Source organism: Centroberyx gerrardi, chromosome 24 (assembly GCF_048128805.1).
Source record: "Centroberyx gerrardi isolate f3 chromosome 24, fCenGer3.hap1.cur.20231027, whole genome shotgun sequence".
NCBI lineage: Eukaryota > Metazoa > Chordata > Actinopteri > Beryciformes > Berycidae > Centroberyx > Centroberyx gerrardi.
In genome coordinates this window covers 1554875-1626963 of record NC_136020.1, presented here as the reverse complement: position 1 = coordinate 1626963, position 72089 = coordinate 1554875, and the positions used below count along the sequence as shown (strand labels likewise).

Genomic DNA, 72089 nt, shown 5'->3' with positions numbered 1-72089 from the left:
CCCTGTTTTCTCTTCTCCTTGTACTCTGTTAGGATTACATTTAAGTAATTCCCTTGTTTTAGATCATAGATTATGATGTGAAATGTGTGTGTGTGTATGTGTGTGTATGTGCCTCCTGCTGATAGACTGCTATTTCCAGGCTGCCAATCCATCTAACCTTTCACTTTAAAGGCTACATTAACATCGACAGCACAGCAGTGAGGAAGATGCTTCCAGCTATTCTCTCTCAACCATTTTCTCCCCCTTTCACTGTCAATGCCTCTCATTACATGCTGCAGGTATTTCCTCATCCACAAGATGGCGCTATCCAATAACCAAATGCACCAAATCAGTTTACATTTTCAATTCCTTTATTGGTAATGTTTAGATCAGATGAAAACTGTATTGATCCCTGCGAAGAAATTGGGGTCATTGTGGCAGTAAATCGTGATAATAAGTAATAATAAAGCAAAACATGTTTTATAGAATATATACAATATGCTGTTGAAGGGAGTATTTTGAGTGGATTGGAGCCTACATCTAAACTGGTATATGGAAGTAATATATGTATATGTAATATATAATGTATGTCAGAACTGCTTGACTGAAGAAAACTGTTATTGACCCATTTCAACTTTCAACCTGACCTAGATGGATGCACTGGGGATATGGCAGTTAACATGTGATAGATAGCCTGGACCAATATAACCACTGCCCAATATAGTTTCTAGGTCTGCTGGGTGGGAGGGAGGAGAGGAAAGGAGAGGAGACGGGGGGAGAACAGAGGAGAGGAAAGGAGAGGAGAGGAGAGGAGAGAGGGAAGAAATGAGAGCTACATCTCGTCCTCATAACCCAGTTAACTTGTGTCAATAATATTTCTTCGAATTAGTTATAATTCAGTTTTTCCAGCATTGTTCACTTGACCTTGTAATCTAATAAATATTCTCCCTATAATAAATATTCTACTTCACGACCTCGTTAAGATTCAGGATTATGAAGGGAGTTGAACCAGACTGTCAGATGGACTGCAGCCTGAACAGAACTGGGCCAGACAACTAGGTTTTCCAGTCGCCTCCAATATTCCCTCTGAGGCGGGGGGACACACTAGAAGACTTTTAAAATCCTAACCGATATGGAAAACTCATTGCATCACGCGCACAGTGACAGATTTCACCGATTTTGAGTGAGTGGTAAATCTAGAGGGTGTCACACACACACACACACACACACACACACACACACGATATAGCTGAGATTGTCTTGCTGACTCCTGAAGCGTCACTGATGTCAGGACCTCTAATCTCACGGAAACTTGCGGCATCAAATGTGAATTAATATATATTAATATACACATTATGCGATGTGCATATTAAAAAACACAAAAGAAGAAGAAACACAACCTCAAAGTCAACCATGGGGGCAAAAAAAGATAGAGAAGCCCTCATCCAGTGGGCTGCAGCAAGTGAATTTACTAATTATTTAGTACGTTTGCCTTCAAAATAAAAGTGTTAGACTATTCTTGTCACCTGTCAGCTGCCCCCTCCTTCTTTGAGCCCAATAGTAATAGTAATGGTAAATACTGCTCATCATCACTGTCACTGTTACTTCTACAGTGTGGTTGTCACAACCTGTGTTACACCTGACCTGAGAGATTAGCTCATAGCGGAAAAAAAAAAAAAAATCACCATCATTTGTAAAGCGCTTGCTGTTTGATTTCATGCTGAATGCTGTCTGGGGGTCCAGTGGAGCTTTCAATGTCCTCCCACTGTGGAAGAACATATAAAAAGTATATGAAAAATATATATGCATCTAGTATGCGTCTAGGTATGCAGCTAGTTCATACTTTAGTTCATGTATGTATATGGTAAGTTCATAATAGTTAGTTCATATTTAGTTCATGTATGTACGTTATGTAATAAAACACATAGTGCTCTGACATTTAAACAAGGAAAACTGCCTAGACCGTAGAACAGCACACTCCAAATCTCTGACAATTTTTCGTTGACATCAAAATGTAGGAGTCTGAGTTTGACAGATGGTGAAAACCAAAAGTGAAAGCAGTAAAATGCCACAGTAACCTGTTTAATGTGGGAGTAGGCCAAGCGTCTTAACCAGGTTTCTCATAATCAGCGTACCCAGCTATGCTGTTTTACATGAATCGACAGAACACACAGAGAAAGTGTGACTAATATACACTGTATGTGATTAAATGTTACCGTTAATATCACCGGTGTTTCATGTCATGAAGTCACACCATGCTCTTGCCTCCTGCCTTCTCCTCCAGCTGCACACACTGAAACTCCCTTTACAGATCCATGCATGTTGAGATGAAAGCTGCCATGTGTTTATCATGCTTGACCTGGTAAGTCCTGCATGCAAATACAGTGTGTGTGTGTGTGTGTGTGTGTGTGTGTGTGTGTGTATGCAGGTACAGGTGTCCACTCTCTGAGCCAGGTGTGCTATTAACAAGCCTGGCTACAATGGTAATCACAAAATGTGTTTTATGATGCCCTTGCTGTTCAAATGCAGTGTATTACACTCGTTATGTAATCTGCAAGTTTGAACATTCATAGTGCCCCATCAGGTCCTCATTACACACACAACCTGTCCCAGCATGCCTCAGCATACATGAGCTGTACTTGTCCCACTACAACACACTCTGCTGTTTGGCTTTGGGAGTGTGAACCCTCTGGCTGCATTGCTACTGCAGGACATGGTTCAGTCCACATTCTGTACCCTGCATGTACCCTGTCTCACCCTGTACCCAGTCCACCCCCTGTACCCTGTCCACACCCTGTACCCTGTCCACACCCTGTACCCTGTCCGCACCCTGTACCCTGTCTGCACCCTGTACCCTGTCCACACCCTGTACCCTGTCTACACCCTGTACCCTGTCTACATCCTGTACCCTGCCCATACCCTGTCCACACCCTGTACCTTATCCACACCCTGTACCCTGTCAACCCCTTATACCCTGTCCACATCCTGCACCCTGTCCACACCCTGTACCCTGTCTACATCCTGTACCCTGTCAATCTCTTATACCCTGTCCACATCCTGCACCCTGTCCACACCCTGTACCCTGTCTACATCCTGTACCCTGTCAATCCCTTATACCCTGTCCACATCCTGCACCCTGTCCACACCCTGTACCCTGTCTACATCCTGTACCCAGTCAACCCCTTATACCCTGTCCATATCCTGTACCCTGGCCACACCCTGTACCCTGTCTACATCCTGTACCCTGCCCATACCCTGTCCATACCCTGGACCCTGTCCACATCCTGCACCCTGTCCTCAACCTGTACCATATACTCAGTTTACCAACCTTTTTATTTGCAAAATTCATCTAAGTTATATGAAGACAGGGTCTTACAGGAGGACATGCATAAATTAATGCCTTTCTGAAAATGAACATTTTTTTGTTTCTATTAGTGGTTGTTGTTGTGACTGGGGTTCATGTAGTTTAACCACCTTTTTAATGAACACTATATCAGTTATAGTATATAAGTTATTCACAATTTGTGTAATTCTTTAGAATCCAGCCACTACCTCTGCCAGTATAGCTGTTTGGAAAGAAGACTTAAGATCTATATTGTCATTAGCAGAAAGTAGAATCTAAGTGGTTTACAAATGGCTCAGGGTCATTTCCCTATGGCCTCGTCACCTTGCTGCCAGTGACGTCTCTGTGTGTGTGTGTGTGTGTGTGTGTGTGCGTATGTGTAACAGTAGTAAAGGGCTCTTCTCAGTGAGCCTCTATTTCTCTCAACTAGCAGTGAAGTTTAGCTGTTCTCTTCTGACGCACAGACTTCAGCAGGAGGGCAGATGTTCAATTCAAGGTCAAAGGCCGATACATTTTTCAAGTAACCAGCATACTCCAGAAACAAGATAATCGTAAACTACTATACAAGTGTCTGTCTGTAATTTGTTTCAGCTCAGTGTTTCAGCTCATTCTGCATATTGATGAATCTGGTTCAGACACTTTTCCCCTCTGCTCCACTTTCAAGATAAAAGTTCTCTGTGGAGCAGCTAGAACGACACATTGATGCCACACTGATGGCAACGCAATGCCTTTAGTCAAATTTGAGGGTTATATTTATATTTATATTTATATTTTTATATACATTGACTACAATGCTGGCCTCTCTGCTCATTAGAGGGCGCTCCGAAAACTGCAAGGCTGTCCATGACTATAATGGCTGTGGTTGTACTGGACCACTGGATATGTTTCTTTGGTCAAGCATGGCCTAGGGAGAGAGAGAGAGAGAGAGAGAGAGAGAGAGAGAGAGAGAGAGAGAGAGAGAGAGAGAGAGAGAGAGAGAGAGAGAGAGAGAGAGAGAGAGAGAGAGAGAGACAGAGATGATTTGACAGCAAACTTTCATCACTTTCTACATTAGCCAAGATTCTTTGGTATCACAGGCACTCATTCAAAGTGGGTCAGTGAGTTTGTCTGTGTGTGTGTGTGTGTTTGTGTGTCCATCAGCAAATGAGCTCTTAAATATATAGTAGGTGTGAATTTAGACTTGGCATCACTCACCGAAGCTGAAAGAAGAACTGGGTAGTTATCATGAGCAGTGATAGCCACCATGGCTGAACAGACAAAGAAAAGAGCGCCACCTACAGAAACTCAAACTGCATCAACAGAAAATCCAAGGAAAAATACGTCACAGTACTGGACACACTGTTTGATTGACACTTGATCTCTGGGAACTGCAGTGCAGAAACACCACAGCAATGAGCGCTCAGCACCAAGGATGGAGACAAAAATTTGAGGATTACCTCTTTAATTAATAATTGAAATATTAGTCATCAATCCAGACCATAAGCTGGCCCCGACTTGGAGGAGCTTCTCATGACCCAGTGAACTCAGCCCTGTCTGGAACTAAAGACTGGACTACCTGGGAGGTCCACACACGCGCGCGTGCGTGCGCACACACACACACACACTGCCAAGGTTCTCATGTGTGGGAGGTCTGGGTTGGATGTGATGCCTGGAGGAGGAGTGAAAATGAGACCAGAGGAAACGTGAGTTATATGTGAGTTAATGGAGACAGTGGTATGTGTGTGTGAGAGAGAGAGAGGTGTGTGTGTGTGTGTGTGTGTGTGCGTGTGTGTGTGTGTGTGTGTGTGTGTGCGTGTGTGTAAGAGTGTGTATGTGATTTTGGATACAGAGACTATTGTGTTAATTAAGATTATGTGTTTGTGTTTCAGGTCAAAGTGACACACCAGCCCATATTCTGTCCTCCAGCCATAACCACTTCCTCTTCCCATTATTCCCCCAGACAAAGAGTGAAAGAATGAGAGATCTGCTTGCATTACTGCTTGCTTGGATCCATGTTTAGTTGTGTGATCATTGTGTGAAGGATCCATGTTTAGTTGTGTGATCTCTTGGGAAATTAGAGAAAATCTAACTATGTTCACGCATTGTCTCATTTAGGATCTTCTCACTCTCTCCTGGGTACAAAAACAGTTCAAATCAATTTTTTTGATGTATAAAAATCACACAAGAGAACGCCTTTGCAATGCATGAGATATAGGATAAAATATGATTTCAAATGTAAACCAAAAAAGTGTCATGCAATTGGAATATGAAGAACAGTATAACATTAACACACTGGGGCAGTAACCAATCCTACTATAAAATGAGGAAAACTCTGTCCGTCTGTCCGTCCGCATCCATTTTGCTCCTCAACGGGTTGGCCAATCAATCTGAAACTGCACATGGGCATTGAGCATTGGCATAGGCAGGGACTGATGGAGCTGATTTTTCAATTTTCCCAAATTTACGCTGTTTATGCGCCTTTTTGGCAAGTCTGCCCAGAGTTGTGGCGTGCGCATCCCCGGAAGTCTGCACGTACTTGTGTCGTGCGCATCCCCGGGTATCTGCGCGGAGTTGTGGCACGCGCATCCCCAGAAGTCTGCATGTAGTTGTGGAGCGCGCATCCCCAGGTATGGACTAGTAATAATTAGAAAGCGAAGTGAGTCTGTCATCTGTCAGCTGCAACTCTTTAAGGAGATTTAACATGAAAGCCAAAGTTTGGGCTTTGGAGCTCTTTTATTAGTGACCTAGTTACACCAGCAATGTGTGTGTGTGTGTGTGTGTGTGTGTGTGTGTGTCCATGGGTGTGTGTGCGTGTGTGTGTGTGTGTCTTTCAGGTAGTTTGGTTGACTGGTATATTCTGTGATAAGCAAGTCAGGCAGAAGGCTTAGGGACATTTAACATGGCATCCAGCCCTTCCATTGGCACGTTATTAAACCAGGCTGTTAAATCAGCAGTGTTTCTTTTGAACGTGACCCTGCGCTAAACGCTATTGAAGTGAACTTTGACTCTACCGACACATTTCTGTCAGAAGTGTGCTGAAAGGAGGTAATAATCTGCAGTCTATTGGTGATGACTGCAGACGTGAGTGTTCATATTGATTGTGTCTGCTGCAGTAAAAACCTATTGCTCATTTGATAAGCTCACTGAGTAGACATGAATACTGGGTACATCATAAGTAGGTTACGAACACTCTGAAACATAGATTACATGTTGTGGACATAAGGTGAAGATTGTGTGACAATAGCACAAATTGGACATTCCAGTTTCATGTGTTTGTCATGTGAAAAGGCTAATAGTTAAGGTTAGGCAGGTAAAACATCTTAATTTAACCTGAATAAGATATATGGGATATAATTATATTATTTGGGATATTAACAAATGTATACACCTTATCCCCTTTATTTTCATGATATGCTTTTGCTCAGTTTGTAAGATTCTGTATATCTTCTTCTCTCTTTTAAGACTAAATATATCAGATTTTACCACCTGACAAATAGCATGGCAAAATATAATATCAGAATTGAGACAAATTGATTCTGAAAATATCTCATTCTGACTCAGCAATAGATTAGATCAGAAAAAAGTGTTTAGTTTGTAAATCTTGCTTGTTTAGTATGTAAATCCAGCTTTATAGGTCCCTCCCAACAATACCCTCGCTAAAGAGCAAATGCAGTTTAGGTCCTTTCATCTCCAACCTGACCTACATTAGATATATATGTAATCATCTAAAATAAGACTCTACTGTGGTCCAAACAAACGATTAGAACCTCAGATTACAGAGGAGCCTGCGGCAGAAGGGCAGATTCCTTTCAACTTATTGTGTAGTGTATATTAAATGTCATCTTTTTGTGCCCCTCTGGAATGTTCTTTCCTATTATCAGGACCAGTTGATTCCAGAAAGCGCTCTTTGTTCGATGTGTTTTCTCTTTCTGATGGACCTCTACACTTTGACATCTTGCGCAACGCTGTGAGGAGGCCAGAGTGTTTATCTGGCCTGGTGGAAGAGGAGGGAGGCTCATGTATGACGTTCATGTGTGACATCATATTGTCCACTTGATGGTGGTGACATTCAGCATAACCAAATGTGGTTGACGAACATTGGAGCCACTTGCAAACAGGTAGGCCTAAATGAATGATGATTTGGGTTTGGGGTTTAGTTACTCTTTAAAAAATAGATTTTTTTTAAATGAATCTACTGTACATGCGATGGATGAAGAGGGCAGATGTTTGGGAACTTTGTGCAAATTTTACTGGACCCGCTCTATGTCTGGCCAGCACTAAACTACTGTCCATTTTCAGCTCGACCTACACATGCTGTACTGTCGAAGATCCCCCTCTTTGTCATTGCTGTCTTTTGCCCGGTTTGTTTGTGGCATGTGTACGTTCCATTGGTTGTCCAGTTTGACAGCGTACCTCTTTCCAATATGTGTCAGTCTGGAGCAAAAACTGTCTCAAGGCCCAGACTCATCATATGTTGTTCTCCCCAGTACTCCCAGTCTGACCAGCCCTCCAGTCTGCATCCATTCTTGTCTTCAACACAGACGCTCTCATAACTGGCTCTTTCACACAGTGTAATTCATCCACAACTAATGGAGAAGTTGACCTAATGGACTGGTGTTTGGTGGTGTTTGAGCAGTAGACTGGGACACTGAGAACCTTGAGCTGTAGAGCGTGGTAGTACTGAGAGCTTAGACCAGGACCTGAGCTTCATTAGGTCTCTGAGCCCTATTTGCCTTATTCGCATAGCAGTCATATTTGATATACATCATGCTGGTGGTGGGAAACCCTAACTGGAAGATAGCAAAGTAGGCAAACTCAACTAGTCATTGGACAAAAAATTAAATCAACATTATCTTTGGATATGAGCAGAGCTGGAGAATGTCCAAATCAAAGACTACAGCAACTGGATTGATGTTGATATATAATGACACTAGGTCCATAACGTTTAGCTAATGTTAGCAGTCAGGTACTTCATGTTGTTAATGTTATACAGTATTTGTCTCCAAACCAACAAGGTCAAAATAATTCTGGTTTATATGTTATTTTTTTTTTTTGTCAAAAGACCAGTTGAGTTTCTGTTTCCATCTGCTTTTCTGTCTTCCGAGTATGATGTAAATCAAATATGGCCACAGTGTGAATAAGGCAAATTCAGGTTTACTGTGGAGACTGTTACTCTACTGAGGATGTGAAATCTACAAAAAAAGAAGGAAAAGAAAAATAAATTACACTGAATAGCAATGGATTTGTGCCATTTTGAGGCTAATGCCCAAAATATCAATGCCAATATAAATGTTGCTCTTCTCTGGAGGTTGGCTGTGTGTGTATATGTGTGTGTGTGTGTGTGTGTGTGTGTGTGTGTGTGCGTAATAATATGTAATCATTTCTAAGCAAAGAGTGGGTTTTATGAACTTGTACTTATGTAAATTTGAGCACAACTCTGACCATGCTTACACAGCACCAAGTGGTCAATAAGGAGAATTAATGGCATCTACCTAATGAAAGACCACCAAGGAAGACAGGATCAGACAATCAAATGAATAGGCTTTTTTCATAATTAATATAAAAATACTTAGGCATTACAATACAATAGTTGAGATTACAAGCACATTTTCTACCATTCATAAACGATTTGGGTAACGCTTTATTTTCCTGGTCCGCAATTTCCTAATTATTTCTTAGGAAGTTTCCTGGAAAGAACCACTACATTATGTACTAGTTATAGCCTAGAGAAAGAGTTCAGTGGTAGTTGGTAAGTACCTGGTAATTTCTTTTGGACTTTCCAAGACAGAACCATAAAATGATGTAGTAGTTGTATAGAAAATTACAAATTAGAGGAAGTAATTCAACAAATAACGAATAATGACCAAATTGACCTATTATGTTTTTTTAGTATATAGTTTTGCACTTCTTTCCAGGAAACTCTTTTAGAAATTGACAGTATCTTATCGACTCCACCAAACAGTGGACACTGCTTACATTTTCTATATAACTACCACATAATTGAATGGTTCTTTCCAGGAAACTTCCCAAGAAATTAACAGTTCCTTTCTAGGAAATTATTAGGAAATTGTGGACCCAGAAAGTAAAGCGTTACCACAATATGGATAGTGCATATCGTCCAACTATACTATGCACCATTTGTTTTCCAAAGCCTATTTTGTTGGACCTCTGCCACCAACTTTCTCTTTCTGAGACCTTTCAAAATGTTCGGTTCATGCACAGTTTATTTGGACAGAAATGTTTCTTCATAGGGGAGGATATGAGGGGCATAGAGGTGGAGGGAGGCAGAGAGACATGCATGCATATACAGTACATATACATAGCTGGAGATAGACAGAAAGTCGAAGTACAGCAGTAGGAAGAGAGGAATGAGCGCTGACACAGATACAACTGGGCTGATCTCGTGAGAGGCGACTATTAGCGGACTCCACATCTCTCTCCCTTGGTCCATCCCGACCCAATCACACAGACCATAATAAGCATGGAGAACTGAAAGATGGATGTTGCTCTGGCCTGCAAAGCACACAGCCCAGGGTTATGTAACTATGCTAAACTAGAACATCTTTAAAGGAATACCTCCAAGGTGAAATCATATTTGTGGGGAGGAGAGCCGTGGCTTAAAGATTAGCAGATGGGAAACAGGAACTGATCGGCCGTCTGGCATCGTCTCTCACCTAAAGATGCCTACTAAGATCTTCCAGGAGTTATGTGAGACAGGGAAGGTCTGATTTAGATTGGGGATGGTGCCCATTAAACAGTGCAAACACATTACCAAATATAATGCAATGAGATCATTTTGTTAGGGATACACAGGATGTCAGGACCTGCAGACATTAAACTCAGATTTATAACACTTTCATAATAAACAAACACAAGCTTCATAATAGCTATACGCCACATTCATAAATACTGGTTCAGTCCTTATTTGGAGGTTTAATCAGGTGTTCATGTAATACTTTTTGGCATAAGAGTAGAACTGTGTGTCAATTGAAAATGGATGAAACAATGTCATTGTGACTGACTGTAAAGATACACACAAACACAATACGTTTATTTTATACCACGTCTATTCACAGCTCAAAAAAGTTAGTCTGGACCCGACGCTCCTAGAAAACGTAACAGAACTCGGGCCAATTCACCCCCACTTTCACTCGGCGTCTTTTCAGACCGCCTGTGGTTCTGTGGCGTGGTGTCCAGTGTCATGCCCCGTCTCACTGCAAGACAGCCCATTAGCTATATAGACAGACGCTCATCAGTCTAACTCATTGCAGCTGCACCGGCTGATTTGACAGAGCCGTCCCTTGCCACAGTCATTTTACATGGCTAGCAGGAATTAACAGCAGCACTGACAGGGAGGAAAGATGTTTACATCAGAATCGCATTAAGACATGTGGGGTATTCTGTTTTAGTCGCATTATTGAAGGAAATTTTAGACTTGTATACACTTTAATCCAAGTATGACTCGCTGCTTTTTGTGACGCAAGCGGCCTGTCTGAGGTGTATTTTAGCTTACTATATTACTATATTACTATTAATACATGTACATGACTGGTTCTTTGAATGGCTCAACTGCCAACCAAAACCATTAGCAGTACCTCCTCCTCCTCCTCCTGCTGTTCTGTCAACAGGTTTACATAAGTGGTTCAGACTACTGACACAAGCATGAGTAGAGACCTGCATACAGACACACACTACACACACTATCATGCACGTCATGTCTGGTGGTGTAAGGGCCAAGTTGAAGAATGTTACCCTCCAGGCATTATTATCCAACCCCCCCCCCACCCCCACCCCACCCCCACACTGCTGGCTTGTACATTCCCGCTACATTATCTTAACATGTCTGCATACCTCTGTCAAAGTGCTGCCATATCCCATACAGCTCTTATCTGGGTTATGAGCTAGTGGGGTGCACTTTGGCCCTAATAAACCCCCACTGTCATTACCTCTGTTTGAAAGTAGTGGTGCTGTCTCAGCCATTATGTCACACTTATACACTCTTATCAGTAATCACTAATAAGAGAAGTTGTTCCTAGTTTATAGTGTATTCTTCTCCTCAGAACTTTGCACCTGTCTGTTCCTTCATACTTTCACCTACAAACTTCATTCAGTACTGGAATAGTACGCGCATATTGAACTCTTTCATACTCTTTGTACTTTCTAAATTATTTAACTTTTCATTTCTAATTATTTTCTAATACACACTCCTGATGGAATGTTCACAGCAGAGATGTCATCAACTGCCATAGAACTCATCAATTGCCACAGGCTCAGCTGTGGAGCCACATACACATACATCGTCTGTCCGTCTGCAACATGTTTGATTAATTTGTAGATACTGGGGAGAGTGGAGATACAGCTTTATTTAGATGTGCAATTTTTTACACAATGTATATAGTGGCAGAGCAAATTAACAACTTCCAATTTGCCTTCAGAGGCATCCGTGTAAGGACACATCTACAATAAAATGCCAAATAATAGGAATATTTCCCTGATATATATATATATATATATATATATATATATATATATATACATACATATAGGGCAAATATTAACATTCATGCAACTTCTGTGAAATGCATTAGTGATTTTTTCATCACAACCCTGTTAAAGATTGCATTGGCATATATTTTGATAAAATGTGTTTCAGGTTACATGCTTCTCTGATCTGGAATACATTTTAGAGACAGAAATATATATTATTATATAAATATATATTTCCTTTCCGTTTAGCAATATATATTATTGGTTGCCTGTCGCCAAATAGAGCAAGGTTTGGTTACCAACCAGCACTTTAGTGTTTTTCCTTTATAAGCCAATTTGACAAACTACACCTAGTAGGCCTACTATAATGTTTTTTTTATCCATTTATCAAATCAGCCTTCAGTAACGTGCTATAGCATGTAACTGAGGCTGTACACTTGAGTACATGACACCATGAGTCCAGATTGTGGGGGGTTAGGTAGAGAGTACAACATGGACAGTTCTGCTCTATATATCTCAACACACACACACACACACACACACACACACACCCCTACCCCTACACACATACTGTATGAACAATAGATGTGAAGGGTGGAGATAATTCATAGCATGTGAGCGTACACTTACACAACACTGTGACACTGGAGTTTTTTGGAACTGAGTCAGTCTCTCACCATGTAAACACCCCCTCCACACACACACACACACACACACACACACACACACACACACACACACACACATAACCTACAGTCTTGTCAGCCACAATCACATCTACTAGTTAAACGTATTCTCTTTGGACTTAGAGAATAAAAAATACAGTGAAAAAAGGAGGCAAATAAAACAAGCTGTCACTTTTTTCTGAACCACAATATAATGTTTTAACCAGCAGCAGATGATCTTAAAATCGGGTCAAGTCAGTTTATTTCATCTGAAGTGAAGCTAGGCAAACACCATGCACCAGCTTCACTACTGCTATTGTGTTTAAATGGACCACACTCACATCAAGACATAGAAAGTATAAAGTCTGTCATCTCTCAAATCTACACTGGGCCTACACTGCTGGGGAGTAGTTTCACTACTTCAAATTAAACTAGTAGTTTCTCTGTGTTGACTAGTGTATGCTAAAATATTGGCGTTATAATCACACAACATAGTGTACGCTAAAGTGTTAGCATGGAGCCTACTATCACTCGATATGGTAAAAGCCAACATCTATCAGGGACACATGGATATTTTTGGAGTTTCATCACTTAACAGATAAGCTGACCAACATGACAATCTCCCAAAAACTGTATAGGAAGGTAAAGCGTAAATCTTGCTACAATACACATCTGGCATAGAGCCGCTAGCTATGCTGCTAGCGTACCTACCCAAACCACCTATTGTCCATGTTACTGTCCATTCCACTGTCTGTCCCGGCACCTATTGCACGCTCAGCCGTCTTTGACTTGGCCCACACATTTTTCTTTTTTTTTTTCCTAATAAGGTTTTCTTGGAGGTTTTTAAATGGTTTGAGGGTCTAAGGCTGGTGGTGCCAGGTAGTTGAGGCTATGTAGAACAGGCTTGCTATGTCTTGCTAAAAAGTGAGTCTTGTGCTTTGTTCTGCTTCCTTGTGTTTGTGTTACATCATTCTGTTCTATGACTGATTGTAGATCTAGTTAGGCTCATTCTCTGTAAAGTTCTTTGAGACATGCTTGTGATAAAAGGCAATATAAATAAATGAACTAGAACATTCTACATTTAAAGGCATTAATGTATCCCAGAGTTTCTCTTACCAGTGAATAGGTATGGTGCTAACCCTAAAATCATTTATTAGTCTGGGTTTCATTGAAGAGTTTTAGTGTCCTGTGATGGTGTAAATGCTACTTTTCTACCGTGACAATAAAATTCTGGGGGAAACACTGAATACTTGTCATTTTTTGGCATGGAAATGGAAAAGTTTAAAGATATTGAATATCGGCCCAAATGGTGGATATCGTCAGCTTCATTACATTTGTCCAGTTAGAATTTGATAGGCCTTAGGTCTTTTCACTCTCGAAAAAAACTAGTAGAAAAACTGGTAGAAAAATGTCATTAGTTAGGAGAATAATGTTCTTATCTTGCCTATGAATAATGATTTAGCACACAGGCCAGCTGGCTTTTACAAGACAGAGTTAAGTTATATGAGAAAGTACTAGGACACAGTGTCTACTCAACACTGTGTACATGTGAGGATACATGGAGATCAATGAGCACAGGCTCAAGGTACGCTACTTATATACTTTAGCTTTACTGGAGGATACACACACACACACACACACACACACACGCACACACACACACACACACACACACACACACACACACACACACACACAAATACTGATTAAACAAGTTCAAATCCTGATTATTTTAAAAGAGTTTATTTGAGATGTTGCTGTCAAAGAAATTACATTGAGAAAATATGCTCTTCAGTCTAGAAGCAAGGTTTTCACTGATGGACTACTCTGAGCTGAACTATTACTGTACATCATATAGGAGATACTGTTTTTAGAAACGCTGACACCTTACTTACAAACAGATACAAAATGATCCTTAAAATGGTAATAACACAAAGCAGAAATACTTTGCAATCCATACCACGACGAACAGTAACAGAGCAAAACAAAATAAAGCTTCCAGAACATAATACTTCATTGCAACAATACATTTATCTTGTAAACTTTTCCTACGGTTTTATGAAGCTTTTAGTTAACAGCTGCCTGTTTCGTCCAGTTTGGCAGAGGACAGAGCACTCTGTTCTTGTATATTCTGCATTGAGACAAATAGATCTGGGGTTTGACCGTGAGTTCACACAGTGAGCAACACGATCAACAAGTCACCAGAAGTCCATTCATTTCCTATAGAGCTGAGCAACCACGGAAACATTGCCGATGTGTGGATGCTCAACAAGCCGAGAAAAGTTGTCCATGGCTGAACTTTTCACCGTCATTGTCCATCAACAGCCAATTCGATTTCTGTGCTTCCTTGTTTCCCTACTGATGAGAACGGTGGCATCCATAGTTGGGGTCGATGGCAAGCTCTGGAGTAGTTGCATTGTTTTTTTCTGTTTATTTTCAATTAGCCTAATACGAGATTCATCAAAACAATGTCATGTTATGGAACACAATACCAGAGCAGTGAAAAATACATGATTTGCCTGTTGAAAACTTTGCAGCTGCAGACCGCTACATAGATGCTTGCAGTGTGAATGCACAGTCAGGAGTAATGAAGGCAGCTCAAAGTAGTTTTGTTAACTCACTGCAGTAATACCAAGTGCCATTAGCTCGCTAACTGTCTTGCCTTGTCTAATTTTAACCAGTGTTGTCAGGTGTGAACCTCGATTAGCCACACAGAAGTACATGCATGCACACACACACACACATGCGCGCACACACACACACACACACACACACGCACACACACACACAGACACACACCTACACACACACACACACACACACACACACACACACACACACACACACACACAGAGTTTTCAATGTAAGGCCGCACTGAGCCACACATAAGCACATCCTCTGCCATTAAACTAAGCCATACAAAGATTCTCTATTTTGGAAAAATCAAAAACAGAAGTATAATAAAAAACAACAAAAAATACTAACATAGTATAATTTCCAGCACTGTAAATCCAGTTAACATAACAAAGAAATCATTCCAATATTCCATTGGCAGCTGTTTTTTATCGTAAGCCCTTGGCCTAATCACTGAATGCACCCTGACCTTTAATAAGCGTTCATAGTCTGAATCATGTTTGTTTTCATCTCTTGATATAGATAACAGGAATGGTGTTTCACTGACTTTCTCAACAAAAATAGCCTGTTTTGATTTCAGTGTTGTGGGGGTGGTGAGAGTGTCTGGCTTACTTCTAGGTTACACCCTTTCTCTCTGCCCAGTCATGCTTCAGCAGACACACAGGATTGTCCAGTTGGCCAGATAAACTCACAGCAGGCCTACAGACCATGCAGCCACCGTCACACTGTGGCCTTACACCATTTATAGGACCACAATGACTGTACAGAAGGACAGTGATAAACATAGATATACTGTACTTGGTATGTCTTAATAAATTAAAGCTAACATTCTTTGGTCACCTTAAAAACAGGAACATTACTTTTCTCTCCTAAACATTCTTTGCATTTAACATCCCTCTGCTTCTGTTTCTCTTTTCCAACACCCTCTTTTCTTTCTTTCTTTCTTTCTTTCAATTTCTCAAAGCAAAGTAAATGGTGCCACAGTCAAGCTGCTTCTCTAAAAGCGAGTAGATGAACTAAATGCCAGACCAACAAGTCCAATACAAAATCACCTGGAAATCCCTCTTTAGTTTAGTCTACAAGGATTTTGTGAATATTGCTTAAACAGAAATTCCCTAAATGTCCAGGAAATACAGTACATGATAACCTTCAACTTAAAAAAGGCACTTTACAAGGCCTGTACAATTCTATAGCAATACAAATGCTCTAACAAAAAGCATAATAACACATTCTACCTGTATGGCATCATTCATGACATTTCAGTGAAGTAATACAGTATATACATCTTGAAATTACAAAAACATATCAGCACTAATAGTTTATTATCCAGATAAATAAATAATGCAGAGTTTTGCAGCCTATACAGCAAGTTCATGGAGAAATGTGTTCCAGCCTTAACAGGAGGTTATGGGATTAGTTTTTGATACATGGATGAGGACCTCAATGCTGAATCCAGTCTTCCTGAACATTAAAGAGTTTTTTAAACCACCTTAATCCTTTATGGAGTGGGATACATAGTCAGAGTTCAGATGTGATTTATCCCAAGGCAGGGTCTGAGCTTGGTTTGCTGAGTCAGTGTGAACAGAATCCAGCTTTCCCACTGTAGAAGATGTAAACATGTAAAACAGCAGAGCCTGAAATGGTAGGCCAATCAATCCGTGAACACATCATATTCTTCCAGTCACAATCCCAGAAAAAAATGGCCCAAAAGTTGCAGTTGGCTTTGTGCTTATTTGGGACATATTTGCACTTTGGGAGAAAGGACAAGCCTCACTTCTTCAAGGGACTAGTTTAGGTTAAGGGTTACGGTTAGGGGCTAGGGAATGAATGCAGTCAACGTAAGGTCCTACTATACTAAGTATGTGTGTATTCCTAAGTTTCCCTCATTGTACAGCTGATGTCCAGTGCCCTCTGGTAGACCTGGGTCACATCGTCCATGTCCCCTAGCAGGGAGAAGCTGCCATTCTCCCCAGGTGAAGGAGGGGTTGGCTGGGTCACTTTCCCCCCATGCAGGGGTCCTGGAGCAGCCTGGAGACCTCTGAAGCCTGCTAGCTGGAGTAGATCCTCAGCCGACAAGCAGGCCCTGATGTTGGGCTGGGGCGAGCCTGGGGGCCAGTCTGAGCCCATGAATGAAGTGCTGGACAGGCTGATCTCCTCTGAGATGATGCTGGACGGTCGGCTCTGGCTACGGGAAAGACCCGAGTCACCGCTGCTACTTCCTGATTCACCGTGAAACGGCGTTGAAGGAGGATGTGCGTCTCGGCTGTGGACGGATGAGGAGAATTTCCCGTTGCGTTTCAAGATGCCCTTCCTCCCTACAGTCCTCTTTGCTGGCGAACTGGCTGGCGGAGGCACCAGAGCAGCACTGCCCCCTAGCAGTTCGGAGGATTCGCTGCATTCAGGAGAGGAGTAGTAACCAGACTCTCTCTGCTGCTGCTGCTGCTGGCGGCTGTTCTTCAGGATGCCCTTCTTCTGGAGGGTGGGAACCATCTTAGCTGGAGACCCACCCAGGCAGACGTGATCTTCATCCTCATCCTCTTCTTCCATCCCTCCTTCTCCTTTCCTGTCAGTGCTAAAGGTGACCCCTCCATCCTGGAAGTGCAGGGAGCGCCTTAGCTCAAGCTCACCCAGACTTTGAGACCTGTGATCTGACACCCGGGTCTTCAGGATCCCCTTGGGCCTCTTCAGCCCTTGCTTGTCTTCCCCCTTTGAATTCACATGACGCATTCCACCGTCATTCTCCTTCATAGACTTCTTCGGTCTTGGGCGGCTTGTGTTGGGGGGTACAGGCGGTGGCGTGGACTCTGTGTTGGCTGTGCGGTTCTGCCAGTCGATGAAGCGGGCCAGCATAGGCGAGCCCTGGTTCTGCTGATTCTGGCAGTCACAAACACTGGTCTTCCAGCCCCAGTTGACCCACCAGTGATTGGCAACATCTTCCACTGTTGCCCGGCGCTCTGGATTTACCATCAGCATCCAGCGGATCAGACCACGGGCATCTGGAGAAAGAGAGGGAAGGCCTTTGAACCATTGAAGGAACCATTCTAAATCATTGATAAACTGGTTCAAAAAAGGGTTTCACAAAGGTATCTTATAACAAAGGTCATCTTTGTGCTGTTGTGCCAAATGTCTCAAAATTCCATTGATCAAAGGCTTCCTATGTCTGGAATTGCTTTTGGGGAACCCAGCCTAGTTCAATTCAATTCCAACCAGGAAGAAAAAGGAAGAAAAGAAGAAAGAGACTAAAAAGGCCTCAAGCAAAACATTGTTATATTACCCGATGACTGGGTGGGTTCTCTGTACTCTCCGTTGCTGATCTGCCGTATGAGTTTCATATGGTCTCCTCCATCAAAAGGCATGGTTCCATAGACCAGGGTGTAGAGGAGAACCCCCAGAGCCCAGCTGTCCACCTGAACAACACAGCAGCACACACATTTACAAGTTATTCAGCAAAATGAAGCCAAAAGTGTGAGAAAAAAAATGTTGATTCATTTCTGTTATACTCTGTTATACGATTCATAGACAGGTAATTGTGCAGATTTTTGTTAACTGACCAACATATGTACTCGCTAACTGCTGTCTCAATTACAGCATTTAGTACTAAATGCCTGTAATTAACAATGTTGAAGATAAAAACAAGACCCACTGCTTGTTTGGAGGAATGCTTGGGATGCACTTTAATGAATGTATTGATTATCACCTCTAATGTTATTTCTCTGACCCACACAAGTCCTGCACACACTTTGCACTTCAAGATGTTGTCCATGCGCTTATTGACTGAGCCAGAATCAGTACAATCAGTGCAAGAACACAATGTGAAGGCAGTAAAAATTTTGCACATCACCTGACTCACCTGAATATCCTATCCTACTGAAATATACAACACATACAATCCTGTGGAGAGGGAGAGGCATTCATTTTTACTACTTAACAACACACATCCCAATAAAAACGTGTGAGCACATGAACTATAGAATGGTGAGACTCGAGACCTAAACATTTGAATTAAAACAATCATCAGACACAATTTAATGCAGACAGATACCTTTCCATGTATATTAATTCTATCTATCGGTCCTAACCCTAAATAACGTGTGGAGTTAAAAAACTCCACACAGAGTTGCCCCTTTTATCTGAATTTTAGGCGCATTTTGGTCCTTTTTGGGGGCAATTCTATTAAATTTTGAAAAATTACATTTTCATTGCATACTGGCAAGTAAACACCCAACTTGTACCACTAAGATTTGTTGTGACTTATTTCCCATTGCTGGAAACTGCAGAAAAAATGAATTCCAAAAGGATTCTTTGTAGGATGCTATGGATGCTTGTCTTGCTGCTTGTCGTGGCTAACAATGTATGCTTGTTGCTTTCCTGCTGAGACCTGCCATTATCTGTTAGTACCATGGACTCTAATGAGACTATCTAATGGCACAACAATGACAGGTTATGGCTTCAAAGCAATAGAGAGGCTAACAGCCTATCTTCACCTAATCAACTTTTGATTGCGTTGCAGGTAGTGTTTCTTACATGATTGTCTGATTGAAGCACCTACTGTCAGCCTTGCCACTGAGATACTCTCTTGGGAATGTATGTGTGTGTGTGTGTGTGTGTGTGTGTGTGTGTAAGTGTAAGTGTATTGCAGTAATGTGGTAATCAGCACAAATCAGTGTTTTAATCACAGCTCTGAAACAATAGATGATTAGATTGCTAGGGAAGTCCACTCCCCTGACTCTCTAACCTGAGAAATGGTGTGTGTGTGTGTGTGTGTGTGTGTTTATGTCTGTCTGTCTGTCTGTCCGGGTTATGTAACCATCACAGTTCAGGAGGGGGTGTGCTGTACTTAATGGTACATAAAATGACTGGAAATAGTAATATCTTACAAATACATATACTGTATATCCCTCTGTGAGTGTGTGTGTGTGTGTGTCTGTGTGTGTGTGCTCCACTGGGGATCTTGTTGTTGTTAAGGGAGGTCTGAGGTTCTGACTGTTGGCTTTGTCATGCTGTAAAAATCCTCCCCTTTGACCCGGAGTTTCAGGAAGCCAGTAAGACGTCTGGCATGTGTGTTTGTGTGTGTGTGTGTGTGTGTGTGTGTGTGTGTGTGTGTGTCTCTGAAACCAGGCAGTGTAAATGAGTAAACTTCCTTCTAGGACAATGTGTTCACTAAGAAGTTTGGCTACACGCGCACGCCCCCCCCCCCCCCACACACACACACACACACACTTGCACACGCACACGCACACACACACACACACACGCAATTGCACACGCACCCGCACACACACACGCACACACGCACACTTATGCTGTCAAGCCCAGCCTGAGTTTTGTCTTGGGAAGTTTTCCCCTCCAGTGGTTCCAGGGTATTCAGTCTGGGAATTTCCTCAGGTTTCTGGTAGCTGGGATCCTTATCTTCATCACTGCTTCTATTTTCAGATTTGCTTTCTGAGGAAATGATGGTGAATTCAGCCATGCATATAATGTGGGCTCTAAAATAAGGCTGTGTGGTTTAGTGGAAATTATAGTTATTTAGGGTTAGCGGAGAGTGCAGATCCCTGATGTAGTGCTCTAATTTCTATGACTCCACTCTTGTCCCATTTAGCCACTAATCTAGATCAGAAAGGACCACATAGTTATGTAATGCGTCATTCCACTATAGCAGAAACAGGGCTAGATGTGCCTAGTGGTGGCTGGGCCAGTCTAGTTCTGTGGTGAACAGACTACTGTGTTCTAAAGAATTCTTACCCATTTTAAAATTTACTCTGCCTTGTAATCCACTTTATGGATCCCGAGAGGCTTCCTTAAAGAGTTAGCAGAAAGCTTCTCTATCCAGTTGTTAATGATGAGTCTCTACTCTGGGGCTAAAAAAATGGTAAAATGTGTCATTCACTCACATCAATCTACTGTAGTATGAGGGGTGGAAGTAACAAAAATGTAACTGATTAACTAATTAATTAATTAAACACTGAATCGATTAAATAGCAAATTAAATGGTGGATTGAATAAAATGCTATCATATAAAATGTTGCATCAAATAAAATCAATAAAATTAAATGTTACATCAAATAAAATGCAATAGTTAAATATTGAAGTGTTAAAACTATCAAATTAAATGACTGCACAGTAAATGATTTACAAATCATTTTATCATTTTATTGATTTGATCACCTTGACATTTACTTCTTAACAAGCAATTTAAACAATTCAATTTATTACATTTCCAATCGCCACCACTTCTTTTAATTCATTGCTGCTGCACTACCACGTTTAATTCAATGCTGATTTCAACGCCGCTTTATTTGATTCAATAGCAATTGCACCATAGTCCCGTCCCGCCCACCGATGGCATTAGCATTATTGGCAACATTGATTTAGTAGTCAAAACTTTACAAACAAATGAACTTGTGACAGCAAACCAAGTTTTTAATAATGAAAAATCATTAACTCAATATAGCTGATTTATTTTTGGAACTATTTGAAGTGATCAACTACGTATTCATCTGCTGCGCAGTGATTTTTGGCTGTACAATCTCCCATTGCCCACCACCTTCACTTCCTATGTCGTTTTCTTTAGTAGATACTATTAAAATATAATATTCATATGAAATATATCCTAAATTATTGGGAAAGCACATAGCATTTTTATTTACTAAATCATAAATAATTAATGAGGGTGTCTGCATCACTAGTCTATGTGCTGAAACTGAGCTAATTTAGCTTCAACTTGTTATCCATCTTTGAGAGATGGTGACATTTGTAATATCCACTTCCTCCATTTTCCATCTGACATTAAAATGTGAAAAATTGTTTGAGAAGTGATGTTCTGGGTTCCACAATCGTGTTTTGGTGCTCAGCGAGCCATCTGTGATACAATATTAGAAATCTGAAATTTAATTTTACATGAGCAAATAATTTCTATCTACTCTCTTGAAATAAAGTTGAACTGATTGTTTTCTGGTGTATCCATTCAAAAGTCAACATGCTCTGTGGAGCAGGGAGAACGTCACGTTAGCGCAGCGCCGATGGCAACGCGACACGACGCTGGTATTGGAGCTCTAACGTAAGTAGCCATGCAAGCACTCCACATAGTGTATGCTAAAGTGTTAGCATGGAACACTGGAGCAACAGTGTACTGGGAATATGGAAAAGTTGACCAATGAGAAAATCTTCCAAAAGGCACTGTATTCCTTTAACTTGTTAAACAGACAAACCAACCAAGCCAGCCAAAAATCCCTATTTTCGCCCTACATTCTGTGGTAGGCTAAAGTTTGAATTGAAGTGAGTTGGTACCTCTGGGCCGTGGTAGGGCCGTCCATTGACAATCTCTGGAGAGGCGTAGAGAGGACTACCACAGAAGGTCTGCAGCAGTGTGTCTTTATGGTACAGATTAGACAGACCAAAATCAGCAATCTGGAGGAGGAACAGTGCAGATTATTTAAATCAAACATTCATACAACACATATATCATTCTGCACATTTTTCATAATGCACAAATGTCACATTCACACTCAGTAAGAGTGCTGTTGTTTCTCATACTACAGCTGCTATTTTACACATGCAGTTAATTCTGGACTTTTTTAATCCATTTTCATTCATACATTTCCATTTAATATCTCTTCTGAATGTTGGAACATCGGTTGAGTATATCTAATTAACCCCCATTTTCTCTATTCTTATCTATATTCTGTTCTTTTTTGCTATGTCGAATTACTACGAACAAACAAGTTCGCACTTGATTGCCATGCGCCGACACAAAAATAGATGTTGTTCAGGTAGAGGGGAGGTGGTGGTGTGAACTGAGACCTCACCTTAATGTTACAGTTTTCATCCAGCAGAACGTTTTCCAGTTTCAAATCCCTGTGCACCACCCCGTTCTACAGGACAGAAAAAGAGGACAGAGTCTTATTGTATGGAACTGTAACCTAGTTCAACACACAGCGGACTGGTGAGCTCATCTGCCATGACTCGATTCAAGTGACATGTGTTCCATATAAGGCAGCTAGCATCTTTAATTACAGTGATGAGACATGCTCATCTAAGCATCTGACAGTGTGAATGGGTGGTTAACATGTGGGCCACAGGGTGAGAATGTGCGCTCATGGGCTGTTTGGACACAGATAAACCACATTTAGCACTTTAGGCTGTTCCAAGTGTGTTACTAATTCACCAGCTAAGGAAGATGCACATGCTGAATGTAGGGTTTGACACACATACCCCACCTATTCAATGGTAGCGATACATTACTGCCTTTTAATGAAAAAATTATTTACAAAAGCATAATTGAACAAATGAATGAATAAAAAGTGCAAAGAAAATCAAATGTCATGACAGGTTTTCCTGTCCTTTTTCTGTAGCTGTGGTCAGGGAGGAACCTCCATCATATCAGAGGTGGACAACACTGACTGGATGATATCTGATATTTAATAAAACGCCAATATGTACAAACTGATATATCAGTCCCTAACCCTAGTTGAAAGACACACAAGGTATCTCATATACAACACACACACACACACACACACACACACACAGACCAGAGGAAGCTGAGGAAGTTACTAGTGTCCCATGCTTCCTCTGTGTCTGTCAACACAGTATGACCTCCTCAACACCCCCACAGGCACAGTGCCCTTCAGCAAATCCCTTAGTGACGATGTCACCAACAGCTGTAGCCCCTGTCGGCCTGTCCCAGCGTGATGACATCATCACACGGTGACATCAGCGTGGGAAGAAAGCCAGCCATTGTACCAGAGATCCAGGATGGCAAAAAGAGCAAGAGGAACATGGGGAAGGGAGGGAGGAAGAGGAAGAGAGGGGTGGGGAAGGGCGAGAAGGTGTAGGGGAGAGGCGTGAAGAGGAAGAGAAGTTGTATAAAAAGGCCAGTGGGGTTATAGTTGGAAGAAAAGGGGAAGTTTGGGAGTAAAAATGAATAGGAAATGGATGATGAGGTGAGAATGACGCAGGCCAGCCGTTCTAGACTGATGGGGATTCAATTCAGCTCTGCCTTCAGATGTTTCTCAGATTTCTACATTTCTGAACAATCAGTGGCTATATTCCATGTCATAGTAACCTGGCTACTAGTCACACTCTGGTTAAGGTCTTATTCAGGTTCATTTCTTTCCATGAACCTTTGATCCCCTGTGCTCGAGTCTCCCTGTTGCCACAAATAAATCAGTTAACAGAATATTCCTTCTCCCTCTTTGACTGAATAACAGTAGGTTACTGCTAATACAGGGGAAACAAATGATGATCACAATAGTAAGTACTGCTTTTTGTTGACATCAACATTTTGAAGTTTGAGTTTGACAGATGTGAAAACCAACAGTGAAAGCAGTACTATGTTGCCATGCCACAGTAAACACTTTAATATGGGAGTAAGCAGGCATCTTAACCAGGTTTCTCATAATCAAAGTATGATTTCACCGGGTTATTCTAACACAGTTATGATGTTTTTGTGTCGACCCAAAACCAGATTACTTGAGTAACTGGGTTAAAGCTGGGGTAGGCAACTTTCTTTTCGTATTATTTAGTGGAAGTTTCATAACAGCTTTTCAGCTATCAGTAATCCAAATGGTCTGAGAGAAGATTTGGCCTCTGTGATCACCCCTGCCTCTGTTTTCAGGCTCTCCAACATCTCCAAGCTCCCGGTAGGCCTCAACCTAGCTCAATCTAGTCCTGACTGTCCTGACCACCCTGCAAACTGCAGAGAGAAAACAAATATATCTCACAGAAGAGATGACATGAAACAGCCATAATCCAAACTGAATACTGGGACTGGAATAAATGTATGTAAGGAAGCAAGTTATTTTCCCCATGGCACAAGACATCAGGAAGGAGCCAAATTCTGGTCAGACATAATTTTTGCCGCCAATTATTCCAATAACAACTAGACTGAGCTAGCAGAGCTGTGTTTTGTTTCTCTCTCCAGTGTAGAGTGAACCTTGCTCACCAATTTGTGTCACAGCGTGTGTTTGTAACAGCAATGTATAATCTATGCTGCCAATTGTTTTTGCTGGCAAATGTTTTAGCTACAACTAGATTGAGCTAGCGGAGCTGTGTTTTGCATGAAAGGGGTGGAATTTATCAAGTTTGGCCAGTGCTAAGGATTCAAATTCTTGCTCATTTCTCCAAAGTTGCCTACAGCAGCTTTAAGAAGGGAAGTCTCTTTGCATGGGGCTAATGTTTAGATGTGCTGCTGCTCTACACTTATGTAGAGAGTTAGGGTAGTAAGAGAGGGACGATGCTAGACACATGCACACACACACACAGCCAGATGTAACATAAACTCAATATTTGTATGGCAAAACAGATATATGAGATGAGTGTGAGTGTGTCTGTCACCTTGTGAAGGTGGTGGACGGCAGAGACGATCTGTCTGAAGAAATGTCTGGTCTCTCTCTCGCTGAGACGCCGCCTCTCACTGATGTAGTCGTACAGCTCTCCTTTACTGGCATACTCCATCACTATCACGATCTTGTCCTTGTTCTCAAACACTGCAGCACAGAAGGATGAAACAGAAAAAGAAAAGACATTACGAGACAGCATCATAGATCAATGCTGAAATCATGGATTCATATTATGAATGAAAATTGTATCTAGTGGCAGTTTGCTCAGAGATGCTAGATTTGACACAATTATTCAAAATCTTTACATTTTATTCTTGTTAGGGTGGAAAAGCCTCTAAAACAGCCTTTAGACCATCATAAGATACTAAAACTCACTAAAACCCTTTTAGGTGGGTTAACAGCCTCTTAAGGCAGGGTGAGGCAGGTTTCATTGCAGGTTTTACAGACTGACAACCCTGAAGCTGTCGAGGAAACAGGCATGTAATTGGTGATAAGCCTGCAACCAGATGGGTGCAGGGATCTTAACCTGAAGGTGGTGAGTCAGTTTAAATATTTAGGTGTTGACATATTCTCCTCCCTGCTTTCGACAGCCCATGGAAATTACAACAAGGTCTACCAAGCCATTTCATCTGATATTGACAGATGGGTAAAACTTCCAATTTCACTTCAAGGCCGGGTCAGCCAGAAACACTACCTTATGTTTGACATTGGCTCTTCTCATGTGTTCTCCTTTCTCTTTAGTCGTGCCTCACTAATATTTTGTTTTATTTTTATTTACTTATTTATTTTGTTGTTGTTGTTGCTTTGTTTAATGTATGTATATCTTGAATATTGCGAGAGACAAGTAATATATGGTGTATTTTAGGGAAGGTGTAATGTCTATCATATACCAAATAGAAGTGTTCTGATGATCCTTGTTTTATTATATGATATAAATAATTAAAAACAATTGATCACAAAAAAAAATGATTTTCAGCCCAACTGGAGTGTAAACCAAACTGAAAAACAACATTAACAAACCAGGAAGGAAGAACATGGAAGGTTATGGGAGCACTCTGTGTGTGTCTGTGTGTGTGTATGTATACAACAACAGTATGTGAGACATGGAGGCTGATAGGGGAGATGATGGAGCATCATCAGTTTCCACACACACACACACACACACACACACACATGCACACACACACACACACACACACACACACACACACACACACACACACCTTCATAGATGGAGATGATGTGCGGGTGTCGTAGCGCTGACATGATCTCTATCTCCCTCCTGATGTGAACCATGTCCTGCTCGTCCCTTATCTTCTCCTTCCTGATGGACTTGATGGCCACCTGAGAGAGAGAGAGAGAGAGAGAGAGAGAGAGAGAGAGAGAGAGAAAGGTAAGACACAATACACACAAACACACCAGTGTTCCCAGTTGGAACTTTCCAGATGGACCAGCCTTGATGACATCAACGGCCAATCAATTAAGGATCAATATGGTAGAGCTGATCATTGATGAGGCTGACCTGTTCTGTCTGGTGCTGTGCTGTTGGGGTCAAAGGCTCAGGTCACTTTAACACCAGGCCTGCTGGGGGGTGGGTGGGGGGGTGTCTACTCATAATTAGTCAACCACCATGCTCTTATGTATTTCAAATGTAATGTGTACTCCATGATTAATTCAATAATAAGATTAAATAAAATCAAACGCCAAAGGGAACACCGCGGCTCAATGTCTCTCCATAGACTGTGAATCCAGACAACCAGTAAACCAGTCAGTCAGCCAGTCAGTAACCAGTTAGCCATTCAGTAAACCAGTCAGTAAAAAAGTGAACAGTCAGTAAACCAGTCAGTAAAGAAGTGAATCCAGTCAACCTGTAAGTCAGCCAGTCAGTAAACCAGTCAGCTAGTCAGTAAACCAGTGAGTCAGTAAACCAGTCAGTAAACCATTTAGACAGTAAATAAGTCAGTCATTTTAGCTGAAGACTTGCCTCTAATCTCTGCTGAACAGCTTTATTAAGTGTGTATACAGAAAGATAAGCAAGACAATGTGTGTGTGTGTATGTGTGTGTAGGTAGTGTGTAGTGTAAGGAAAGGGTGTAACAGAGGAAGTAGTAGAGGACGAGAACAGGAAGTGGATGAGATGAACTGGGTCTTTATCATGCATCGGCCATGGCACCATGATCATCCTCTTCCTTATGGGGAATCAGGACTTACAACAGTTTAGACTGATATATGCGTCAATTTATTTCAAATGGAATCTGGTCCAGTCACTGTCATTCACCTCTGATATGATGGATATGATGCAGTTTGACTGATTACAAATTTCTTGTAGAATTGATCAATACTACACTGATTGTCTATGGGAAGCCCTTAACTGATTCTATTGAGACCTTTTTATAGCAGTAGTAGCAGCAGAAGCAGAAGTAGTAGTAGTAAAAGTGATAATAGGAGTAGTACTAGTAATTGTAGTAGTAGTTTCATTAGAGAGTTCAGTGTATCTTGTTGGTCTAAATGCTGTTTCAGAGGCTTTTCCACCCTGACAAGAATAACATTCTGGGGGAAACACTGAATACTTGGAATTTTTGTCAAATTTATAGATATAGATATTGAATATCAGCACAAAATATGAGCTATCTATTGTTTTAATCCAAAAATATCAGTCTTCAAAAACCCATATCGGTCCAACCCTGGTTTCATATGCTTCCTCCTCAGCTGGGTAACACACTCGGAACAGCCTTGCAGTCCTTGCACTGACAGAGTGCAGGAAAGTCAGATATTCCTCTCAGTAATTGTAGTAGCACACAGTGGCGCCGGTTACCATATCAGCTAATTATGTCATGACTTTAGACATTACATAAGCTGGCATAATGATAGCAGTTGCCAGACTATTGTTAACAACTTCATGGTTTATTTAGACATATTTGATTTCTTTTTCTTTTGCCACAGGATATTTAGTCTGTGTCTGGTTCAAACACGAATGCAATTGATTACACATTGTCTATCACTGTGGAATGGGACATAAAACCACAATCCAATCTAATATCGAAATTTAAATTGTCCTGTATTTATACGCACATGTAGAATACAGAATATGGGAATATGGGACATTTAACAGAGATGCCAATGGGGAAATAAGTTGCTTAGTTTCCGAGTCATGTCTCAATTTAAATTAAAGCAGATGCTCTTGATAATGACAAGGAACACGGTATCTACCACATCAACTCATCGAACAAATATATCATTCAGGACATAAAACCAGACCACCATTTAAAGCTCATTAATCCATTTAAAACCTATCATGGTGAAGGCAGACAGTGCAACAGACATTGATATAGTTTAACGTTCCCACTGAGCTAATGCCTAGGCTGGAGCCTTACTTACTGCACTATAAACTCATCAAAAACCCATTATGGCTGTATGGAGCAGCGAAGACTATAAAGACTATGCAACAGTGGATGGGGGGCGGGGGAGGGGAGTTGGCGGTGGGGGGTGGGGGGGGTGCGAGGGTGTAGCTAGTATTACTCTGCTTCAGCCCAGAGATCATTATACACCAGCTGGTCAATGGAAGGATAACTCACCCTAAGATATAGTGTGGTGCTATTGTCGCCACACACACACACACACACACACACACACACACACACACACACACACACACACCACACACACATACACACACACTGACAAACTCTCAAAGACTGCAAATGCATCCAAAAAAGGACATATGATATCTTTGTCCAAGTTCATGTAATGCAGGTATGCGTGTGTGTGTGTGTGTGTGTGTGTGTGTGTGTGTGTGTGTGTGGCAGTCTCAGTGACACCACGTAGCACCATAACAGATGCTATTCCCAGAAAGACCATTAAAACTAATGGCACACCCAGGTCAAATCACTGGGATGCAATTAATAAAAATGTGAGCAATGAAGAAATGAGAACAAAGAATAGAATATATTCTGCAAATTCACAGAATAATTAAAACAAGGACAAAAGCCGGTGTCTTCTTCGCACCAAGGTTATAGACTTTCTGTTATATGTTCCAGTCAAATCCACATTGGGGATGAAAGCAGCTTTTATTGGCAAGAGAGGGCTTATAACTGATTCCTGGTGAAGACATCCAGCTCCATGCATGTCAATAGGCTGTCAATACACACGTGTGATGACTCATTATGCATGCATAATAGTCGAGTCAGTCCAGCCAAAGTAAGCTTGAAAGGAATCACAGGAAGCCTGGTGCTGTTCATACTGTCTGAATGAGCAAGTGATGTCTCATCTCACTGTCTGTCTGCCTGTAACCTACTGGTCATACTGCATCTATAATCAACGTCTCAGATTTAGTTTTCTCTCTGTCTAAGAAAACCTTCCTGATGCTGTAATGAGTCTCTCCCTCCCAGACTGACGTCATCAGCAGGTACAATGTAAAGATAGCAACTGAGTGTGAACTTTCTGCTTGTTTAGACAGGGCAGCAGAGCAAGTGTGTGTGTGTGTGTGTGTGTGTGGGGGGGGTTCCCTACACTTCACCCCTAAAGGCCCTGACACACCAAACCGACGTCAAAGAACCAGCGGCGACGAAGGCCGACTGTTGCGTCGCCTTACGTCGCCTGCGTCTGGTCCAAAAAGTTGCACTTGAACACACCGCAAAGACTACAGCCGACGGCCAACTAGCACGTACGTTCTGCGCCTGCGTGAGGGGAAATAACTCTCCATACCTTATGTCTGATAAGAAGTTGCAAATGGCACTGGCGTTGTCAGCCCTTGGTCTTTGGTTGTGGAAGAAGAAAGGAAGAGGCGGAGGCGAAAAATAAATAATACCGCACTAAATGGGTGAAATCATGAATAACGTTACTCCGGCGACAGGCTCAAGGGGCTTTCCCGAACCTGTGTCGAGAGCTGGAGATAAATCAAACCTCCGATTTTAAAAATTTCGCTCGGCTCTTTCCTGTTCTGTTCCACATGTTGAAGGAATTTATCAGTCCAATCATCCAGAGGCAAAACAACGAACTATCAACGGACGGGCTCCGACGCCGATTCAACATGCTCAATCGGCCGAAAAGATGCCGACAGGGTCCGACTAGTGCCGACGGTGCGGGACACACCGCAAAAACTAGGGACACCGACGCTTACCGACGGCCCGACATTGGCCGACGGCCGACCGTCGGTTTGGTGTGTCAGGGCCTTAACAACATCTTCCTCTTCCTTCACACCTGGGTGTCAGACAGACTGGGTGCTGGTAGAGGAACACACAACTCTCTTTAGATTTCCTCCTGCTGTGTTAAACCTCATTCAGACTAGAATACATGCACACAATGAGTCAGTGGTATTCAAGCTTACAAGTCTAGGACCGAGTTGCCTTATGATGATGTAGCCTATAGAGGGCTTTCAGGTGACATAACACACCCTCTGGTGGCCATACTGTAGGTCAACAGTGGCTGAGAACAGTTGATGGTTTCTAAATATACAACTTGGCCGTATCAACAGAATTGAATAGACATGGTCAATTGCTGTTTTTGACTGGGAACTGATAATTCTGTTACATCTGATTGATTTTTTGTTTAGTTCATAGTAGTCAGCTAACACCGCGTTGGAAACAAATCTACCATATTACATTATTCACTTTTACTTGTTACTGAATGTCTCTTGGCATCTCTCTTTTTCTAGCCTGTTTGTTAGGTCTATTTAGAAATGTAACTTTGCCTAATTAACTAAGCCAATTCTCCAGTGAACCTCCATGATGGAGCCAGACCTGGTTGAAAGATTAACACAACTATCCTCTATAGTTTGATGAAGACTAGTTTGTTGTCTCCACTGTCTAGTACCCTAGGTCTGCTTTAGAAGCCATGGAAGGCCAGTCTTTACCTGGGATACTTGTTTCCAGAACACATGCACCTGGCACTTAAATAATGGAAGAATTGTCAGTAACAGGATGTTGCTTTATCTCTGATAAAAAGGCTATTATAGTATATATAACTGAGTTCAACTGAAACATAAAGACTGTTTCTAAGGAACCCAGAATAAGGAAATTCAATTTTTTTTTCTCTGAATTTGATTGTGAAATTATGTAAATTAAGGCAACATCACCCATACTGAATTTAAAAAAGAGCTGAAATCTGTGGCTTTGATATTAACATCAACCTAACTGACCAGAATGCAGCGCCACTTCAGGACGCTGGAAATGAACAGCTAGGGATGTAGTGGAGGGTCAACCCACCTCAACTCAGTTTACCACTTTTTTATTTATGGAGTAGTGTTTGCCACCTTTTTAGACGGATATCAATCTTTATGGCCTAAATTCATCCCACTTAGCAGTAGATGTCATTTATGCTTCTATACTTTATCTCTCATATAGTCCAGGATCTCTTTGGCTATGTACAGTTTTAGACCAAGCAGTAAATACATTATTACATATTTAAACAATGCATAAACAGCTGTAAATATCAAAACTATGCACCAGAGAAGTCCTTATGTACAAGATAACGCTTTGATTTTCTCAAATACTCCAGAGTACAGAGTACACAGTTTAGATAAAGGTAGTGTCTATTAGGAAGTCACATAAAGAGTCTATCTTAGGGTGAACTTCAACACTGTCAGTCGCCAGATTGCACATAGCCTTGCATAAATCAGGTTACATGTATATGAATATATACACAGTATATGAATTACACAGTAAATGTCACTGATTACTGTCACTTAAGAACTGTCTGGGACATAACAGATCTTAATTTTGTAAAAATAAAAATGAACATATTAATCTGATAGGTTTACAGAAGTTATCAGCTATGAAGCAATGTTTCAGCCATGATGTGGTTTGTGTCAACACAGAATCATCATCAATTTTTATTTGTATTTATTTGGTCCAACACAGATTTAGAGCCTCAAAATCTTTCTGCCCCATAGTTAAAAATATCATTTATTATAGGCTATTAAAACTCTTACCAAATGCAGCTTTTATTTTGGTATGAAATTATTTGAACATGAAAAAGTAGGTTTTGAAGTTTAGAGAGAAAAATGCTTTATCAATAGGCCTACTACTACTACTACAAAATAAAAGTACATTCTAAAATCACCAAGAAGTCCATCTGATGGAGGAGATATTAAACATGTACCTTCATTATTCTAACAACTCGATTCTTTATCAATCTAAAATGAAATAAACAGTGGTGACTAACCTCCCTGCCGGTGTGTCTCTCCAGCGCTCTCTTCACCTTGCCGTAGGTTCCTCTGCCCAGCGTCTCCAACAGCTCGTATCGGTGTCTCAGGTTGTGTTTGTGCTGATGTTTCTTCACGCTGCTGTTGGACCGGCTGTCCTCTAGCACACCGGGGCTGTCAGCCGCTCCTAGCCCGGCATGGTCCACCGGTACCGGCGGACCGTCCATCCAGGTCTGTGTGCCAGGTCCCGGCTCGGTTCCTCCGCTGGACCGCCGCCGCGCCTGGTTCCCCGCGGTCTCCATCTGGTCAGGAACGGAGCAGTCCGATCTCTTACAGACCAAACATGAGAATATAAGTCCTCAAAACAAGCAGCAGAAGCGATGACTTTGGTTTCGGGGGTGGAAGGCGTGGTCCGCTTTGTGCAGCGATGATGGAGGTTCAGGTGATGCTGTCAGACCTTCAGACCGTCTCAAATGCGCAAAGCCCTGGGAAGCCTGGGGGAACCGGATCAGACACCCACCCAGAGAAGGATCCTGCAGGCTGCACAGTGTTGTGTCTGGTCACCGCCCGGTCCGTTAGTACCGGTTTATATCTCAGCAGCTCCGCTTCCTGCGCCCTGATCTGCCTCTTCTCTCAAATGGAGAGGTTTGGTTAAGCAGCCAGCGGGGCCCGGAGGCGGAGCTTACACATGCACGCTGCTCTCCACGCTGCGTGCATGCGTGCGTGCGTGCGTGTTTGTTTGTGAGTGTGCGTGTGTGTGTGTGTGTGTGTGTGTGTGTGTGTGAGAGAGAGAGAGAGACAGGGAGAGAGAGAGTGTGTATTGAGGGTAAAGCAAACAAGGCTACATGTGGAAAAAGCTTTTTTTTTATTTATTTTTTTCACTTATTACAAATATTCCTCAGTATCTTTCCCACACCAGGACTACCATAACCCATGATGGACTGGTTGGCTATTGTAATTCAGAGACTGTGTGACTTTGTCGTGTCCTGTTTCTGTTTCGATAATATCACATTAATTAAACAGGAGGGGGGAGAGATCTGATATGACAGGGTTTTGAATAGAAAAGCTAGACCCCCTTCCACCATCCCTTGGGAAATCATAATGAAAGCAATGCCACAATACCCCCCCCCCCCACACACACACACACACACAGCAAAGAAAAAGCTTTTTCACCCACAGCAGTGATACTACTTTGTCTCTGGATGATTTCTTTCATGTCTTCATGACCTTTAGATTCCCAGATTCATAAAATTAGTCGGTACAGTTGTTGGTTCTGTCATGAAGGTGTCTCCCATGACATCAGCCACCACATCATCAACCAAAACACCAAAACACCAGCCTCCACCATCACAGCTGTGTTAAAGGTAAAATCCCCCTTTTTTTTGGTAATGTTTTCTCCCCTTATTCCCTCAACTGCGATAAAACATTCCAAACCACCCCTATCCCTTCTCTCCCATCTTAAAAAATAATAAAATGAATAAAGTAATATATTTTGACCCCCTATTTCACCATACCTGTCTGTGGTGTGACAGTACATTGCGTCATCAGAGACACTCAGTGTATTTTGTGTGTGTGTTATTTGTATTTACTCATCCCTTTGAAAATTACCCAACAAAAGTGACAGTGACAGAGTAAAAAAAAAGACATCGCTAATCTCACTCACTATCTTTGTCTCTCCCGCTCTCTTCACAAGTTGTGAAGATCAGACACGCAGTCTATTAGTCATTGCTAATTCTGTGCTAGCCTAGTTTCATTGCAACCACATTGTTGAAATTATTCACAATGGCCAAACTTTCTATTGTTTCAACCTCTGTGTTGAAAAATCAACTTCTTTATCATCAGACACATGCGTTTCCATAATATAGTACAGTAAATTGCAGTCCTTTAGCGTGCTAAGGCTGTTATGTACACAGCCTTGTACCCAGGATTTTTTTCTTGATTTTCTCAAATTTCAAAATGCAAATCCAATTGAGTTATCTATTACTCTTGCACTGTAAATTCTCTGATCGATTGAATGAGTGGAACCATGTGGATCCAGCTATTTTGAAAGAGTGCTACAAATAAACGGCCAAAACATTTCTGGAACCTTGATGATGTCGGGATTACCTTGTGACTAGCCAGCTCTATAGCAGAAGATTCTTGCTTGTAGTCCATTCTGGGATTTGTAGTTCATTATCTATGTATTCGTATATCAATATTTTATTGATATTTTCATTGGCCTATATGTGCTATTTTGACATAACTGAGGCAAAATCTAAATCATGGAAATTAATGGAAAAAACTTCCATGAATTGAAAACTATTGTTTCATACTTGAAAGCCAAATATCAGCCTTCGTCACAGTGAATAATAACAATAATATGTTTTTTTGCTTTTCTTTTTTTTTTTTATAGAAAAGTGGCATATTCAAAGCAAAATGGTCTCTGAAAAAACAACCACATTTAGAATAAATATTGATTATATGGTAATAGAGGTAAAGAAAATGTTAATGGCCAACATATATTTACTAATTCCATTACATTTTCACTGCTTTAGGCTACGGGTTACCCATAACTGTGTGAATAAAGGTGTGTTTGAAATGTGCAAAGACACTATAACAGTAGTGTGCAAATAAATGTATTCAAATAATATGATTCAGTTGTTCATTTCTGTAAAGTGGATAGGAAGATGACAGGAATTAAGAAGTGGACTGCAGATGAGAAGATGTTCAAGCAGGGCTTTGGCTCATCTCCTGTTTGGCAGGTCTGTTGGAGTGGCATCTCTGCTGTTGTAGCCATGTTGTCAGCCTAAAGGCCCTGACACACCAAACCGACGTCAAAGAACCAGCGGCGACGAAGGCCGACTATTGCGTCACCTCAGGTCGCCTGCGTCTGGTCCAAAAAGTTGCACTTGAACACACCGCAAAGACTACACCCGACGGCCAACTAGCACGTACGTTCTGCGCCTGCGTGAGGGGAAATAACTCTCCATACCATGTCTGATAAGAAGTTGCAAATGGCACTGGTGTTGTCAGCCCTTGGTCTTTTGGTTGTGGAAGAAGAAAGGAAGAGGCGGAGACGAAAAATAAGGAGAAACCGCACTAAATGGGTGAAATCATGGATACTCCAGCGACAGGCTCAAGGGGCTTTCCCAAACCTGTGTCGAGAGCTGGAGATAAATGAAACCTCCGATTTTAAAAATTTCGCTCGGCTCTTTCCTGTTCAGTTCCACATGTTGAAGGAATTTATCAGTCCAATCATCAATAGGCAAAACACGAACTACCAATCCCGCCCAAAGCCGCCGACTAGGTCCGACTAGTGCCGACGGTGCGGGACACACCGCAAAAACTAGGGACACAGACCGTCGGCCTGGTGTGTCAGGGCCTTAAGAAAAAATAAGAAGTGACATTTTAATTTATAGTTTTGGTTACAAAATGATTTGGCACTGGATACAATATGATTTTTAGGTTAACTGAATTGATTGAACTGTGAAAACAAGCATGAAGACTGAAACTGCAACTTACATCAGCAGATTTCTTGTTCTTCCTCCCGAATATGCGGGATAGCCAAGAAAAGAAGCCACGCTTCTTCTTCTTTGGTTTTGTTGACAGGCTGCCTTTGGCACTGGAACTCTGTGGCCCTGTAGGTTCGACCAGCTGGACGGGTAGAAGTGTCTTTTCCAGGGTCAGACAGGACAGATCCTTGGTGTCCTTGGTTTCATGGAACAAACTGCTAGACGCCTTGATGTGAACAACAGCCTTACACACACAGAGAAGAGTGAATGAACATAATGCTTCAGCCTCTTGAATGGGTGGAGGGTGGTCAGCCTGGTTGTCCTTGGCCTCATGGACTGCGCTTGATACACTGATATCCTCCTGGTTCAGGATGGCTGCTGCCTTGTTATCTGCCACCTTCATAGTTTCAACATCCTGGATCAGGCTTGGTGGAGCCTTGACCTCAACCTGGATGGCTTGAGCCTCTGACTCCTGAAGCAGGTTGGTTGATCCTTCCTTAAGCAGGTGAATCATGGTGTATTCAGCAAGAGAGACAGGGAGAACCTCCTCTGAGGTGGAGATATTGTCACCTCCAGCAGAGAGCACAGTGACTTTTGTTACCTCACAACATTCAGGTTGATGCAGGACAGTGACAGAGCTTTCAGCAGGGGCCTCAATCACACAAGAGCTGAACATTTCCGTCTTGATGATAAAAGGATGTTGTTCTTACTCCTTCTCCAAGTCCTGGAGGAACAGCATCAGTTTAGAATCAGCTTTGACGATTGGCTCCCATTCATCAAGATGATCTTGATTACGGCCATGGTGTGGAGCGCAGGCAGCTATAAATGTAGAACTCACTGATGAGGAAGCATTCATGTGCTTTTCACTAAGTTCCTCCTCTTCCAGGAGGAATGAGAGGGACTGCATCAGTTGAGAATCAGTGCTGACAACAGGTTCCCATTTGTCAAGATGGTCGGTCACAGTCGGTCCATGCTGTGGGGAGCAGTCAACTACAAATCCAGAGAGATGTGATGAAGCGTAGAGGTGCTCCTCACCAAATCCCTCCTTCTCCAAGTCAAAGTGGGATTTGACCACTGGCTCCCACTCATCCAGGCAGCCCAGAGTAGATCCACGGGGTGAGCAGCAGTCAGCCACAAATCCAGATGTGTCACATGAGGGAGCATAGAGGTATCTCTTTCCAACTACCTAACCCTGTGGTAGTCATCATCAAAACCAATGGGGGAGTGCTGAAGCAGCCTCAACCTCTCAATGATTTTGAAGTCATCAGTCATTGGAGCCTTGTGGGTTGGAGCCTCAACAAGGTGGAGCAGGTTAGACTGAGCCTCAACATCCTGAGCTGGGTGGATGGATGCTCTAGCATTACCTAACACTGTGTCCTTGATCATGAGAGGAGACTCTTTCTTTGTGGGAGGAAGGTATCCTTTGTCCATATCCAAGAGAAGTACGCATGCTGATGAAGCTGTGCTGGCTATTGGCTCCCATACATTAGGTGACAGGGCACAGTTGAGCTCAGCAGTCACTCCAGAGAAACTAGAGGCTTCAGCATAAAGGTATTGCTCCTTCTTCAGGACTTCTGCAAACATGTAGTTTGCAAAGTGGTTGGCAAAATATATTAATGGTCACCAGATACTGCAAGGTGATTCTTGAGTTTCAGTGGTGAAAGCTTACATCCTGCAGAACATTTTCATGGTCCTTGCAGTGTTAATATGGCCTTTCACACCGGAACAGGATGTGGGTTGTTGGTGTATTGGTCTTGAAACAGGTTGTTCAAAATATTAAGCACTCTACTTTTTATTATAAAACTATAATGTACATGTACAGGAAAAAAATCAAATAGGTGGGATTTGACAAATATGTTCACAGCACACAGTACTGGTTGTATGATAATCAAACTTAATAGAAATTTAGTGCAATGTTACCTTTCGTCTTATGCATTTAAAAATCCTAGTCAGTGACAAACTGTGACAAATTTACCACAAAATACAAAACAAGGGAACAGAAATAATACTAATCCATTTTATTGATTGACAGACAGTGAATTGAAGTGTAGGCCTATTTGATCGGTCCAATCACAAACTTCATATTGAACTTTGTTGAGCTACGTCCAATCAAGGAATGGATTGTTCACCGACGATGAGTGTTTGGTTTGTTTTTTTAGGGGTCCAAGCACGTAGTGCTGGAACCCTATTGTATTTGCTGGAATTCTTCTTTTTCTTCTTTCTTTCTTTCTTTCTTTCTTTCTTTCTTTCTTTCTTTTTCTTTCGTTCTTTCGTTTTCTCTGTTAAAACTGTCTGCAGCTCACAAACCGTAAGTGTGTGTCTGACTACCATCTGTAATGTTTTGTCTATTTGTCTGTCTTTCCAAATTGTGCTTGGGATAGTCCTTATACATACTCTCTCATTGTGCTAACCTGTAGGGAGTGAAATAACAGCTAAATTAAACTATCTTTCGTTTTTCTGGGGACCCCCCGACATTCTCTCAAGGATCCCCGGACCCCACTTTGGGAGCCACTGATGTAGCAGGTCAGCAATAACTGAAGCTGTAAAAGTAATTCCCAAAGGATTTGAACAGCATTTAGGAAGGTCAAATTTTGGAGCATGTCCACTAGCATGAGAAATTTGAGGAAAATATTTGTTCCTTTGTTATACACACTACTTTCTTGGCATTTCGTTCATAAACACTATATACTGTCAGTAGTCGCCTGGTTCACTGTGCTGCTACACTGTTTTTACCAGTAGAGGGCGATATGTATTGTCTCATATGAAACTCTGAGTACTGAACCCATTTTTGACACAGTGTCAGAAAACCGCAATGCTTCAGAAAGCTTCATCTCGCCATCACTACTTGTGTGCATGTAAATATAACTACTGTTATGTGGAATGTTCAATCATAATATGTTGCAATGCAGTGCAAATATTATTACTCTGTCTTCATGCTGCTGAGCTGCTGCTACCACAAGATGGCAGACTGGAGGAGGTGGTGGCTGGGTCAAAGTCTTCTGAAGTCTGAAGAAGAGCAGTGTACTCGAAACATCACTTACTTTGTGGTGCCAATAAAGCAGCAAAAGGGAGCTACAGTGTGCAGACTTTCCTTGCTAGATATGGGTCAAAGTCTTCATCTTACATGCTGTCTGTAGTGGGCTACATAAAACAACACCCACGACAAAATATAAAGTTTCAGGTTAACAGGGAGATATATAGCCTACTGCATTTAAAAATCAGTAAAACTTCACCAAAAATGAATAAATGATTACTGATCACTGTGGACAAGTAAGTGTAATTACTAATCTTTCATTTTTGATACACTGATGTAGGGCCTACACTGCAATTTTATCCACAGAAACCTAATGTAGGCTGACTTTACACAGTCTACCTAGCCTAGAACCTACATACAGTCTGAGTCTACCCTGACAAAGCCTTACCGGCGCTGCACTATAACGAGCATGAAGCAGATGCCAAACTGCCGGCCATCATGGACAATGTCTCCCACCCACTCCATAACTCTCTGGACAGGTCAATAGTGCTGTAGCTCCAAATCACAGGTGTGTGAGCAATGTAGAGCTATGGTAGACTCAAGACCCATGTTCAGTGGGTTAACTGAGAAGGAAGGGTCTGGATTGGCTGGCCTCCAGGGACTGGTGGAAGTAAAAATGAAAAAGCATACACATGACCATGCACATAATATCTGCCAAAACATAAACTATTAACATTAACATATACATCCATTTTAGGACCTTTCTGCCCACCATACCATACTGGTCAATGCTTTTTATTCTTTTTGTTTTATTCACTCTACTTGACAAGCAAACAATACTATAGCTTAAAGGAACTAACATCCTAACGTCCATTTAATTACAAATGAAACAAATCACTAGTACAGATGGTGTTCAATTCAGCCATAGTTCAACACTGACATCTGCTGGACAGAGGGAAAAGTTGTATTGTCAGGTAACACACATGGCTACTGTAAGGCAGCAGCTTCATACTTACCTGTGAGTGTTGTACTGGACAGTTTCTGGTGTCCAACAGTAGAAGACAGGTTGTACTGGGCAGCTCCCAGTGTGAATGTGTAGAACCCACATACATGCACACACAGCTGCTGTGGTCTTAGTTTTGTTGCTGGACCATTTTGAACAGTGAGGTGATCTCTGGATACTGTTGTTCCACATACTATCAGATTATTTACAGTTTGTCCACTGTTATTTATATGAGCTGTAATGCCATTCATTCACAGCTAAAGCATCACTTTAAAAGACCCAGGAGTTAATATTAAGAATATCATAATACTGAATCTACCAAGCTTTGATGAGCTTTGACTCATAAGATAACCATCCTTCCTCAAAGCATGCTTTGCCTCTACCTAGGTAGGAGTCTACCACCAGTCTACCAGATCATCGTCTGAGAAGTATTAATCTCTGTTAGTAAATTCATTTTCTAAGGGGTCATCCATACGTTTGCTCCTTTTTTCCAATTTTGTAATTCTTGGCATAGTGGTTATGTTTTTTGTAAACTTTCAGGCACAATAAAATTACTGGTGAAGTTCTTCTCCCTACATTGGGTCAGGATGAGCAGCACTTTGCAAAAGCCTTCTCCCGAAATTTTGTGAAATAAGCATGATGTGTCTTTCAATGCAAATACGTATATGCACCCTGTACGAAAAGTGAGAGAAATCCGTTTCCCCACCAGAAGAGGATTACATGGAGACATGGCTAGAAACGGGAAGTAGCCTAGTTTGTCTATAAAAGCGAGGTGGAAAGCAAGGGGTGGAGGTTAGGGGAATGGATGGCTGGATACATTTACCTACAACTCCAACAGTGGAGTCTTAATTTTAAGCAAAAGTGTTTCTTATTGGGGACTTCCGGTATGTCGGCTGAGTGAAGAACACGTGGGGAGAGTTGTTCCTCTCTTAGATATTTGGATAGCAGTTTAAGTTTAACTTTGACAATGTCAGGGGAAAAATAAGGCAAATACCTTCAAAGGAAAAACTCAGAGCTCATCCACAGATGATGTTATGCTGACACCGACTAATTCTTCTGTGATGGTGGCGATTTCAATGGAAATTCATATCCAGAGAATTTATTTTACAGTAGATCGAAATGATCAAGATATATCCAAACATTTCTGATACATGTGAAAAATGCTCCAGAGCACCGGCAAACTTGTATGTTCTGGACATGCCCAAAATTAGCAGAATATTTGTCTTTGTTGTTGTATTCTCCTTTTCTGTAAAAATCACTCACCCTCCTTAAACACATCCTGGTTATGTGTCCTAATGTCGTTTTTAAAATTAGAAAAGATAAAATTTACTATCCGTGGTTCAGTTAAAAAATATGAACATTGGCAGCCTCTCATCTCTTACTTTGAATAATTGCAATCTTTATCACTAGACTAGAATGTTAGAAGTGCGTATAGATCAGAGGAGGTTGGTCCATAGAGGCCTCTCTCTTCCTTTATCTCAATTCTCCTTTCCCTTTTCTGTCAAGAATACTGTGCGTTCACCTTTCACCCCTAAACCATGACGTGACATCATTACTCTTTTGTCTTATTCCTCTCTCTCTCTCTGCCCCACCTCTTTCTCCTTCCGTTCCGTCCTTGTCTTGTTTTCTCTTTCTTTCTCTCTTTCAGTCTCTCACTTCCAGGTGGAGTTCACAGCATGCTGCTCTGTTATAATCTGTCTGGCACATCGCACTGACATGGAGACCCAGACATCCCCATTGACCCAGACAGAGATGGGGGGAGGGATGAGGGGAGGACAGAGAATGAAAGCCCTGCACCCTCCAAACAAACTTTATCCCCAAAGGTCTTGGTTGCCAGCAGAAACACAACCACTTACTTCTGGACAAAACATGCATACCCAGTAGATTTAGTAGACACTGTGACATCAGGTCATTGCCAGGAAGTCAACTCAGGACGGCTAAGTTTCTCAAAGCTAAAAAATGCTATCTATTTAAGTGTAACCATTATAATGCCATGCATATAGTATAGCAAGGCTTTGCTCAGTGCTTAATTACAAATTAATGTAGAGATTAGAGTACAGACTACACAGCAAAGTCATCAGTGTTCAACACAATGTCAGTCCACACCATCAGAGTTAATTTAAGACTTTTGATAGTTTTGAACAGCTGCCCCAGAGCCACATCAGCTCCAACAACACTTAACACTTGAAAATTTGCTGTGTGCATGACTTTCAGGCCGATTACCACCATGATTTAGCATTATGACTGATTTTCAAGGTCAGACCAAATCCAGGCTACACATATTTATACATGAATCCATGGATCCATCCTGCCTTTTTTCAATAGTACAAGTTTCTGGTGGTGTAATGGTGGGAGAATGTTTTATGTCGCTCAAATTAGGCATAAGTACCAAGGGAGCATCATTTGAGTACCACAGCAAACCTAAACATTGTTGCTGACCAGGTCCAGTCTAGCCTTTGTTAGATGGAAACCTCCAGGAGCATAACGATGGTTCAGGAACATGACAGTGACTTTAATCAGTCCAGATCTCAACAGAGGACAGGATGTTTGCAGCATGAATGTGCCACTGACAAATCTGCAGGATCTGACTGATGCTGTGAGTCAGTATAGACCAACATCCCTGTAGAACATTTCTAGCACCTTCTTGAATCCAGGTGTTGAAGAAATTCAGGCTTTTCTGAAGACAAAACACCCAGTGCTAGCTAAGTGCCTCTAACAAAGTGACCATTGAGTGCACATTACCTTGTCACAGCACAGGGGCACCCCCCATGATATGAACAATGATAATGGTGCTTAGCTCAAAGTATATCATTACTATTACTGGTAGACACTGTCAGAACTATTAGGAAGAGTTACCCCCATGCCAAGGCAGCTACACTTTCATTCAGACTATTGGGTAACCCTTCTTTTTAACCTTAACCTTGCTAGGTACAGTATTTGGTTAAATACATCGTAAAAATAGTAAACTACTAAATACTTATAGCTATAACTAAGTAGGTAAATACTTAGAAATAGCTGAATTATTTAAAAACTCTGGTATTACTCATCAGTTCAAGTAACTACACTGTAGTTGCCACGGGTTTAGGATGGTAACAGCCCATTTTTGGTAATTCCTAGAGAATTAGGCGACACTTTCTTTTTTATTACCCATCAATTCAAGGAACAATCATGTAAGTACTCAAGGTTTAAATTAGCAATAATCATATTTAATTGTATGCTTTCTAGGAATTAAGGGAATACTTATGGAGTAAATTATTTTTTATTACATATTAAATGTTCATGACTCAACCACATGCTTTATTCGAAAGACTATATAGAAACTATGAAATTGTTTCTATGTACGTTGTTGGAATTACATACTGACCCGGCACAAACTATGAGAGACACATGCTTTTCCGCTTGTTCTCTCCTCATGGTACATTTTTGTAATTTCTGGGTACATGCAATCATAGTGTATATACAAATCACATTCATCAGAACATCACATTCAAATGCAGCATACTCATTAATACATTGTGAAATTTCATAATACAGTGTTTAGTCACTACTAAATATCATGGCATTTCACAATATATACACAATCATCCGCCACAACTTGATTCAGACATAATAGAATGCATCGGGTCATCTATAAATATTTGTTCTTTAATATAAATTAGAATCCATAACAATGTTAGGTATAGTAAGGGCAGTATGCTGCAATAATTGTAGTTCTAACATAAATAAAAAAACATTTTTCCAGCATATGAACTATTGAAAGAGTGACAGAAATGCTTTCAAAATGTATAAACAATGGGTCATATTTATCAATATTTACACGTGTAAATGGTTGATAGATGATTAAACCCTTTTGTTAAAAGTTACTGAAAGCACCAAATATGCATGGCAATTGTTTGTAAGTAATCGTCAAAGTGAATCTATCATCAATCAAAGTTAAAGTTGAAAAGTGGCCCAGTATTTACTAAATATACACTTATTTGAATGCATGTTTTTGAGGAAGTAACATTTAACATTCACAATGATTTGGTTTTATTTCTAAATCATGATTTGTTGATCATGATAAGAAAAATGAGACAAATTAATAAAAAACTGAGAAATATATTGCCACAAATTAAAGCTACAGATGATAACATGAGTATACAATTTACAATGTTCACAGAAGTATTATGAAAAAATCTGGTTGACGCATTCTACTACTAACAGAACAACAGAACCAAGGTGTGTAAATTGTCTTTGGCACAGCAGTAGTAAAGAAAGTATTAGAAGTTCATCTTATGTTTTCTGGTGCTGTTCCACATAGTGACCAATGAACAGAACCCAAGTTACAGACACAAGGAATGTTATTGCAATTTTGACTGTTGTAGAGCCATGTCAGCTGCATTTGAAGCTGACTATGTAACTTCAACTTCAATTTGTTGGAATAAAGGTTTGTAGTAAGTAAGTCCTACAGACTGAAGACTCTCCAAAAACACCATAGAGACAGTGCATAAAATAGGCCACGCTCATCGTGGGGGAAATCACGGCACCGCTCTCCATTCACTGTGTGACTAAATGTACATCATTGTCATTATTCCCCAAATTAAACATGCCTAAAAGCTGTTGTGTGGTGGGATTCACAGCCAACAGTTTTTTTGTGCTCCCGAGCAAAACAAGGGAGCCGTGAAGAAGAAAAATGTGGATCCAGGCCATAAGGAGAGAGGCGCTGACAGTGGTACATGGTAGAAGAGGGGGAAACTTTGGGACTCTGAGACTAAGTACACTATGTATGTGGGCAGCATTTTGTCACTGATAAATAAGTTACCAGTAATTATCTAGTAATATTCTTGTAAGATAACCTGTATGTTAAATTTGTTTTAAAGCTACAATGCTGTCCTAACATTAGGTTGCTACTAAGCTAACATTACTGAGCCAGTTCCCCTCTATAAAACAGATGAGTTGTATGCTCATGTGTGGGGTCTCAGGATATTTTGCTGTCATTCCAGGCTGCAAAAGTAATGAGAAATCTCACCCTGACTTGCTAGCTAACATAGTTAACTCAGCAACAATCCACTTTAATAACCAATGTCATGTCAGCGTCGCTCAAACTTATAGTCTGAAAAGCATAGCTGTATTTCAAATTTTTAAATATGAAGTGAAATTATTCAAGGTCAACTTATTATCTTACCTGGTGATTCAATTAAGTAGTGGTAAATGTCTAAGTATTTCCCTTCAAGCCACTGTGTGGGATCATTTATCCAGCTTTATTGGAGCAATGAAAAAGGACATTGATGGAGGCCAATTAAGTTCATTTTTTCGATGTACCTTTCTATGAAGAGAGATTGGACTCAATATTATTGACAAATGTGTGTATGATCCACAAATAAGAGACACATCACAAATGTGTTTTACTATCCACAAACAAATATCTCTCTATTTGTGTCAATTTTATTGAAATGAGTGTACAATGATTTGTACAAATGGATACAATAGATTGACAAATAGCAGTCTCAAATGTAAAATTGGCTTGTGGAGTGTTGATTCTGCATTGTGGATCGAGTGACACACGTAGATTCAGTGACGTGAAATTCAGACTTCCCTCTTTAATTTTTTTGATTTGAGACTCTCCTCACGCTGTTCCTGCGCAATCCACACACAAATAGCTACTGATCCACACACAAATGTGGCTACTTCCTCGGTGTTCCCAGTGCAAGCAAGCCAGCTACCGCTAGCTGGCAGTGTTCTTCTTCTGTGGTGGTAGCAAGCCCCCAGCCCACAACTCTGGGCCGAAAAGAAACGCCTGTAAAACTCCGGACAAATTTTAAATAATTGGGTCCATTTTTCTTTAGAAGCCACCAAGAGCCGTATGAAGTTGTATTTTCTGGTGCTCTGTGAACACGCCTGCGGAACCCCATGCGCAGTCACCGCTTCTACTTCCACTGTTGGCAGGCATATTGAGTCCAATCTCTCTCCATACCTTTCCCTCTCTGTTGGAGGCAGTGTGCCGAAATAATTCTTTTACATACTTGTCTACTTAAAAACAGGAAAAACCTTGTCCGCTGTCCGTATCTAAAAAGATTTTGTATGTGTTTCCCCATACCTCCACACAGTAGGTAATGTATGGAACTATGAGAGAACAATACAGTATATATAGTGAGTTTTGATTCAAGATATCGTTAGTTTTATACAATATTGCAATGGTTTTAGACATTTTTGTTTTTACATTATTTATGTGTGATTTCCAACATAATTTATGATCAATTATCACGCCCAGAAATGTATTTTCATACACTCTTTCTATTTCAACATCATTGATCATAATTTTAACTTGATTAATGATTTGCCGATTACCAAATATTATAAACTTTGTTTTACTTAAATTCATTCAAACTTGTTAATATCAAACCATTTCTTTAAGACTTTCAATTCCCTTTCCACTGTATTCAGAAGCCGTTCCAAACTTTTCCCGGAGCAATATAAATTAGTGTCATCAGCAAATAAAACACATTTTAACAATTTAGACACTTTACAAATATCATTTATATACAGTATAAACAGTTTTGGGCCTAGCACAGAACCTTGTGGAACCCCACAAGTAATCTTCAGCAAATCAGATTCAACATTATTTATTTGTACATATTGATATCTGCCATCAAGGTAACTTCTTAGCCATGAGTATCAATAGTATTGAATGCTTTTTTTAAGTCTATAAACACCCTCACAGTATATTCCTTGTTGTCCATTGCAGTAGAAATCTCTTCTACCAGTTCCATCACTGCCATTGTGGTGGACCTATTTGCTCTAAAGCCATACTGATGGTCACTCAATAAATTGTGTTTTTCTATGAAATTATCAAGCACAAATAGTTTTTCTATAATTTTTGAGAACTGGGAAAGCAGAGAGATTGGTCTATAGTTGGGGAATAGATGTCTGTCTCCACTTTTATAAATAGGAATGACTTTTGCTGTTTTCATTTTGCTGGGAAAAATACCTGTTTGGAAGGATTGATTGCAGATATGTGTCAATGGTTTCACTATACATTCTATAATATTTTTGACTAACGACATATCAATTTCAGTCCAATCAGTGGACTTTTTATTCTTATATTTTTTAACAATGTCAAGTATTTCCTTTTCATCAACACCCCTAATAAAGATGGAGTAGGAGTTTTTATGTACAATATCTTCATCTACACCATCCTTATTTCTCAGCTCCACAATCTCATTTGCTAAAGGGTTGCTAAAGAACATCTGTTCTTCCATTCTCCCTCTCAATTTCTTGCAGATGATGCACTTATTTATGACACTGGATAGAAATCTCTTGCTCCCAATTATCCACAGTCCTGCTGACCGAACTGCACCTTCGGTAAAGTGACGCCCCTGATGAGCAACCTTCTCGTGGTAATGTCTTACCAATAAGGTCGCTATGTGGTGGTTCCTTGGAATGATGAAGGGGTGTTTTTCTTCCCAGGATATGTCAGCTGATGATGTGCGGCCCCCGACTCTCATCAAACCATCCTTGTCTACGATGGCCTTCATTCTCCTGACGGGGCTGTTTTTCATAATTGGTTCTCCCTTGGAGAGACACTGGAGCTCTTCTCTGAAGACTTCTTGTTGCAAACACTTGATTATTGTTGTTATTGCTTGTTTATCTCCAAGTTCATCTCCTTTACTGCTGTCGCTTCCCGGGGCTGTCGTGATAGTCTTGACTTTCCTAATTAGCCTGGCAATTGCCTGGGTGAGCGACTTCCAGGTCGAGAATCTTTCAAACCTGTGAGAGCCAAGCTGTCTTCCAGTGGCCTTAGTGATAAAGGTTGCAACCTGTGGACGAACCTCTATATCCATATGTGGGTCAACGAGGTCAAAGTTTTCAGACTGAGGTGTGTCCTTTCCATCAGGTCTTGACAGGAAAGCTGGGCCTAAGAACCAGTTGATATGTTTGAGGGCTGCTGCTGGTACAGGTCGATTCCCGTGATCTGCCGGATTGTCCTCGGTACTGATGTGATGCCACTGTTGTGGATTAGAAGACTTGCGGATGCGTGCGACTCTGTTGGAGACATAGACGTAAAATCTCCTTGATGTGTTGTTTATATACCCTAGGACAACCTTGCTGTCTGTGTAGAATTTCACTGAGTTATGTTCAATGTCCATTTCTTCCTTGATGAGGTCTGCTATCTCAACTGCCAAGACAGCGGCGCAGAGCTCCAAGCGAGGAATCGTATGAGCTGGATGTGGAGCTAGCTTGGACTTTCCCATAACAAACCAGATATGACTGTTCCCCTGCGTATCAACTGCTCTCAGGTAGGCTACAGCAGATATAGCCATGTTGGATGCATCTGAGAAGACGCAGAGTTCTCTGTGTTGCGTGGCAATCATAGAAACAGGAATGTAACATCTTGGGATCTGAAGCTGCTCCAGTTCCATCAAGGAGTTTTTCCATAGCCTCCACTGTGTTTGCTTTTCTTCAGGCAGAGGAGTATCCCAGTCCTATTGTTCAGAGGAGAGTTCTCTCACCAGAGCCTTTCCTTGCATGGTGACTGGAGTTACGAACCCCAAGGGGTCGTACAGACTGTTCACAGTGGACAGGATACCTCTTCTGGTGAACGGCTTCTCTTCTCTGGACACACAGAAGGTAAGCTGGATCTACTCCAAGCTCTAGATCCTTGAGATCCTTAGCTCGATCTTCAGGAGGAAATGCCTCCATGACAGTGCTGCTGTTGGACACTATCTTGTGTAGCTTGATGTTTGATTCAGCTAGCATTTCTCGGGTTCTTTTAAGAGTGTCTATGGCTTCTTCTTCGCTGGAGAATGAGGCAAGCCCATCATCCACATAGAAGTTTTGCAAGATGAACTCCCTTGCATCAGTGCCATGGTCTTCTTCTCCCTCCAGCGCAGCTCGTCTTAAGTAGTATATGGCAACAGCTGGAGACGGACTATTACCAAATACGTGAACCGTCATCCGGTACTCTGTCACTGGTTTGTCCAAGTTATTGTCTTCATACCACAAGAACTGCAGATAGTCCCGATGATCCTCACAGACTGTAAAACAATAAAACATCTGCTGTACATCTGCCGTGACTGCGATAGGCTCCTTGCGGAAACAAATTAGAACACCAACAAGAGTATTGTTTAGGTCTGGTCCACTCAGGAGGGTGTCATTGAGAGAAATACCATCATGTTTGGCACTGGAGTCAAAAACCACCCGTATTTGGCCCGGTTTTTGTGGATGGTAGATGCCAAATATGGGTAGGTACCAGCACTCCTGTTCTCTCTTCATTGGTGGAGCTGGCTCAACACTTGAAGCAGATGTGCTTGTGCTTGTGTGCAAGGTCCTGATTCGATTCGATTTCCGATTTGATTTGATTCGATTCAATATCGATTTGGTTTGGGATATTTCAGTTACAATATCAATTTTGCTTGGATATGAAAGAGATTCTCAGAGAACTAATGCTGTAAATTGTACAAGGAACCCTCTAACCTGGTGCATTATTAAAAATATTAATGTTTACATTAAGAATTGACCCCAAAGCAGTTACATTAATGTACTTTTTATTTAACATGACCAACACACTACAGCAGTCAACACAATATAGTGCAAGCAGGGGGTTCCCCATATTTTTGAGTAGCCAGCCAGATGGGAAAAGTAGCCGGCTAAGGGATGTTTGAGATGGCAAGATACATTTTTCTGGTGATGCATTTTTACCGAATTAATAAACAAACCTTAAATATGTTTATGAAAGCATGACTTAAAATAACATAAATAAACATTTTTATTACAGGATCAATGCTCAATTGAAAAATAAACTGATAATGTTTTTTAATTGTGAATGTTTAATGTACTTTCTTCAGTCAGTGCAGAAGAAATAATAGTCTAAAACAAAAATATTATTACAAATAGTAATAAATAAAATACCAAAGTGCATATTGTAGTCTTCTCAGAGCAAGACTGGATCTCTCTCCTGAGTACTACTGCACTCACAGAACTGAGATCCAATAATGATGGAAACATAAATCAGTTTAAATAATGATTTTACATGGTCATGGTAATGAAGCCCCTAAAATGATCTCCTCAGCTAAGGCCTTGTATTTAGCGTTACACAGTAGTTTCAGCTGTAACACTTCAGTTGAGTCCGTCGTTACCATGGCAACCGTTCACTGCGTGTTGCGCAGAGGCTCGGCAGAGATCGCTATTATTTTGAAACATCTAAAAAAACGCACAACTCCCCTTTAAATTTCACACACAGTTCAGTTAAGGAGACTGACAACCGCATTCTATAACCAAACTCACTACCTGAAAAATTCAGGTACTGATTCTGAATTTGAGAGCGGATTCGGTTAGTCCGAGTAGTGTGAACCAGAACGGGACTGGACAGCTCGTTGTTACGTGACGTTAAGGCTCAACACTCGTTATGTTATGTAACATTATCATCCTTAATTTGAAAGAGACGGAGGTAAGTGTTGTGAGACATTCTCAAATTTTCTATCCAGTCTGTTTCCTCAACATTGCGGTTGTTCCAGTTCTGCGGCCTTCAGCCCAAATGTTGCTTTTAAAAGTATGAAGTTCCTGCGATGGAAAAAGAGAATATGATGCCGCTGACAGTGGCGGTTTATTAAGAACTTATGGATAAACTGACGCCTCTGGTTACTGGTGTTACTGGTGTCAAATAAACTGAAAATATAGGCGACGGTAGCCGCCATATTGGTCTGAAGTAAACTTTACTATGGTTACAGACATTATTTCCAGCCAACGTGAGACTGGAGGAGTGGAGTGACTCCTGTTACCCGTACAGACACAGCCTGAGTCTAGTTATTTTACTTCAGTCTGCTCCAGTATGTAGGCTACCAGACATGCGCAGTCACTCTCATTCAAAAATTCTGTTGTCACTACCAAATTCTGGTAGTGTGAACATTTTGTGACATTCAGTTATAAAAGCAGCGAGAAAATAGCCAGCAGCCGGCGCTAGCAAGTTGTGCAACTCTACAGACTCTACAGGCATATTGGGCATATATTAAAAGATCGATCTCTGGATTTTATGAATCGATATCGGATCATTCAAATGAAGATCGATTTGAATCGGAAAATCATTTTTTTAAACCCAGCCCTAGTTGTAGGGTAGCTTTGTCAAGATGGGACTGACACCGTGTGCTGTGTCGAGATGTGAGAGACCAGAGAGATATCCATTTAGCTTAGCTGCTTCCAGCTCTAATAGAAAGTCTCCCAGCTCTCTCAAACTTTGGTTATCTCTGTTTGAGATTTTTGGAAAATTCTCAATCTTCTTCAGCAGTGCGTGCTCGATAATCTCAGGTGCTCCATAGCAATCCTCAAGTCTCTGCCACACCATGCTGAGACCTGCAGTTGCGTTGTGTATGTAAGCTGCTCTGATTCTCTTGGCCTGCTCAGCTGAATCTGGTCCAAGCCATTTGGAAATCAGGTCAAGCTCCTCCTGAGGTGACAGGTTCAGGTCTTGGGTTGAGCTCTGAAAAGATGCCTTCCAGGCCCAGTAATTTTCGGGATGGTCATCAAATTTCAGTAGACCAGAACTGACCATCTCTCGCCACATCAGATACTTTGCTAAGTCTGATGTGCCTGAAGGATCAATACTGAGGCTCTTGGTGTAAATGAATGAGGTTGAAGATGAAGAAACTGATCACCGCTGGATCGCCTCATTCCGTGTGGACCATCTCTCCATCTATCAGACCCTCTCGGGGCTCACAGCACGACTGTGCTGAGCTGAGACCTTTCCTGTAGCGTGGGATGGACTGACAGGCTGGAACGGTAAGGCCTTGAACTCTTGGTTGCTGTATTCACTCCCCTGGTGTTCTCCTTGACCTGTGTAGCATCTTGCTGCTTCATCGTTATCCATGACTGGCTGGCGCATTGATTAAGAGGTAGGTTCTGTTGGGTTTTCCTGGTGAGGTGAATGTAGACCAAAGTCCATTTCTGAATGTTGCCGCACATACTCCATGGTGCATTGAGCTGTGTTGAATGGTGCCATCTTGGTGTCGAGCTGTTGTCGTTGTGGGTCTCCGCTTTCTTCTTGTGCAGATGTCTCCCAAGCTTGGGCCTCAGCTAGAGCGGCTGCAGCTGCTTTCTGAGATTTTAGCACATGCAAATCTGCTTCTAACTCAGCTTTCTTCTTAAACTGTTCTGCTTGTTGTTTTAATATCTGCTTCCCTCTGTGCAAACGAATACTGGACATGTGCAGCCTCGGCCTTTCCACGTGCTCTGGCAGCAGCAGTGGTAGATGAAGAGAGCTGACTAGAATGTATGGAGCCAGAGTATTGTGATCTAGTTTCCAGGGTCTCTTCCATGTTTTTTTCCTCTTTAGGTGTCACCATGCTTGAAGAACTTTATCTGTTGCTCAAGGAACTAGATGCTGCAGAGTTTATGGTGTGCTGGTGCTCCACTCTAATCTGAAGAGCTCGCTGGTGAAGGATGCTTTTTACTATTCTGCCCTCCCTAAATGTGGCTGCTTAGTTTGGCAGCTAACAGTCCTCCAAATGAGAGACGAAGGCATTTGCTGATTTTAGGCTATTTATTGTTGCCGCCCAATTGGATAATACTGTAAAACTGAAAATTAACAAAACAAACATATTACAAGCATATATTTGCAATTACACAAGCATATTTAGTTAAACAAGCTCTTACAATAAAGCTGTGACATACCCTGACCTAACCATGTGCCAAATCCACATGGTCCGATAGCTTGATGCTAACATACAATGGAAATCTCCATAGATGGGCTAACTGAAACTAGCGTTGATGCCGTGAAGGTATAACAATAATCTTCCAAGTAAGCTATTTGCTTTGTTTAACAATGAACATGTAAAAAACATCTTATACAACAAAGGTACTTACAGGTATATATTTTCCAAAGCTCTGTAGTGGTAGCTGCTGACTTTCTCTGTACTCTACCAAAAAGTGAAAGGAAACTGAAAGGAACTATGGCAACAACTAATGATCAAACGCAAACACAAATGTGATACACATGTTCCCCACTAGGTGGCCACAATACACACTAACAGTGGCCAGAACACCAGGTAATTATATAAAATTGCTGAAAAAGCAAAAGATACCCCTCCTTTAAGAGAGAAAGGAAGCCACTTGCGGTGGTCTTCATTGACTTTGCCTTCGAATTCAGCTTTCCTGAAAAGAGGTAGGAACTCAAAGATGCAGACTGTGTGGTAAGGCGACTGAGACCATGAAACATGTTCTCAACATGTGCAAGGTCCTGAAACCCAATCTTATGGCCAGACATAATAAAGTCTGTGAGATTCTTGCGGAGGAGGCCCAAAGTCACGGGTACTAAGTCCATAGAAAACCACACATTACAAAGGCGGATGGTCAGCTTGATGTCCCTGACCTTGTCTTGATCCAGTGGCGGGCCATGATCAATGATGTGACAGTGAAGCTTACGATGAAAAGGTATCCAAGTACACGCCTTTGGCAGAAGCGGTCCGCAGAAAGTGGCCTCTGACGAAGACAGTGTGGGTAAGAGGCTTTGCCTTGGGAGCAAAAGGAAAGTGGTGACCCCGCAATGGGAGAGTCCTCGATGAAATCAGCATCTCAACTTCAAGGAGGAATCACCTCGTACTCCTGTTCAGCCGAAGAGCAATCCTGTACTACACCGTCATCCTTAAGATGTTCAACAAGTTACTGTGTAAATTGTCCTTAATCCCACCATCTGTGGGATTATGACTGAACGCCTCTAAATCAGAATCCCCCCTAGACGTAAGGAGACCACAAAACCGCTGATGTTTGGTTGACTCTGGATAGCCGGCTTTGGTATGATCTTGAAAAAGACCCTTTTGGATCGAAAGGTCGATTAAAACATTTGATGGCATCGGTTTGAATGTGCGGTAATCTTCCTCCTTTGGCTTCAGCATATTCTTATAGCCAGCACCTCCCTCATTGGTGTGCGTTTTTGGTTTTCTCGTTAGATTAATGTGGAGTTAATCATCAATTCATTATTATCAATGATTTATCAATTATATCTTAACAATTTATAACAAATTAGTACACCATATGACATTAGTTAAATCTTTGTATTTGATTTTTAAGTCAAAAATACGTTTGAGCCTGTCTGGCCATTTTTGGGGTTATTTCCACAGAGCTGGGTAGTTTTTGTGTAGCCCAGCCGCTAGTTTAGTCAGCTTCAGTGACAGCTGCTGACTTATCTGCAAAAAGTTTCAGTTTGTCAGCAAGCGGTCTTTTGGGCTTCTCTTCTGCAAGGAAGCAGTCCTCTTCCTTTTGGTCCATGCTAGGCTATAGGCTATAGCTAGATAGGTTAGCCAACCTTAGTGTTACTGGCCAGCTAGCCAAAGAGCCCCACCTGTCTAAGAAATAAATGTACTTTAAACATAAATGTACTTTTTATTAACCTTAATAAAGTGCAACATCATTAATGTTAGATATTAGCTACCTTTGTCCCATGTCACAATGTGTCATGCTAGTATCGATGAAAGTAAAGAAGACCCCTAGATGGCTGAAACTAGTGGTGAAAAGGTTCTCCTCTCCCGCCTCGCCAGCATCTCGACGACCAATAACTTCGTCCCTAGCCCGAAGGGGAGGTTACAGACTACTTAGGAGGAGACTCTTCCAATATCCCTCCCAGGCCAAGGGGGTCCTCTTTATGGGATTCAAATAACAGCATTGCCTGGTTTCAGAACCAACCCTTCAGGCCTAACCACATCCAAGGATGTGTGAATGGAATGTGAGAGATGTCTGCACACTTAAGGGCCTCATGAGGTTCTACCAGATTCTATGCTCATGTTGCCTCCCAGCTTCAAGATTGCACGGTTGCCCAGATCAAAAACAAATGCAAACAGCTATGGAAACTGAGCAAGAAACAAAGAATGGCGGCGTCTAAGGGTTTGGACTGGAGCCTCACAGTCCTCTCCCTCTTTAAACCTGTGCCAATGGTTGAACCTCCGGATGAAGCCAGGGTGATTACAACCAAGCTATCGAAAACTCTGGCCAGAGAGAGCATAGCCATTTGTTGGTTGCCATATTGGCCCCTCTGTGTGACTCTGAGGTAGGTGATGCAGTCATGAGGTTGTTTAAGGTTCTTTTTATGTACCCAATGACTGAGTTTTATTTGTTTGTAATACTCTCCTGTCTGCCTGTCTACCCGGTCGTACTGGTGTCTGCTTAGCTGAGATTTGTGACTCAAGGTATGTTTTCTAACTGTGTTGATATACTAAGCACATGTGAAGTGGCACTGCAATTGACCAATCTCATCTGCTGTAGTTCCTGTCTGCCTTTGGGTGATGTGGATGCTTACCCCCGGAGTCTGCTTAGCCAACGCACCTTTATGTCAAGGTACTGGTTACTATAGTTAGTGGTAAGTAGGGTATGGTAAATACCTGAGGTAAATTGTTGTTATTACAACGTTGTAGACCTGTTACTAATGTGTCTCCTGTATTGTAGGTCTCTATCAGCTGCTGTTTTGCCTTCATAGACATAATAGTTTTGTCTTCACAGACATAGTGTTTGGCCTGTCCTGCCTGTTGTAATTAACTCTCTGTGATTGTGGAACTGGGTGTTTGTATTTTAGATTGAACCAACTGGTGGTTTTGTATTTACTTTTATGCTTTGTTTTCATTATTATCCCCCCTTTAGTGGAGCTGAGTGCTGGCTTGTTGTGGAGGCTAGGCACACTAGTGTGGTTCCCTTCACCGTTTGTAGTGGTAAGAGCACTGGGACACAGTATTGTACACCTGTTTGCAGTGGTTGCCATTTACCGTGAGTACACGAGTGGTGGGTAAGTTATTGCCCTCTTGGAACACATCCTTAGTTAGTCTGCCTCTCTGTTGCTGGCCTAAGCCCACTTTCCCCTTTTGTAGTTTTGTTTTATTAAAAGAATGACATTGTTAACATAACTAAATTATTGTAATAAACCTTTTGCTACATCTTCATAGAAATTTGATTCATTTTCTTTGTATTTCTAACCAACTCTCTCCACAGACCCTTCCAGTCATCAAATATTTAATAAATTTGCATTTCTCTTGGAATCACGTCTCTGTCTTCCTTCGGTTAACGAACTTGTGTAGCCTGTGTATGACCACGGTATTAGTCCAGGTTCCCCCCTCTATAATTCCTGGGGTGAAATTCCCCAGGTGGCGTTGTCGGGTTAGCTATTTTCTTTTTACTCCTACCCTTTTTGCTGCCTAAACTGCTTAAAAGAACAGGACCACCTTCATCCCGAAAACCACTGACCCAAATCAGTTACACGATATCTCAGTGGCGCCCAACTACAATCGGTCCAATCCTCCAGGGAATCCTCTCAGGTGTTCTCAACGAAAGACTGGTATTGGCATGTGAGATTATCCCAAGACAGAGGGATTTCATCTCCGCACCTGGATGTGCTGAAAACCTCATGCTTCTCGATGGGGTAATTAAGATGAGCAAGAGGGAGAGAAAACTGCTGGCAGTGGTTTTTATTGACTTTGCCAAGGCATTCGACTCTCTCTCCCACAGACATCTGGTGGATGTCCTACACCAGAGAGGGGTCGATAAGATGGTAATGAAGCTCATAAAGTCCAAATGCAGACTTTCCAAAGAGATTGAACTCAAGGTGGGAATCAAGCAAGGGGACCCACTATCGCCAGTGCTTTTCAACTTGACCATTGACCTTCTACTTTGTATGTTGGAGAAGGTTGGTATGGGATTCTCGGATGGCCAATCCTCGATCTCCACCTTACTAAATGGACCATTAAAAATAATATCTTTATGTTTCAGGACAACAGCTACAGCCAAGCCAGCCAGCAAGCCAAAGGATGTGGGGACTTGCTACAACCCATCATATGCAGTTTTATACATGGGTAAATGTGAGGAAGATTACGTTTATAATAAGGAAAGGAACCCGTGGTATGATAAAGTCATCTGGTGGGGGAGATATATAGATGCCATTCTTTGGTGGTCTGGAACAGAAAATGAACTCCTTGATTTTCATCAATATTAAACAACACTAATAATAACATAAAATTGACTCTTGATTATAGTAAGAATAATATACACTTCCTGGATTTGAATATTTCTTTGACACCCTGAAGAAGGCCCTATGGCTGAAACATGTTGGTTTTTTTAATACTTCTTTGATGTAATAAAGTATGTAGTTTTTTGATACTTCAAAGGAGTTGCCATGGTTTTTTCTTTACGTTTTTTAACATTGTTAAAATAACATCTGTTTATGCAGTACGTTGACTAATAGGCTTTGTTAGGCTTTGTTTAGTGTAAGAGAAAATTTCGCTAACGTTAGTGCTGGGCCCGGGCGTAGACCGGGGGGGCCGGTGGTGGCGATGTGGTGTTCCACCCCGTGCTTGCCGGTGGATGACGAGAAGGTGGGCTGCGTGAGGTCCGGGAACTTGGCGAGAAGACGGAGAAACTCGTCTGCGGCGGAGAGCATGCTAGACAGTCTGATGGAGTCTACTCCGCTGAGTGTACACGCGTATGAACTGAAGGTGACAGCGTTGATCAAGCAGCGGTGTTTGACATCCACCAGCAGTCCATAGGCGCATAGGAAATCCACCCCGAGGAGGGAGACGGACACTGTTGCTGCTAGCGTCTGTTAATGCTGTATTTTTGTATGCAGTTGGGATGCCATGCACTCCAAGATTCACCCTCTGAGACAAAATCATGAATAGACCTAAGCAGGTTACCTTGGATCTCCTTGATTTTTACTGTTTGTGTGATGTTTTCATAAGCATAACTTAGATATTGGGAATTCTTGGAAGTTGTGAATGTACAATTTATATACTTGGGTCTGATACTTTACACTGTCACATTGGTCAGCTTCAAGGACAAAACAGGTGGCGAGCTTGAAACTAGCATTATGTGCACTCAATGCATATACACTCTGACTACACTCTGAATGCACACAACCACACACACACTTGCTTTCGCTAGAAGAAAATTTGAATATTATTCATCATGGTGGATTTAGGGTTTAAACCACACAATGTTATGCTAAACTTGTCCCAAATCAGCTTGGTTTTGTCTGCATCATCAACACACACACACACACACACACACACACACACACACACACGTCTGCCGATTGTCTCTGACAGTTTGGCGGTCTGCAGTGTCTCCCCTCATCACTCCTAAGTGACATAGAGGCTTCTGGGAAGCGTATGCTGATGCACCAGGCATCACCACCAATCAGGGAGGGTGTCAGTCAGGCCTGGCTGAGGCATGGCTCATGCTCAGATCTAGCTGCTGTCTCTGTAGGCAGACACTGATTGTCACACTTACACCTACAACAGTTTTTTTCTTCAAATTTGCCACAGTCTTTTCACTGCGTTAAAAAAAAGACCTGATTAGTACACTAATTTGTACACTTCTGTTAGTAAACTAACAGAAGCATCAACAGGAACAACTCAACAAAGTGCTGAAATAATTAAAGTTGACAACCACATTAATTTTGAGACATTAGTGTAATTACGGTTAACAAACGAGACCATTACCAAGATGCTTGGAAGCCTCTACCAGCCTCTACACTGCTATTTACACTGTGAGCCACATTTTTACTGCACAAAACTACTATTACACAACATAGTGCATGTTAGTGGTAGCATACGATCAGTGACATAGTTTATGCTAAATTGTTACTATGTAGCCTACTATCACTCAACATAGTGTATGCTAAAGTGTTAGCATGGAGACTACTATCACTAAACATAGTTTGTGCTAAATTGTTAGCATGTAGCCTACTATCACTCGACATAGTGTATGCTAAAGTGTTAGCATGTAGCCTACTATCACTCAACATAGTGTATGCTAAAGTAACTCACTGTATTCCTTTAATGGGAATCAGTTGCCTCATCCCTCCACCTCGCCCCTGCTCCGCTACAGCTAGGCTATGTATAGGCTAGCTGGCACTGACATATCATTTGACATGGTTGGAAGTGGAAAGCTATGACTCAGTAGTGTAAAAAATGTATATAAAGCCTGAAGCTAGAAAATTAGCTAATATTTAATTGAACTGTTGATACTGTTCACACACACACACACACACACCATCGCAAACATGCACCACATACAATATTCTGTAGCCTAATATAAGTTAACAGTCAGACATCTGAAACCTGTCATGCATTCACGCAAATACACGCATATGTATGCTGATATGTACATTCACAGTGATTCACACCCCTCCCAAATCACAAAGACAGCTTCATGTCCCTCTATACAACCACACACAGACACACAGACACACAGACAGACACACAGACAGACACACACACACACACACACACACACACACACACACACACACAGGTCTGCTTGGCTGGCTAATTCAAACAAATAAATGTTGATTTCTGCTCAGGAAACTATTGGTTTATTTCAAAAACACATTGCATTTTAAGTATCTCGTCTGTAATGAGAGAAAAAGATTGCTTCTATTTCCATCCATGCTTGTTGAGATGTTTTATATACTACCACTGTATCTAAAGATGATATGCATTATACAGGTTTCTATGATATCCACATTGTGCACTCACTTCATCCTCTCTGTGCTGTACTCAAGTTTGTCTGACCATGCAGTACACGCATACTTCTACACATACTATATAATGTAACCACTTGTAAAAATAATTGTTTCATCAGGCATGAACTGGGAGGTGTCCAGAGTCTTTCGGTTCCAGTAGCAGTCCATTCATGATATGAGTGAACATACTGACCAGTGATGTAACGAGAGTCTGAATCAGTTAACGTCTCAAACGCTGCAGATAGAAAACACAACCGAAATCACGGCTTCATCCACGTCTTTTTTATCTGATACATTTCCATCCCAACGTTTGCTGACATTTCCTGAACTTGAACACGACCCCCCCTGGTTTTCTAGCCTTCAGCAGCCGTGCTCGGGAACGATGCGACACTTGAGGATCTTCAGGTAGTTCTGGACTTTGTTGGAGTCTCGGCGGAAGCAGTAGAGGAGGTCGTAGTCCTTCATCAGACGCCATTCAGCACTGTCAGGGGGCAGCAAAGCCTCGGGAGAAGCTAGGCTGCTGACAGAGTTACTGATTATCCCCAGTGTCTGCATCTGAGGCAGAGAGGACATACACATACACATCAGCTTTGTACAGTTAAAACAGGCCTACATTACATTACATTACATTACGTCATTTAGCAGACGCTTTTGTCCAAAGCGACTTACAATAGGTTCATTTTATAGTACAGTAGTGAAACCAACTGCGTATCACACTCTTCATCAGCTAAGCCTTTTAATAGGAATAAGTAGCATTTGCAGTGAGACAGACAGTAGGCCTATCTGATTTTAACCACCAGCGAATTCCATTGGAAATCCATTCAAGGCTGTGTGCCCAAAGCTCACTCACTTTCTCACTCTTTCTTTCTTTCTTTCTTTCTTTCTCTAGACTTGCATCCTGCAACGGATCATCTGAGGGTTAACAATCCAGTTAGGATCTGGTGTGTGACGTAAGGACTTTGTCATCAGTGTTATGTTAGCATTTACTACAATTATGTAACATGGCACTGAACTACGTCCCTGCAGGCTATATTACGGAGCAGCGCTGAGCATTCACGCAACATACTACCAATGGTAAAGCTTTATTTTCTGGGTCTGCAATTTCCTAACTGTAAATTTCTTAGGAAGTTTCCTGGAAAGAACCATTACATTATGTATTAATAACAGGGAAAACAGAGAAAGAGTTCAATGGTAGTTGGTAAGTACTTGGTCATTTCTTTTGGAGTTTCCAAGACAGAATCATGAAATTATGTAGTAGTTATATAGAAAATTAGAAATTAGAGGAAAGAATTCAACAAATAACTATATTATATAATTATATGAATAATGACTTGGTTTACCAAATTGACCTTAGCCTATTATTTTCCAGTAAATAGTTTATAGTTTTGCAGTTCTTTCCAGAAAACTCGTAGAAATTGACAGTATCATATCGACTCCACCAGACTGCTTAGATTTTCTATATAACTACTACATCATTTCATGGTTCTTTCCAGGAAACTTCCCAAGAAATTAACAGTTCCTTTCTAGGAAATTGTGGACCCAGAAAATAAAGCGTTACCCTACCAACTTCCGAAGTTCGAAGTTTGCGGGAGAATATATTTTCACAGGATTATGCTGCAAACTGGGTGCTATAAGTCTGTGTTTGAAGAAAAAAAACTGGGTGCTATGAGTCTGTTTGAAGCAAAAAACTAGCTGCTATATAAACGCCCCACCTCCTCACATCCACATGCATATAAGCCATACCTTCTCAGCCACTTTGTCCACACCTTTGCGCAGCTCGTGCACCATGTCACTCATCTCCAAGGCTTTATTGGAGCTGAAGTTGTTGAAGTCGTGGTGGTGATCCATGCTCTGGTGGAAATGCCATAGAGGATCCCTCCATGCCACCAGGAGCTTCAGAATCACTTCCGTCAGCTCCTCTCTCTGCAGGGAGGAAGGACAGGCGGACACATAAGACATTTAAAAAGAAATGAATGAAAAGTGAACAGGTCCTTTAAATCATGATTGCGATGACATTAATGAGATAAGACAGTACACTGCAGCAGTAAAAGCAAGAGGATACAACAGAAATATGTAACATAAAACGAGAATATTAACAGTTGGGGTTATATAAATATAAGCCAGCATAAACATCAATATGTACACAGTATATAAAAATATAAGAATATAAAAAAGAAAAATCAATATGTATACCAGTATGAAAAGCCATTGTAAAAGTATCAGATTCAGATTCAGATTCAGACAACTTTATTGATCCCAAGAAGGGCAATTCATTTGCAGCTTACCCAGTCCATACACACAGTTTCCAAACTCACAGACAAGGTAGTTATATGTCAGAGGCAACAGATATAAGTATCAGTATATATGCAGTATGTAAGAGTAAGAGGGAGATGGGAAAACTGAAAGTACTGAAATATACATGTATGTGTAAATTAGATATATGATGTGCAAATGTGCATGATAAAACAGTGAAAAGACAGTGAGAGAGACAGCTGGTATAAAGGTTAACTCACCGCCAGTCTCTGAGCGTTCTCCTTGCCATTGGGAGTGAGGATGGTGGAGGTGTGACAGTTGACCCGACCAATGTGATTCTTACTGGGCAAGAAGTACTGCTCCTTACAGGTCAAACATGAATGGAGGACGGAAACGTCAGAGGTCAGGCGGCAGCTAAATGTCAAGTGTGGCTAGACTAAAAAAGTAATGAATGAAATAGTAGAAAAGTCTACTATAAGTGAATCATTTGAAATGCTGGAAACATTGATCTAAAGTCAGTAGCCTATTAGCTATTTTCTACGAAGCAGATCTTACAAAATGTGAAAAAAAAAGTTGGCTGTTTTACTTTAAATTGTTCCTCATCTAATCAAAGTTTATATTATACACACTGCTCAACCAGAATACTACATGGTTATATGCACAAGACATTTTCTTCAGTAACGAGTTCCAGCACTTAGTCATGCACAAAGCGCCACTCATTATTACTGCATGTTAATGTTATTAATTTGATTTGTCATCCAGCTGTAACAAATTAATTTGACTGATTCAATTAATTTATATCATTCAGAAACATGCTTAAAAAACAGTTATTATAAGAACAGAGACACTGATCTAAAGCAATAAATACAGTCTCATACAGACATACCATGTTGGGCTGCTTTAAATATTTTTGGAGCAACTACAACTGATTTCTCAATGCAGCCTGAGCTAGAAATGTGATACAGTGCAAATAATACACTTATCAATGTGTTTGTCCCTACGTAAATAACCCAAATGCAAAATCCAATTTATTCAGCAAAAACTCCCATTTAGAAAAGCATTTGCAGACAAATCACAAGAGGGGAGACTTACAAACTCGGAGTGCAGGTCACTGGAGATGCCGTGCATCCTGGCTGAGTGTTGGATGACTCGATCGAACAGGTCGGCCAGGGAGAGGACGTGGCAGCCAGCCTGGCCGTTGGTACAGATGGGTGCTGCACCCACCCTGGCCAGCCTGCTACGAAGCAACAGACAGACCAGACCCACCCACACAACAGACACTGGGACAGACAGAGAAGAGAGAAGAGAGGAGGGAGGAACAGAGAAATTAACTATGGCAAAGCATGTGAATGGCTGCAGTCCAAAAAACCTTTAAAAAGAAAAATTTGATTATAAAATATTTGTATTAGTGGCCAACATTTGGCATGTGGCATGTTAGCTTGATATTAGACATTAATAAGAATCTGGTATAATTGAGGTTAAGTCTTGTTTTTTTTGAGTTCCCATGTTTTTGCATGGATTTGTTGTTCTGCCAGTTGGTATTTTTTGGCAGAACACCTAAACAGGCGAATGTACTGCGAGGAGGCAAACCTGCTGTACGTTTTTCACAGAGAAATGAACTAATTGGACCAAAAATATCAATATCAGCCTCGCCGTCTCAGTGCAGAAACCAACAGGGAGGAGTGGGTAAGGAAGTGGGGTAGAAGAAAGAAGATACTGATGGATGTGAGGAAAAGTAAAAGCCTCTGAGTGAAAGAAGATATGAGAATGGAGAGATGATCACTCATCTCAGAAAAGGTGGAAGAAATTCCTACATTGATGGAGAAGGTGAGAGAAGGAAGGATGAGATGAGAAGACGATGAAGAGGTGAACTGGGGAACAGAGAGTCAAACAGAACGGGAGAACATACAGAAAGGGAGTAGGGAGAAAGAGAGGAAAGCCAGTTCCTTCTTTTGCTCCCATCATGCAAAGCTGTTTCAGTAGCTACCTGATCTGAAGCTCCCCGGCATCCTGCGGAACTTGGAGGACTTCCTGGCTCAAAGCAGAAGAAGCTGCAGCTTTTCTATTCAAAGACCCCCAGAGCTTAAGGCAAGGGTCCCTCACTGACATCTGTATCTGAGTCCACTTCCATTTAATACCAGAGGGAGCGAGGGAGGGAGAGAGAGAGAGAGAGGGAGAGAGAGAGAGGGAGGGAGGGAGAGAGAGGAGAGAGAGAGAGAGAGAGAGAGAGACCAGGGAGGGGTGGAGGGCTGACAATGATTACTAGTTACTAATACCCCAAAGACACATGGGTCAGAATAAAAGTAAGCAATGCGTAATAGAATAGAATTAGAATAGAACAGAATAGAAAATGATGAAAAATGACATTTCTCTTCTATTCTCTCCCCAGGCATTGTCATTAAGTCCACATCTATAAAGTTTAGTTGGCTGGCTGCTATAGTAAAATGCCAGTTGTGTCAGTTTACAGACACCCATGCAGCCCATAGTGACCAGATCATTTGCAATTTTTATTGATTGGTAATAGAAAATGTCAATTCCCATTGACCCTTTCCTAATACTGTGGATAATTCTCCGCTCTGGGGTGAATCGATAGTGTCGACCAGTGTCACACTTTGACACTGTGGCACAGTCTGCAACCTGGTCCTGTACCTTCAACATGTCCAGCTATCAGCGGATGGATTTTTACTTACAGCAAAAGTACATGGAAAATTCTATTCAAAAATGCATATGCAATATTTTTTTCATCATCCAGTCCAAGAAATTGATTAAATATCAACTATGTAGTAGCATTATTGCTTAATTCAGTTTTTAATTAATGATAATTAATTAAAAGATATACAGTAAGATGCCAAAAATGCTGTAATGATTGATTTGAATGAATGATGATTGAATGAATGATTTTGTTCTTCAAATCATTAGGACTAACAATCATGGCTATTGATTGTGATTATTAATCACTTCAGCCATAATCGTATACAGCTCTAATAGACTCATTCATATTCTGGCTTGTGAGGATAATTTTGTATCAGCCTATATTTAATGATACACTAGATGGCCAAAAGTATGCGGACACCCCTTCTAGAGGATTTAGTGGATTAGTGGATTCGGCTATTTCAGCCACACCTATTGCTTGGCTCCTCCCCCTCTTAGTGCTTTTATAAAGCAGAAAACAACTAATGATAGACATACTAGGTCTGTGGCAAGAGGGGATTGTATAATACCTATGAGGAGGACTACCTTCGGACAGTCAGCTTTTTCAGTGAGAGCAGCTCACACATGGAACAGTCTGCCAACACTTATCAGAGACTGTGACACATATCGTTCATTTAAAATTAATTTAAAATCATGGTTAAAAGACAATCAAGTGTGTGGCCATACACTGTAACTTATTCAAATAATCTGAAGCGTGCTTTGTTTTATGTATTGTTGTCCTTGTTTTAAAGTATTTTATGTGTTCTTATGAAGTGTGCTCTGCTATATGTACAGTATTGCTGTTCCTGATTTAATGTATTTTATGTGTCTTTTGTAGCTGTCATTACACCTGCCCAGGGACTGCAGTTGAAAATTAGCCAAGATGGCTAAGCTGGCACATTTACAGAAATGTTTATTAATGTGCACTGTCCCTGTAACTTTAAACTGTATAAATAAATAAATAAAATATAAAATCAAGCACAAAGCCATGCAATCTCCATAGACCAGTGCATACAAAGCGTGTCATGTGTGTGCAAATTGTCTGTTGCCGGTTGCAGCACTCACCACCAAGTTCCAAACTGCCTCTGTGTCATCAGTGTTCCAAGTGCAAAAGGAAGAGTCATCTCATTTAGAAAGACGATTAGGACGATAGACGATAGGATGATATCACTGAATTGCAAGGGTGGAAATAACAAATTACATTTACTTTGAGTAGTTTTCAGTAATTTTACTTAAGTATGATTTAACTGAAGTACTCTACTTTGCTACATCTTAAATCACATCCATTACAGAGCTTCTCCTTAAGCATTTCGTCACAAACTGGCTGATGATAAATTGTCCAGTTTTTGCAGTGAACGGGCAGTCAGCAGAGAAGAGTAATCTGGCTTTACTTTATTACTTTTTTGTTTTGTTTTTAGAGATCATGTGTAACAATGTTCTCTTTTGTAAAAAACTCAGTAACTTTTACTCCGAGTGCATTTTAAATTAGCTACTGTTTACTTCTACTCAAGTACGTTTTCACACCAGCAATGTTAATTCTACTTAAGTAAAATTTCAGCAAAGTAACAGCACTTGTACTCCAGTAGGATATTTTAGCAGTCTTTCCACTCCTGCTGAATTGTCACCGTCACTTGTGCCTGTACAATGTGTTTGTCAGGCAGCATCAGTGTGCGTGCCTATCTAAATGGAGTAGCCTGAGGAGAAGCTGATAGATCTGTCAGAGCTGTGACATCATCAGCCCCTGGACGTCATCGCAGTGCTGCGTCATCAGACTGTCTGACTAACGCAGCTCTGTTGTTCAGACACTTCATGTTCACATTACTCCAATCACGATGCATCTCCAACCACTATTATTAACCTCTGTTCATCTGAGGTCAGTGAAAGGATGTACAACCTATCAAAAGCCGTGTAGAGCGCTCCCAGCACCAATAGGAAGAGAGGAGTCTGCTGATCACATAACTTTGTTGGAGCTCAGCATGTCTCCATAGGTCAGCAGTAAATTAATGTTTATTTAGAAAACCTATTGGATGACGTCAATGAATTGTAGCCTGTATCTGCTGTTCTCTGTTGTAGCCAGAATACTCAACTTGTCATACATGTTTGTAAGGCATCATCAGTTAGCAAGTAGGAACATAAAAAAGTAAGTAGCAGTAAGAAACTAGTAGGAAGATAATGAGATATAGGCCATAGTTGCAAAACTGAAATGAATTAAACTGTTCTGTGAAAATTTGCCTTTATGTGGGACACATTGATTGGCCTCCAATTCTAGGATGAAAGTGGTCCAAATATTAATGGCACCCCAGTGTACATGATTATTACAATTTATCATTACCATTAATTTGCATCACAACCTCATTGCATTCAAATAATGTCTATTACCTTTTTACTAACATATCTTGTTTTTGCCCTTTACAATTTGTACAATTCAGTAACTGTATACAATTGTACACAGCAACTTTTCCAGTATTAATCAGTGTTAATGTTTCAGTGACAGTATATTGGAGTTGAGTGAATTCAAAATCATCTAAAAGTGTTCAATTCAAGCTACACTAAGTGATTTTCCGACCACTAGAGGGTGACAGAAACAGCAACACATTTGTAAATAAACCACAGCAAAGCTGCTGGACTACAGAGGCCCCAAAGCACAAACCTCATGAAGGACCGTGCATAAAGGCTAATAGCTAAGCTAAACGTAGAGAGAAGTGTCACCGGTTACCAGACTTGCTTTGCCAGTTTTTTCTCCAGCTGAAGGTTACATGTCCCACAATGACACGTGAAGAGGTAGCAAGTTTACTAGTTGCACAAGTTTACTCGCTCGCTTCATCGATTCCGCCATTATGAGAATTTTTTTCAGGAATGGGAGGGGGAGAGCACCACTTTTAAACAGCGAGGGAGGAGACAAGCTAGTTTAAAAAAAATGAAAAGCTACTGAATGGATCGGGAGGAGCTTCCAGACGGGCTTTGACAACAAGCTTTGACAACAAGCTTTAGGAAAGAGGTGAAAACAGCAACACAGCTTGCCCATGTGTGGCTATTTGTTTATATCATTACGTCTCAAGGAAATCTCCATATAGCACACGTTAGTTTCCGGATTGGTTAGGGTCTGAAATCGCTTATTGCAGGTTTAAGTGATGGGTGTGGACTTGACGTTTGGTTATTAATCCTTTATGTTGCATGAAAGCTATGTATCGGCAAGTATACTCACAAGAATGCTTATTTTTCTATTGATGCCCACATATTTTTGAAATAATACAGTGTCCAATCCACTCAATGCATAAATGAGCACCATAAATGACCGTGCACATTGCTCCAAATGGCAGTGAGAGGAAAGGATGACAGAAATCGTGTAAGGTGATGTCTAAACTGCACACAGCACACTCATGTTTACCAACCCTGCCAGGCTGTGATCCTTTATACCAAAGGATACCAAAGGGACAAGAGAGGAAAAAGATCTAACGTTGGTGAGTTCAGCTTTCTCTGGAGTGCTCGCTCACTGTTTAGGACAGTGGTTTTTAAACTTTTTTTCAGGCGACCCATTTTTCCTAAATGCTCATACTCTGGGACCCAAAGTGAAAGTAAAGGGGTAACACGAATATTATTCAAGTGCAAATGCAATTTTATTGTCAAAACAAGCGCCTATACAGGGTTCGCAATTAATTTCCAAAATGTTTCATAACTTTATACTGAATTTTTATGACAGTAGCCTACTACTGTGGTGCAAGATATGAAAGAACTTTTACGAATGCTGTGACACTGACAATTTATTTTACTGAAAATATTTCATTGACACAAATACAATTCCAATTATTGATCACATTTTGCTTTACAGGTCAACGTTTTGAATTACAGTTTACATGACAACACTGCCTGAAACTCTGCTTACTTCTAACATTAATAGTGCCTTGGTCACTTAAGTCTCACAGCGACCGCATTACAGTCTGATCATCTGCATTTTAATGCGAGAGATGGGCTTGTTTATCATTTTCATTACAACAGCCCAGTTAGGTCGGCAGGATGACAGAGCTACACGCATATCAGGCGCAGAGTTCAGCCTATTTCTGTACTTTGTTTTTATCTTTGTAAGCACAGAACACCCCTTCACACTTGTACGTTGTTGTGAATGGCAGCAAAAGCAGACTACTCATTTGGCTGAGGGCTGGGGACTCTGACGAGACACTGAGCCAGAATGCGGATAGTGGCATTGATGCATGTCTCGCCCTCAAACTGCTGTCGCTGATTAGCTGCAGTAGTTCATCCTCCTCAGGGGGAGTCAGATTGAGCTCCACTAGAATCTCCGTCTCTGTGAATTCAAAAGGATTTTTAATCCATCATTTCTCCGTCAACTCAAGGTGTCTCTCCTCTGGGAAATAATGTGAAAAACTGTCAATGAGCACACCCAAGTGCTTCTGAATGAGATAAGTGCTTGGTATCAATGGCTAAGTGAGTAAGGCTATAGTTGACAACAGTTGGTAAATATTTTTTATTGGTGACCCTTTGGCGACCCTTTCAAAATCTCCCGCGACCCACGATAGGGTCACGACCCAGACTTTGAAAAACACTGGTTTAGGAGATACTTTTGGATTTCACCCTTCAGTTTTGATTCATCACTTCCCAAGATTTCCTACCAGTGACCATACTGACACCAGAATTTCATTTGGGCAGACTGGGTGAATCTACGGCATCTCAGTTAGTGTAGATGGGACGCTCTTCTCTGTTGCAGCCACACTTTATGTTTTAGGCTAATAAGACGGTGGGATTTTTTATTGAGAATGGAGACCGAGGTACAGAAACATTTGTAAATATGCAAATTATGACATTACAGATATCATCTCTTTTTTAAGACTGACAAAAGCAGACAAAAGACAAACATGTAAACATTATGTGAGGGGAAGGGGGAAACAGAAAACGAGAAGTAAAAGAAGAAACAATATATAGTAATAATTCAACATATAAAATAGCAGTAGTATCTATATATAAATATAGCCTATATATAAACTAATAATAAAATAGACGGTGGGATTTTTACCTAAAAATGTTGCAGCTTTAAAATTCAAGTGTGAAAAGAAAATTGTGTTTATTTGTGGCAGCAGTAATATTTAATTCAGTTATGTAATGCTACCTCCACATGTGACCGGACAGACAAGACATTTAAATCAGACTTCTTCGGATTAGTTATAATACCAGGAAAGAGAAGATAAAAATATTGTGATGCAGGAGTACATTCACGTTTCACTCATTGAAGGTTTCGGGTGCAGTGATGACTGGAGGCTGGTTCTCCACGTGACTCTGCTGCACGTTCACTCACACACACACACACACACAGTGTTGGGCGAACGGCCTCGTGTCGTCATGTGCAGACTGACCTGCAGGGCAGCAGGATGACTGTCAGAGACTTAGGCTACATGCCTGCAGGCCAATGCGTCCACAGACTGTGGCCTTTCACTTCATTGTACAGTACAGGAAATTCTCCTGTTAAGACTGACTAACAATGAACTGAAACTATAGTATAGTAATGCCATGGGTATATACTGTAGTTACAGCAAAAGCTCCATGGGACTACTTATTACTGTCTGGTTTCTTTTCCCTGCCACAGGAAGCCAAATTCATATTCTCAACAGTATTCTCAGTACTGTCATTTCTACATGCCCTGGTAATTGTAATTCATGTAATTGCTATTGTTCATTAACAATGGTTTATGTCACAAATTCAATAAGCGTTACTCAATTCAATTTATTGTCCCCGAGGGAAATCCTCCTTGCAGCCAGGTGCATAAGAACAAGCATAAGAAATACACATAAATATGCAAACATACTTTATGTAAAAAAATAGCACAAGAAACAAGAGTCATAAATTAAGAACATGTTCATCCATCCAATAGAACAGCATTAACATAAATAGCACTAACAATGGACTCCTGACTATCCTATAAAAATACATTAACCAGAGTTAAGCAATTTAATGGCATGGGAAATAAAAGACCTTCTGCCAGAGGGAAGAAACTTAAATTTCCCATAAAGGCAATGACAGGGACACTCCAGTATGGCTCCTGACTTTCCTGACAAGCCGCTGGTCAAAGATGTCAGATAGCTGCTTCAGCTTCACGCCTGCGAGGTTAACTAGTTTGTTTCTATTGGCCAAGGACAGATTTCCCCAAGCAATAACAGAAAAGGTGACAACTGACACGAGAACGATAGTTATGCATTGTAACCCTGGTTCTATGATCACAGGCGGAGCCCTCTAATTGGGCTCTATTGGCTTAACCACTCATCTAGTCGCCTCAGCACACTGAAAATGTACATGCATGTGCTTAGCCAATCAGGATGAGCCTACTCAACTATGATGCCTCGCAAGGCCAGGCAAGTGGCCGGTGCTCATCATCCACTAAGTCTTCAGCGACTCGTGGAGCGGCAAGGTGACTTGTTAGAGGGCGCCACCTGTGAACATAGAACTAGAGTAACAATGCGCAACTATCGTTCAATTTCAACCAGGTTTTGTCCTCTAATGGGCCCTACTTCACTCCCTGCTACATGCTGTGCCACTAGCCTGAATTGACTGTAAACACCATCCAACAGGTCAGCCAGACATGGCCCGCCCCACTCCCACACGGCAGATAAGGTGGGGGGCGTGTGGGACCTCGCAGTGTGGATGAGCTGAGCTGTACTCCCAGGCATGTAGTCCACATTGGTTTGTTTATTGAATTGAAGGCACCATATAATTCAGTTTACAATCCCATGTGAGATTTCAAGTATTGTCCAAATATTAACATCTGTACTGCTAATCTAAATATAAACATTTCTATAGGTGTATGCATGTATGGAGGGTCCAGGCTGGACTCCCTTGTAGTTTCTGTTTAAAGGGGGACTCCCATATTTCCAGGCCATATTTATGTGATCACACCAGTTTTGGGGTCTTCCATTTATTGCAGGGGTAATTTGGGCTATTATGGTGTATATTCATGTTTAAATGCAATGTAGCGCTGAATGAGAGTAATTTTTTATTTGTGTGAATATGAATGGTATAATGAACTAGAAAAGGCTAAATTTTCTAAAGAAAATTTAATGTGTGCTTGCCGCCCTTGCAATGCCCCTGCCCTTAGACTTGCCGTTCACTAGTTTTGCTAAGCGGTGCAGCATTGCAATTGTTAGCATTTCGCTCCGTAAATCCGTAAACCAATTGTATTTTGTCCAAACTGTGTCTGATCACAAAGAGTTTAAATAGTAATGTCCTAAAATATTTTTTTTTATTTCCTTTATTTAAACAGGTAAGTCCCATTGAGATCGAGATCTTGTTTGCAAGACAGACCTGTGTACACAACTACAAGAAAACAAAACAACAAACAAAATAAGTTATTTCCAGACCATCCACATGCAGACAAAATAAGAAAGTCTACTAAGAAAAACAAGAGCAATCCCTATAAAATGCATCACCCAGCACCACCCTAATCAAGCACTGATAAAAAGTGTTGCTTATATAATCTGCATCCTACTACTCATGTTAAGGCATTGCTTATTTCTAAAAAAAAAGAAACCCAGTTTAAATTTTACTTTCTTAGTCAGTTCATTGACATGGGTTTAAAAGACAATTTTTCATCTAACCAGATACCTAGGTAATTGTAACACTGGCCCCTTTTGAATTTGACAGA

General features: G+C 41.2%; 2 protein-coding genes across 2 annotated transcripts; both read right to left on the bottom strand.

Moving 5' to 3' along the window:
- Positions 1–16425: 16425 nt before the first annotated feature.
- On the bottom strand, positions 16426–57418 carry LOC139932611 (NUAK family SNF1-like kinase 1). The gene is made up of 10 exons (XM_071926429.2): positions 57286–57418; positions 48525–49049; positions 47424–48346; positions 32588–32896; positions 26651–26771; positions 25423–25574; positions 22893–22958; positions 22375–22494; positions 18362–18494; positions 16426–18083 (listed from the first exon to the last, which is right to left on the bottom strand). The coding sequence occupies exons 1-10, from the start codon at positions 57416–57418 to the stop codon at positions 16960–16962; spliced, it is 3606 nt and encodes a 1201-aa protein (XP_071782530.1). The 3' UTR covers positions 16426–16959.
- A 2445-nt stretch (positions 57419–59863) lies between these two features.
- Positions 59864–63765, bottom strand: prl2 (prolactin 2). The gene is made up of 5 exons (XM_071926432.1): positions 63744–63765; positions 62849–63036; positions 62017–62118; positions 61247–61426; positions 59864–60058 (listed from the first exon to the last, which is right to left on the bottom strand). Exons 1-5 carry the CDS (start codon positions 63763–63765, stop codon positions 59864–59866), a joined length of 687 nt encoding a protein of 228 aa, XP_071782533.1.
- Between the last annotated feature and the right edge of the window lie 8324 nt (positions 63766–72089).

What these genes read in the sequence shown, in the direction of transcription:
- LOC139932611 (XM_071926429.2), bottom strand. Translation starts at nt 57,418, where the DNA reads ATGCTCTCCGCCGCAGACGAGTTTCTCCGTCTTCTCGCCAAGTTCCCG. An exon ending in ACCACATAGCGACCTTATTG is followed by an intron (nt 32,897 to 47,423) that starts GTAAGACATTAC and finishes TTGGTCTGTAAG; the next exon opens with AGATCGGACTGCTCCGTTCC. An exon ending in ATGAAAACTGTAACATTAAG is followed by an intron (nt 22,495 to 22,892) that starts GTGAGGTCTCAG and finishes TTCCTCCTCCAG; the next exon opens with ATTGCTGATTTTGGTCTGTC.
- prl2 (XM_071926432.1), bottom strand. Translation starts at nt 63,765, where the DNA reads ATGCCGGGGAGCTTCAGATCAG. An exon ending in GCCGGGGAGCTTCAGATCAG is followed by an intron (nt 63,037 to 63,743) that starts GTAGCTACTGAA and finishes TGTCTGTCCCAG; the next exon opens with TGTCTGTTGTGTGGGTGGGT. An exon ending in TGGACAAAGTGGCTGAGAAG is followed by an intron (nt 60,059 to 61,246) that starts GTATGGCTTATA and finishes TCTCTGCCTCAG; the next exon opens with ATGCAGACACTGGGGATAAT.